The following is a 71,266-nucleotide window of genomic DNA, read 5'->3' on the forward strand; positions in this document are numbered from 1 at the left end:
TCCTTACTTACTCGACCACTTACCCGATCAGGTACACGATAACCTGTATCGAGTAATACCTCGAGCTGTTCATAGTTCATTTGCATACTTGATCACCCCACTCGATCTTGTACTCGATTGCTTGCATCGAGTGCTTAGGTCGTGTGGTTCACTTGTTTATATTCTTTTACTCTGTTTATATTAGGACTGTTAGAACCAAACCCCCCTATTGCTTGGCTTGACTTGCTTAATTCTGATTGCATCCTATCTGCTAGCATAACAACCATTTGGATTGATAACCCTTTGTACTACAACTGCATAGGGAATTGATACCCTAGGTGAAAACAAGTCTATCAATTTGGCGCCGTTGCCATTTGGTTGTTTTATTTTGCTACGTTTAGGATTTCCGGACTTGCTAGATCAAGTTCGTTTGTTTATATTTGTTTTGGATACTGACTTGTTTGCTTTCGTCTTTGTTTGTTTTGAATCTCAGGTACCAAAACCCGAGCGCCCACCCGACCCGTCACTCGATCACCTGATCGAGTTGATCCTCGTGTACAAACTCGGATACTTGCCTGTGCATGCAAACAAGATCCAGAGGTAGTCAAAACCTGAGTCCTTTCATTGACAACATCGACAGACCTCGGCTACTCAGACAACAACAAGTTCAACCGGAACTAGCACCCATTGAGGAGACGATGAATAATGAGAACGGTCCACCAGCTCCTCAAGCAAGGACCAACATAGGAGCAGGAGATGCTCCGACTACTCAAACTCAGAGGAATGGCATTGTGCCACCAGCTGTGCAGAACAACAACTTTGAGATCAAGAGTAGTCTCATCCAGATGATACAGAGCAACAAATTTCGTGGACTGCCAATGGAGGACCCATTGGATCATCTGGATGAATTTGATAGGCTCTGTAGCCTAACTAAGATAAATGGAGTCAGTGAAGATGGATTCAAGCTAAGGCTTTTCCCATTCTATTTGGGAGATAAAGCACACATTTGGGAGAAATCGCTCCCTAAGGAGTCCATCACCACTTGGGAAGCGTCCAAGAAGGCATTCCTAGCCAAATTCTTCTCAAACTCCAGAACCGCAAGGCTGCAAAATGAAATTTCCAACTTTGTACAGAAGAATAACAAAACGTTCAATGAAGCTTGGGAACGTTTCAAGGGGTACACAACTCGATGTCCACATCACGCCTTCAGTAATGCTTCATTGCTGAGCACACTATACCGAGGAGTGGTCCCCAAGATACGGATGTTGCTGTACACCGCAAGCAATGGTAACTTCCTCAACAAGGATGTTGATGAAGGTTGGGACCTAGTTGAGAACTTGGCTCAATCTGATGGCAACTACAATGAGAAATATGATCGCTCTGTGCGATCTACATGAGAGGAAGATGCCAAGTACAAGAGGGACATGAAAGCCCTCAATGACAAGCTCGATCAGCTCCTCAACCAGCAGAAGCATGTCCATGCTATATCAGAGGAAGAGCAGTTTCAACAGCAAGATGGGGAGACTATACAGCTAGAGGATGTTAACTACATCAACAACCAAGGAGGGTACAACAGAGGGTACAACAACTTCAAGCCGAACCCAAATCTATCTTATCGGAACCCGAATGTTGCAAATCCTCAAGACCAAACCTACCCATCTGCAGTTCAAAAGAACCAGACACAACATAAGCCTTTTGTCCAGTACAACCAAGGCTATGCGCCTAAGCAACCATACCAAGGCACCTACAACCAACCACCAGGATTCCAACAACAACAAGGTCCACAGAACCAGTCACAAGAAGCCGAGTTACGAGGTCCAGCAAATGATTCAGCAACAGGCTACAGCTTCTATGGACATCGATAAACGATTCGCGGAAATGAGCAACAAAATCGACTCAGGATACAATGACCTCAATGCCAAGTACGAATCACTCAACACAAAGGTTCGATACCTGGAAGGCCACCACAACAACCAACCCGCGCCAAAGATCAATCAACTGCCAGGTAAAGCTGTTCAAAACCCCAAGGATTATGCGACTGCTCAAGCCATTTTCCTAGATGATGATTATGAGGACTACCTCACTAGGGACAGTGATGATCAAGATGGGAGGATGTGGATGACTCAATGAAGAATGAGGCCGAATACTATATATCCGAGTATGAACCCGAGCCTTCACCCGATGAGACTGATCGAGTTGATGATCGAGCACTGGTTCGAGATTCACAAACTGACGAACACCCCGAAGTGAAACCCGATGACCTACACGATGATGTTGATCGGATGATGCATCGAGTAGATGTTGAGAAAGGAGATCACCCTCAACCACCTGCACTGGTAGGAGGGGAGTTGGAGGAAAGGTTCAATACTGCACTTGACATCCAGTTGGAAGCGCTTGCAGAGCGAATGGCTAAGCGCAAAGCTCCACCACCTAAGCTTTTGCCCCCACATGAGCTTCAGCAGGAAGCTGCAAAGGAAGCAGCTAGATTGGAGGATGAGGTTAAGGAGGCTGTCAAGGAGATCGGATTTGAAATTCTGGGAAGTGGAATTTGTTTGGATCCCGAGGTAAGAATTGAGGAAAAACTTGAAGATCCTGGCTCTTTCACATTGTCGTGTTCAATAGGATTTCGGATTTTCAAGAGCTGCTTGTGTGATCTTGGAGCTTCGGTTAGCATCATGCCACTTTCAGTTGCTAACAAGCTGGGATTCACCGACTTCAAACCAAGTAAGCAATATCTGGTTCTAGCCGATAGAACGGTAAGGCATCTGATTGGCATTTTAGAAAATCTGCCCCTAAGGATTGGGAGACTGGAAGTGCCTACCGACTTCATGATCCTAGATATGAACAAGGAACCGGATGATCCACTGATTCTAGGAAGACCATTCTTGGCAACAGTTGGTGCGGTGATCGAAGTGAAACGAGGCAAGATCAGGATAGAACATGGTGAACACCTCAAGATGGAGTTTGAGGTGAAGAAAGGGGTTAAGAGGCCAACCGTAGATGGTCAAGCTTTTTCCACTAGGACCAAACAAAGAAAAAGGATACATCTTGAAGAGGTTAACACCACATTTGCCATGGAACCTGGACAAAATCTGGGAGATCTTTTGAACCAACCTACTGTAGTGGAGAGGATTCAAGAACCTTTTCGACATGGATCCCATGCTTAAGGAGCATGAAGAGTCAAGCTTAGTGACTCTAAACAAGCTCACTTGGGAGGAAGTCTCAAAGGTATCTTTTAGTTATAGTCTATTTGCTTTATTTTCTTTTATTTAATTTTTCTATTTTTGCAATTTTATAAAAAAAAAAAAAAAAAGGAAAATTGGGAAGAGGGAATTGGTAAACCCGAGGGTCAACCCGACACCGTACTCGACGCGCCTGATAGTGTCCCTGCTCGGGTAGCGAGTGGAATCCGAATTCCACAAGCCAAGCCCACTCTCGGCGAAGCCCACCAACCGAACCCCTAGCCTATTTAAGAAGGTCGAACCCTTCTCCCTCCTCATCACCGATAAGTCTCCCTCATTCTCTTAAGCTTTTCAATTTCCATAAGTTTCTATTCTTCTCTCTCGATTCCAAGCTCATACGATTTTCTTTGGAGACTAACCCTATTTATCCCAAAAACTAGCTTTTCTTTTTCTTCTCAAGGAATCAACATGGAGCCAACCGCTAGAACCTACCAAAGGAAGGGAAGAAGATCCACCTCCGCCGCTGCTACAACCGGAGGAGACGCCGCCGAAGTTCAACAACCCCAAGGAAGAGGAAACGTTCCACATTCCCGACCGTTAGGTGGACGTTTAGCCTCCCCAACCCGATGCACAACTCGATCCACCACCCGACCTGATGCTCGAGTAACCGATTGAGTAAGCCCCCAAGTTCGCTCACCGAGTCCAATGGCGAGTGCTGTCCACCGTTCTCCTCGACGTAGGGACCTGTCTACGTCCGAAAAGACGCTTACCGACCCTATGGAGGTCGATTCTAATGCTGGAGGAGAAGAACAAGGTGAGATCCAAACCTCTCGATCAAGGAGTAGATCCGCAATTGCAAGGGGGAAGAGACCGCCTTCGGAGAAGGCTGAGAAGGTGGTTGAGAGAGCAGTGGTTGAAGAGGATCAACACGCTGAGGAGGAGGAAAGAGAAAGAGAAGAGGAGCATAGAGAGAGGACCCGCCAAGCCTCGCGGAGTCTTAAGCAAAAGGAAGTCGACACTCCGGCGAGATTGTTCAAAGTCTTCCGGAAGATGAGCTTCGTTGGTACCCGATACCCTCACAGTGAGACAATGAAGCAAATGGGCATCGCTAGAGACGTTGAGTTTTTTTTCGATATGTGCCACCTAGGCAATATGATGCGATCCCATCTAGAAGCTTATGAAGAGGAGACAGTCCACTTCCTTTCAACCCTGAAGCTGCACTATTTCGAGGACCACCCGACCCTACTCCCCGATGGGGGGATCGGGTTCATCACCTTCTCCGTTCAGAACACGGAATACCGGCTGACTTTCAAGGAGATGGAGACGCTGTATGGCTTCAAGGCTGGTAGTGGGGAAGGTATGGAGGTCAGCAAGGAAGAGATGAGGTCCCTATGGCTGAAAATAGGAGACAAGCACCCCTACAAGCCCACGAGCTCCAAATCTGCTCAAATAAGGAGCTCTGTTTTGAGGTATTTTCACAAGTCCCTCGCATGCACTCTCTTTGCTAGAAAAGAGATTGGGAACGTGAACGACCATGAGCTTCAGTTATTGGATGTTGCATTGTGTGGATTTTTGGATAGTGCTAGGGATGGAACACCGCTAGTAGGAGACATAGCTGATACTAGTATGTTGTTCGTGCTACTCGATCAATTCCTGTACTTGAAATCTTGGGCTGTGAAAAGGAGAGAAGGAGGCGGAGAGATCTCTATTGGGGGACTAGTAACACCAATCTTAGTGGCATGCGATGTGCCCTTAAAGGGAATTGTCCATGAACCAAGGTGGCTGGATACGAACTACCTCGTGCTGGCGAGATTCTTGGCCTATGAACGGCCTAATGACATGACATTGTTCAAGTTTGTCCACCCAACCGCCGGAGCTGCTCAAATGGTTTTACCCAATGTCGCGTACACCAAGGTTCGGTTAGGGCACAACATCGACTTCGCACCGCCGTTGGAAGAGCTGTACAACCCGGAGGAGGAGTCCGAGGCTGAGAAGAGAGAAGAGACCGGGCAGAGACATGGAGATAGCTCGGAGGAGTTTGATTTTGAGGAGTAAGCATACTCTCAAAAGCAACCAGTAGGAGTGAGGGAAGCTCACAAGAGAATTGGCTGGCTGAAGAAGATGAACAAGTTCCTGGTGAAAAAGGTGAAGGATATTGCCGGTTCAGTGAAGGTAATGGGAGGTCAGATCAAGGAGTTGCAAAACAAGGCAAGCTGTGCCTCAGCTCCTACCTCGGCACAAGCACCTACATGGATAGGGAGAAGCGGACCACTAGGAGGAACTCGAGGACTGCCACCTCCGGAACCTCAAAGAGCATCATCATACGAGCCCCAAGCTGAGGAGGATATCACCTGACCAGAAGCATCGAGGAAAAGCCACTCTGACGCTTACCCGACACCCAATCCGATGGGGTACACGATGCACTATCCGATGCACCCATCGAGCACCCAATCGGGTGATTATGCTAGAATTTTTCCTCCACCGTACCAGATGCCATACACGATGCCCTACCCGATGAACTACGCGATCCCACCCTCGATCAACACCTCGGATGCTGGTCCGAGAAAGTCGTCTGTACGCATATCTGAGCTCTCTGACGAGCAAACACTGCCACCTGCTGAAGCCTGAGATGACCCTAGCTATACGTTGGCAAGCATGGAGGCTGCTGCAACCTCCTTCTTCACCAACCCATGAGGTACCTACTTCATCCAACACTTGTATATAACATTGCATTTAGTTTCATCTTATTTTGTGTGCTTCTTGGATTCTTTTCCAACTTTTATTTACACAGGGACTGTGTAATTTAAGTTTGGGGGAGGGTCCTAGAATGTATTTAACATTATGTTTTATTTTCTTATTATTATTATTTCAAATTTTTGCATGCTAGTTTTATTCATTTGAGTTTGCATCTATGTGCATTAAAAAAACCCAAAAAATTTGAAAAATTTCGAAAAAAATAAAAAAAATAAATAAAAGAGTGTTCATGTAGTTGCATTTACATATTAGGATTGAGTCTAGTATGTTTCATATAGGATTGTTGCATATGCATCTTAGGGGACAATGAATAACAACCACCTTGTTTAAAATCAAACCTTAGGATTGAAGCTATAGCCCTTAGTCACAGTTCATTGTTGCTAGATCAATCTTTGGAAAAAATGAAAAATCTTTGCGTAGACCCTTTGTGTCGATTGAATGCTTCCTCCACTTGCTTGAACATTAGAACATCTCTATATTATTGGATTTAATTTGAACTTTAATTGTCTTGCTTATGGAACTTGAATACTTGCTCATGGTAACTCTAAAATTCAGGTTAGCACTCCACATTTTTACCAATCTTTTCGTTTAACCCGATTCATTTGTCCTACCCATGAACCCAAACCTTTCTTTCAAACCTTGTTGTGAATTGTTGAGTGAGGCCTTTTTCATTGTGCTATAGGTTGTGAAACCTTGAGAGTATTGAGAACGACAAAGAACTGCCTCTTGATTTAGCTAAGTTAGATTTGAACTAGCTAATAGATTTGGTTTTGAAAGATAGGTGTTTAGAATTTTTATTTGGGGTTGGGTTGTGGAATTAAAAAAAAAGAGAAGAAAATAAAAGAAAGTCCCTAAGGTTAGAATTAATTAGCTCTAAGTCTCTAAGTAAAAAAAAAAAAAAAAAAAAAAGTTCTTGCTATAGTCTCCTAGAAAGAAAGAAAAAGAATATATGTATATTAGGAGTTTAGCAAAGAAACAAAAAAAAAAATAATAAAAAAAGAGAGATTAAGAGCTAGAATTTCAAAGTCTAAAAGTCTAAACCTTAGGGAGTAAAAAAAAGAGTTAAAATCAAGGTTGTGGGTAGTTAAATTCTAGGAGGTTTAAATATAAAAAAAAATATGATGAATGTATGAGAAAAGGGTAGATCATCAAGAGTTAAGCTTTGTATGCCCAAATTGTTCTCAGTCTTAGATAGTTTTCACGACTGTCTAGCATTCCACTTTTTGAGAGAAAACCACCTAAAGAATTTGCTTGAAACCACCTTATCAAAAAGCCTTACCCTTGAAACCGATTGAGTTTGATTCACCTTCCATTTGCAAGAATTCGCCAAACACTTAATTGAATGTGAAAGAGATGTTCCTTATCTTTAGTTGGAGGTTGAGCTAGATTGATGCATGGCAATAAGCATAGAAAAATATTTGTAAGTATGTTGATTGATCTTAGTACCATTAAACTATCTTTAAGGACTATAGCTTGCATCCTTCGGTTAGCATCTTAAGGTTATGAGTCCCCACTTTCAAACCGTACCTTCTTACTTACTTGCTAGAGGACTAGCAAGATTTAAGTTTGGAGGTCTGATAACACTCTAATTTACATGTTTTTAGCATCCTTTTTTGTCCATATTTTGCATTGTTCATACCTCTAACTTAGCATTTTTAGACCATTTACTGTAGGAATCAAGTTTTAGAGCATTTAGGGTGTTGCATTTCTGCATTTGCATATATTGGATGAAAACAGGTGCTAAAGAGCCAAAAATGGGGAAAATAAAGGACAACTCAAGCATGTACCCGAAGGAGCCATCGAGCTACAAGAACAAGTCCGAATCCCAACACGATCGAAGAGGATCCAAGAGCGCGAAGAGCAACCCAAAGATCCACCCGAGGAGTTACCCGACTCAAGCCTCGTGTACCCCATCGAGTAGACCATCGGGCAGATCTGGGAAGCTAGGTCAAATGGGTTTCCATATATAAACCCCCTCATTCCCTAGCTTGAAAACGAGCACGCCGCAGACCCTCAAACCAGAGAGCGAGAGCTTTTGTGAGAGAACTGAGCGACTCAACATTTTCTTCTTGTTTTTGTACTTTTAATTTGTAGTTTTTCTTCAGGTTGAGACTAGATCTAGGGCGTTTACAATGCTACAGGCCGAAAGGAGTAGATAAAATGCTTGATTAGGTCAATGCTAGAGGTATACTTAACTTTGAGTGACAAAATCAGATAAGTCTAAGTGTACTGACAAAAATGAATTGTTCTTAATGCCTGCTTGTTCATATTGCTAGTGCGACAGTGTGGTAGTATGTTCAAAGTTGATTGTTACTAGTGCGACAGTGTGGTGACAAGGTTTTAGAGGTTCATTGTCTAGGAAATAATTGCTTGAGGCATGTAAGGCATCCGTATCGGTCTAGAACACTTAGGATTCGATTACCCCCATCCTTAGGAATTTTCGTATTTCATTCTTTGCATTTTCCTTACTTACTCGACTACTTACCCGATCAGGTACACGATAACCTGCATCGAGTAATACCTCGAGCTGTTCATAGTTCATTTGCATACTCGATCACCCCACTCGATCCTGTACTCGATTGCTTGCATCGAGTGCTTAGGTCGTGTGGTTCACTTGTTTATATTCTTTTACTCTGTTTATATTAGGACTGTTAGAACCAAACCCCCCTATTGCTTGGCTTGACTTGCTTGATTCTGATTGCATCCTATCTGCTAGCATAACAACCATTTGGATTGATAACCCTTTGTACTACAACTGCATAGGGAATTGATACCCTAGGTGAAAACCAGTCTATCACGTGGCGACGGACCTTTCCGAGTTATAGAGAAGATCAACGACAACGCCTACCGCCTTGAACTGCCAGGTGAGTACAACACTTCTACATCATTCAACATTACTGATCTTGTTTCGTTTGATGCAGGTGACGACGAAAAAGTTTTGGGGACAAAACCTTCTCAAGGGGGAGGGAATGATGTGAGCACGGGACCGGACACGCGGCCAGGAATGCTCGTACCGGACCAGGACGCCCAGGACGCTGCCAAGACACTTGTATTACCCGCGGGACAACATCAAGCCAATGCACCAAGGATCACTCCGGGAGCTACTACACGATCAAAGAGCTCGTCTAAGGCCACAAGACAGAAGATCAACCGGTTCGTGCAAGCCTTTGTTCAAGAAGATCAAGAGAACAACCCGGCCAAGGCGATCCAAGTGGAAACCGTTCGCACGGCCTTCATCCTTACCCAAGGATGAAGGCGACCAAGTCGTTAGGATCATGACCCGCACTCTTTTTCCTTACTCCAGGTTTGTCCCACGAGGTTTACCGGAGAAGGTTTTAATGAGGAGACGAGTCCTAACGCAAACCTCCGCGTTTTGAAGCCGAAGACGTGTTCCCGTGTCAAAGCCTAAGGACGTGTTATCTTTTTGTTTAAGCGTTGCGTTTTGAACATTGTCTAGAACTTTCTTTTGTAACGTTAGAATAGTGTGACGTGTGTGGTCCTGTTTTAACCACTTAGAGAATGACGTGTTCCATTAAAGGAAACACGTCAAGGGTAAACGTGTGCGGACCATAGCGTGTCTGCGTGTCCCTGGTTCCCTTTAAACCCTCACACTATTTAAACCCTCTTTTCCCTTAGCAAACTCTTCAGACTTGAATGAAATTATTTTCCCAAAGAGTGAATCTTTGTATCTTGTCTCACTTCTCTCTTTAGCCATAGTCCGGGACTAGCTCTTGAGAAACCCTAGTAGATTCACAAATCGGGTTCGTAATCTTCTAGTCCGGCCGTATCACGAGAAGAGCCATCACTCATGTGTCGTCACTCGATCCACCCTCGCTTCCATTTCTTCTAGCAAAACCATCACTTGGTTTGCTAGCCGCTTCCCGTCCCTGACGGCCGTTCCGTACCGCTACCGCATGGGACTATTTGTACGCCCGAAGTCATGACCATCGTTCTATCTCGCGTTCCACTCGTTTGTTCATCACCAAAACTCGTATCCATTGTTCGTTTTCCCTCCACTACCATTCACCATCGTTTGGCCCGAGGAAAGTTGGCTCTAACCTGACTTTCTGTCCGTATCGTGAGCCGACCGGTGCTCACATCAGAAGGGGTTTACAAAAGAAACTTCAGAGATAAGAGAACGCGAAGAACTAGCAAGACAACCCACCTTCGTATTTGACGCACGCGGGATCCAAAAGATGGAGAATAGTGGGAAGGAATCCAGCGAGTTAAACTCATCGAGCCGGTTGGATAAAGACGGCCAATCTTCAAAGCACTGCACCATTGTGAGTAACTCAGCACAGTCAGTCTCGAAATGTTGACAAGCGATCTTTGCAGCACGTATCCGCTCCATGGTCCACAACAACGCTAACAACTCCGAATGCAGGGGGGAGGGGTTCCGTCTTAGTCACTTGGCCTCCAACAACCAGGTTAGCTCCTCACCAATGAAACACCACCAGCCCAATCCTGAATGCATATTGGTTGGTTTCCAAGAATCATCAATCTGACAACGAGGTGAAAAAACTTGGACATTCAAAGACGAAGATGGAGCTGACATGACCGCCGTAAAAGAGAGAGCTCTTCCCAGGCTAACTTATCGCCAAAAGCCTGAGCAATTATATCATTCATCTCGATCTCTAAACCTTGAAATTTTTTTTTATTTATGGCCTTCCAGATTGCCCATAAAATCCATGGTAATTAAAAAAGTTGATCAGGATCAACCTGTTGAGAGGCATCACTCCAGAAAACAAAATCCACCTTTGAGTATACGGACTCATATGGAAAACCCTCTGATGAGACTAAAATCAGAGATAAATCCCAAACTTCACACGAACGAGGGCATTCAAAGAAAACGTGATTAATTGTTTCAACTACAGAATCACACCTTTTACACTAAAATATTTATCTATTTATTTTTATAGATAGTTTTTACTTATTAAAAATATTTACTTTATATTCTTTATAAAATTTAATTTAATTTTAATAACTCTAAACCTACACATCGGGCGGATCCTAATCTAGTAGTATATATGTGAGAGTCTTGTCGATCGGAGTTACGAAGTAATTAATGGGTAAAAAACTGATGTATAATCGGAATATGAAAAATTAATGTATTTTGTAGTGTTGAAAATAATTTGTGTTTGTATGTTGCTGATTATTATTATTTCTCCAAGCCAAAACTGTAAAAAAAATTGATTGCATCACAAATAAATTGATTTTATCAGAATCACATATCCTTCTAAAGGTGGGAATCTCATATCCTAACAAATAATTAAGAGAGTATCATCACCTCTTCTCAAAATATATAACCTGTGGATTGGTTTTACTACCGATTACAACAAAGAACCTTAATGGGGTAAAAAAACAAACCAAAAGACTAATTAAATTTAACCTATAATGGAAAGAAACCTGTTTTGTTCATTTGACAGTATTCGAATTCCTTCAAAGCGCATGAAGAAAAAGTTTGATCACGTTAACCAAAAAAATCACCTCTCTTTTCTTTCCTCTTTTATAGCTTCATATGAAAGTAACACCTCTTTGAATTTTGCTTCAGCTACAACTGCAACAATCGATGTGACACCGTCAGATCTCATCGGTAAGACAGAAGAAGAGTCTACAACAACGTACCTTTGTTATTCTGATTTTGGTCCGGATGGAATTCCATAGCTTTTTCCCTGAATGCTTTCTGAATGTACAACAAATCCGAATCAAAACATACTACTTTTGCATAATAGGTATCTTACGTAGCTAAACATTGACCATAGGACTAGGTGAAGATTATTTGTATCAGAAGGATTCTAGCCAAGTTTACCTTAATCTCAGCTTCGGTATATGGAGTTGCCCTGGACCTACAACACAATAACACACCACATTATCCCTCGACATGTCGCCCGCTACTTGTAGAGACGGAATCAAAATACACGTAAATTTTTTTGACTACCGACTAGCTGTTCTGGTTTACATTAACATACTTGACATGAATATCGCGAACCATCAACCCAATCAATTATGTTTAATTCAGAATTTTATATGGGAACGAAAGTGATCCTTGGCTATAGCACATAGATTTAACCACTAAATTATGTTGATCCATCTATATTTCACGAAATCTAAAAACTCAACGAACCTTCTGATAGGTTCAGGCTGTGAATTTTGTTTCTTTACTGACATAGAATCAGCTATTATAACAGATATCAATGACTGAAACTAAGAAGAAACAAACCAAGAACCAAGAACAACCCAAGCGTATTTTCAACTCTCCCAAAAGCCTTAAGGCTCCAAAAACAACCCAATGATCCGATCCAACGATTCTAATGTCCACTTTATTTACTATTCTAGAGCATTTGAGCTTTATTCCCTGTCACAACATATAGCGTGAAGCTAGCAACGTCGATAAACTGAAATTATGTGTGAACTGTGTTTGTATTTCGTTTCAATATAAAAGTATATCATACCTGCTGAGCCCTAATACCGAGTAATGATGTGATAATGGATATACTCTTCTCTGGTTTGGAGGCTCCTGGTGATTGGTCCTTTGATTTCTTTGCGAAGACTCAGTTTTCCAGTACCAATCATTACGCTGAAACTGCTGATGGTATTGCTGTGCACCAGGATCAGTTTCTCTCCAGTTCTCGTAGCCCCTCCTAAATTTACTCCTCTCTCTATTGAAAACGCTTTGCATACGCCTGATACGTTCCTGTAAGAGAGCATTAACAGATCTGAACGCATATTCAAGTGGATTTTACACTACTTTTTAGAAATCATGGATTAGAGGAGGAGATATCACTTAAAAAGTAATTCAATTTATTCTCATTGGTGTTACAATCTTAACGTCAACGAGAAAATATGCTGCAGCAATCCAAATTTAGATAAAACGGTTTACTAATAACGTGCATGGTTGCTGAGATTTTGAAAGTAGCTGCTGAAATTAGTTAGATCCAACTAGCATGTGAAATGGCTACACACTCTTAAACACCCACAACGCTTTCTTTAGGAAAAAGTCTCAAGTAGACTTACCACTCTCTCCATCTCATCCTCGTACTCCTCTTTCATCCGTTTGTTGTACCTTCTCCATGCTTCCTCCTGATAAGCTGTTCGGAAAGAACCACCTTTGGTTGCTTTCCACGCTGACTGTGATCTAGCCTTCTTTCATGAACAAATTACAAAAGTTAAGAGCTTGGCTAGTATGGAGAATGTGAATCACTACAATGAATAAGTAATGGAAAAGAAAACAACTAATCAGAAAAGTTTGGTAATTGCAAAACCAAAAGGCCGATGACATGTAGCAATTAGTTACTAATGCTCACATAATTTTGAAATATCTATTTGATCATCTTAATTGGGAACTAAAAAAACTAACTATAAATTATGTTCAGTTTAGGAATCAACAAAAAGCCTATGAATATCCAGTGGATAAACTACTAAGAAAGTCACATTATGAATCAACTCTAAAACCAATCATCATGGACTATAAGCACAATAGCACATAAAACCTGAAAATTGAAGCTACTTCACGATCATAATTCCGATAATTTAACGAAAATAAAAACCAATCCTCGGGTTATAAGATTCGACTCACGAAGAGAGTGACAACGGTTACGCCGATTACAGAAAACGCGACGATTCCCAAAAACTCTGACAACTTCTGCTGCTGCTGCGGAGGAGGATTCCGTTCACCATCTTCGCCTCCCATTTTTTTTAATTGCAAAATTTACGACAAACGAGAACAGAATCTTTGGGCTTGTGATGATTGAAATGACCCTGAAACCATCCTCAGGTGAATTTGATTGCAAAATCCCGTTCCTCTCTTCTCTTAAGATCAAAATTGGGGTTTTGATTTTTCTCTGTTTTTCTTCCACCACCGCCTCGCCTCGCCTCAACTCGTCTTTGAAAGATCTTTATTTTTATTGGCTGAATTACTAAAATGTTACTTATTTTAGGTAATATTATGATATTATCAGAATCTACAAAAAAACTTTTTTATTACTAGAATGTTTCGGGTATTTTCAAAATACCGATCGTGTCCCTGTTTTATGTTATCGGAAAAAATGTAATTACAAAAATGTCACTGCCATGTTAGACGACCATAGTCAGCCGTAACGGGTTACAGAGTATGTTGCGGCTGAGTTATAGGTATGTTGCGGCTGAGTTATCGGAAAAACATTTGAGTAAGAGCGGACGGCTGACTTATTAAAATCTGGCTGAGTTATGCGCATAAGTCAGCCAAGGGTTACGGCTGACTTATTAAATCTGGCTGAGTTATGCACATAACTCAGCTGTAGCTACGACTGAGTTTTCACCTGATGGTTGAGTTGTCAAAATTTTGGTTGAGTTGTCAAAATTTTGGCTGAGTTATCACAACGACACGGCTGAGTTAACATTTTCCGCCTGGCTGAGTTATGAAAAACGACCGACTTATGAGATGTTGTTACGGTTGAGTTATGGTAAAAAAAACTATAACTCAGCCGTCATAGGCTGACTTATCGACAACTCAGCCGTTTGACAGCTGACTTATTAGCAAAAAATTAATTACTAGAATGTTATTCAGTTACGGCTGACTTATCAAACGATACGGCTGAGTTACATATTTTCAGTTGATGAAGCGGCTGAGTTTGACAGCAATTTTTTTTGCTTTTTAATTACTGTAATGTTTTTCATGTTGTGGCTGAGTTTCATTGTTAACTAAACTTCTTTGTTACATTGCAAATTAAAAAATTAACTACATGCATGCCATAATATTTAAAATCTTATCATATTTAGGTCTATGTTTATTTTCATTTCAAATGATAATAAAAAATAATAATTTAGGAGAACTAAAATAACTAATTAAAAAAGTTATTAAATAAAAAAAAAACAGTAAAAATTATTTTTCTTGATATATGAATTAAATAAAAACGAAAAAAAATAATTTTTTGTATTATATAACTGAATTTTCGTTTTTTATTTATAAAAAATAGATAATTCTACTTACCATATCTTTAACTCATGAAAATTTTCATGATGTTGAATAATCTTTTGTGTTAACAATTTTACAAAGGATATACCTCAAACTTGTACATCAACCATGACACATGATTATTCAAACTCAACTTCAAAAAAATTAGTTTTGTTAGTGATTAGTAACATTTTTGAATAAAATTTAGGTCTATGTCTATTTTCATTTCAAATGATAACAAAAAATAATAATTTAGGAGAAATAAAACAACTAATTAAAAAAGTTATTAAATAAAAGAAAAACAGTAAAAATTATTTTTCTTGATATATGAATTAAATAAAAACGGAAATTTTTTTTTTTTTGTATTATATAACTGAATTTTCGTTTTTTTAATTAAAAAAATAGATAACTCAACTTACCACATCTTTAACTCATGAAAATTTCCATAATGTTGAATAATCTTTTGAGTTAACAATTTTACAAATGATATACCTCAAACTTGTACATCAACCATAACACATGATTATTCAAACTCAACTTCAAAAAAATTAGTTTTGTTAGTGATTGGTAACATTTTTGAATAAAATTTAGGTCTATGTTTTTTTCATTTCAAATTTTAATAAAAAATAATAATTTAGGAGAAATAAAATAACTAATTAAAAAAATTATTAGATAAAAAAAACAGTAAAAATTATTTTTCTTGATATATGAATTAAATAAAAACGGAAAAAATAACTTTTTGTATTATATAACTGAATTTTCGTTTTTTTTAATTAAAAAAATAGATAACTCAACTTACCACATCTTTAACTCATGAAAATTTCCATAATGTTGAATAATCTTTTGAGTTAACAATTTTACAAAGGATATACGTCAAACTTGTACATCAACCATAACACATGATTATTTAAACTCAACTTCAAAAAAATTAGTTTTGTTAGTGATTGGTAACATTTTTGAATAAAATTTAGGTCTATGTCTATTTTCATTTCAAATGATAATAAAAAATAATAATTTAGGAGAAATAAAATAACTAATTAAAAAAGTTATTAAATAAAAGAGAAACAGTAAAAATTATTTTTCTTGATATATGAATTAAATAAAACGGAAAAAATAATTTTTTTGTATTATATAACTGAATTTTCGTTTTTATTAATTAAAAAAAATAGATAACTCAACTTACCACATCTTTAACTCATGAAAATTTCCATGATGTTGAATAATCTTTTGAGTTAGCAATTTTACAAAAGATATACCTCAAACTTGTACATCAACCATAACACATGATTATTCAAATTCAACTTCAAAAAAATAAGTTTTGTTAGTGATTGGTAAAATTTTTGAATAAAATTTAGGTCTATGTCTATTTTCATTTCAAATGATAGTAAAAAATAATAATTTAGGAGAAATAAAATAACTAATTAAAAAAATTATTAAATAAAAGAAAAAAAGTAAAAATTATTTTTCTTGATATATGAATTAAATAAAAAAGGAAAAAATAATTTTTTTGTATTATATAACTGAATTTTCGTTTTTTTAATTAAAAAAAATAGATAACTCAACTTACCACATCTTTAACTCATGAAAATTTCCATAATGTTGAATAATCTTTTGAGTTAACAATTTTACAAAGGATATACCTCAAACTTGTATATCAACCATAACACATGATTATTCAAACTCAACTTCAAAAAAATAAGTTTTGTTAGTGATTGGTAACATTTTTGAATAAAATTTAGGTCTATGTCTATTTTCATTTCAAATGATAATAAAAAATAATAATTTAGGAGAAATAAAATAACTAATTAAAAAGTTATTAAATAAAAGAAAAACAGTAAAAATTATTTCTCTTGATATATTAATTAAATAAAAACGGAAAAAATAATTTTTTGTATTATATAACTGAATTTTCGTTTTTTTAATTAAAAAAATTAGATAACTCAACTTACCACATCTTTATCTCATGAAAATTTCTATAATGTTGAATAATCTTTTGAGTTAACAATTTTACAAATGATATACCTCAAACTTGTACATCAACCATAACACATGATTATTCAAACTCAACTTCAAAAAAATTATTTTGTTAGTGATTGGTAACATTTTTGAATAAAATTTAGGTCTATGTCTATTTTCATTTCAAATGATAGTAAAAAATAATAATTTAGGAGAAATAAAATAACTAATTAAAAAAATTATTAAATAAAAGAGAAACAGTAAAAATTATTTTTCTTGATATATGAATTAAATAAAACGGAAAAAATAATTTTTTTGTATTATATAACTGAATTTTCGTTTTTATTAATTAAAAAAAATAGATAACTCAACTTACCACATCTTTAACTCATGAAAATTTCCATGATGTTGAATAATCTTTTGAGTTAGCAATTTTACAAAAGATATACCTCAAACTTGTACATCAACCATAACACATGATTATTCAAATTCAACTTCAAAAAAATAAGTTTTGTTAGTGATCGGTAAAAATTTTGAATAAAATTTAGGTCTATGTCTATTTTCATTTCAAATGATAGTAAAAAATAATAATTTAGGAGAAATAAAATAACTAATTAAAAAAATTATTAAATAAAAGAAAAAAAGTAAAAATTATTTTTCTTGATATATGAATTAAATAAAAAAGGAAAAAATAATTTTTTTGTATTATATAACTGAATTTTCGTTTTTTTAATTAAAAAAAAATAGATAACTCAACTTACCACATCTTTAACTCATGAAAATTTCCATAATGTTGAATAATCTTTTGAGTTAACAATTTTACAAAGGATATACCTCAAACTTGTATATCAACCATAACACATGATTATTCAAACTCAACTTCAAAAAAATAAGTTTTGTTAGTGATTGGTAACATTTTTGAATAAAATTTAGGTCTATGTCTATTTTCATTTCAAATGATAATAAAAAATAATAATTTAGGAGAAATAAAATAACTAATTAAAAAAGTTATTAAATAAAAGAAAAACAGTAAAAATTATTTCTCTTGATATATTAATTAAATAAAAACGGAAAAAATAATTTTTTGTATTATATAACTGAATTTTCGTTTTTTTAATTAAAAAAATTAGATAACTCAACTTACCACATCTTTATCTCATGAAAATTTCTATAATGTTGAATAATCTTTTGAGTTAACAATTTTACAAATGATATACCTCAAACTTGTACATCAACCATAACACATGATTATTCAAACTCAACTTCAAAAAAATTATTTTGTTAGTGATTGGTAACATTTTTGAATAAAATTTAGGTCTATGTCTATTTTCATTTCAAATGATAGTAAAAAATAATAATTTAGGAGAAATAAAATAACTAATTAAAAAAATTATTAAATAAAAGAAAAAAAGTAAAAATTATTTTTCTTGATATATGAATTAAATAAAAAAGGAAAAAATAATTTTTTTGTATTATATAACTGAATTTTTGTTTTTTTAAATTAAAAAAAATAACTCAACTTACCAGATCTTTAACTCATGAAAATTTCCATAATGTTGAATAATCTTTTGAGTTAACAATTTTACAAAGGATATACTTCAAACATGTACATCAACCATAACACATGATTATTCAAACTCAACTTCAAAAAAATTAGTTTTGTTAGTGATTGGTAACATTTTTGAATAAAATTTAGGTCTATGTCTATTTTCATTTCAAATGATAATAAAAAATAATAATTTAGGAGAAATAAAATAACTAATTAAAAAAGTTATTAAATAAAAGAAAAAAAGAAAAAATTATTTTTCTTGATATATTAATTAAATAAAAACGGAAAAAATAATTTTTTGTATTATATAACTGAATTTTTGTTTTTTTAATTAAAAAAATTAGATAACTCAACTTACCACATCTTTATCTCATGAAAATTTCTATAATGTTGAATAATCTTTTGAGTTAACAATTTTACAAATGATATACCTCAAACTTGTACATCAACCATAACACATGATTATTCAAACTCAACTTCAAAAAAATTATTTTGTTAGTGATTGGTAACATTTTTGAATAAAATTTAGGTCTATGTCTATTTTCATTTCAAATGATAATAAAAATAATAATTTAGGAGAAATAAAATAACTAATTAAAAAAATTATTAAATAAAAGAAAAACAGTAAAAATTATTTGTCTTGATATATGAATTAAATAAAAAAGGAAAAAATAATTTTTTTGTATTATATAACTGAATTTTTGTTTTTTTAAATTAAAAAAAATAACTCAACTTACCAGATCTTTAACTCATGAAAATTTCCATAATGTTGAATAATCTTTTGAGTTAACAATTTTACAAAGGATATACCTCAAACTTGTATATCAACCATAACACATGATTATTCAAACTCAACTTCAAAAAAATAAGTTTTGTTAGTGATTGGTAACATTTTTGAATAAAATTTAGGTCTATGTCTATTTTCATTTCAAATGATAATAAAAAATAATAATTTAGGAGAAATAAAATAACTAATTAAAAAGTTATTAAATAAAAGAAAAACAGTAAAAATTATTTCTCTTGATATATTAATTAAATAAAAACGGAAAAAATAATTTTTTGTATTATATAACTGAATTTTCGTTTTTTTAATTAAAAAAATTAGATAACTCAACTTACCACATCTTTATCTCATGAAAATTTCTATAATGTTGAATAATCTTTTGAGTTAACAATTTTACAAATGATATACCTCAAACTTGTACATCAACCATAACACATGATTATTCAAACTCAACTTCAAAAAAATTATTTTGTTAGTGATTGGTAACATTTTTGAATAAAATTTAGGTCTATGTCTATTTTCATTTCAAATGATAGTAAAAAATAATAATTTAGGAGAAATAAAATAACTAATTAAAAAAATTATTAAATAAAAGAAAAAAAGTAAAAATTATTTTTCTTGATATATGAATTAAATAAAAAAGGAAAAAATAATTTTTTTGTATTATATAACTGAATTTTCGTTTTTTAATTAAAAAAAATAGATAACTCAACTTACCACATCTTTAACTCATGAAAATTTCCATAATGTTGAATAATCTTTTGAGTTAACAATTTTACAAAGGATATACTTCAAACATGTACATCAACCATAACACATGATTATTCAAACTCAACTTCAAAAAAATTAGTTTTGTTAGTGATTGGTAACATTTTTGAATAAAATTTAGGTCTATGTCTATTTTCATTTCAAATGATAATAAAAAATAATAATTTAGGAGAAATAAAATAACTAATTAAAAAAGTTATTAAATAAAAGAAAAAAAGAAAAAATTATTTTTCTTGATATATTAATTAAATAAAAACGGAAAAAATAATTTTTTGTATTATATAACTGAATTTTTGTTTTTTTAATTAAAAAAATTAGATAACTCAACTTACCACATCTTTATCTCATGAAAATTTCTATAATGTTGAATAATCTTTTGAGTTAACAATTTTACAAAGGATATACCTCAAACTTGTACATCAACCATAACACATGATTATTCAAACTCAACTTCAAAAAAATAAGTTTTGTTAGTGATTGGTAACATTTTTGAATAAAATTTAGGTCTATGTCTATTTTCATTTCAAATGATAATAAAAAATAATAATTTAGGAGAAATAAAATAACTAATTAAAAAAATTATTAAATAAAAGAAAAACAGTAAAAATTATTTTTCTTGATATCTGAATTAAATAAAAAAGGAAAAAATAATTTTTTGTATTATATAACTGAATTTTCGTTTTTTTAATTAAAAAAAATAGATAACTCAATTTACCACATCTTTAACTCATGAAAATTTCCATAATGTTGAATAATCTTTTGAGTTAACAAGATTACAAAGGATATACCTCAAATTGTACATCAACCATAACACATGATTATTCAAACTCAACTTCGAAAAATAAGTTTTGTTAGTGATTGGTAACATTTTTGAATAAAATTTAGGTCTATGTCTATTTTCATTTCAAACGATAATAAAAAATAATAATTTAGGAGAAATAAAATAACTAAGTAAAAAAGTTATTAAATAAAAGAAAAACAGTAAAAATTATTTCTCTTCATATATGAATTAAATAAAAACGAAAAAATAATTTTTTGTATTATATAACTGAATTTTCGTTTTTTTAATTAAAAAAAATAGATAATTCAACTTACCACATCTTTAACTCATGAAAATTTCCATGATGTTGAATAATCTTTTGAGTTAACAATTTTACAAATGATATACCTCAAACTTGTACATCAACCATAACACATGATTATTCAAACTCAACTTCAAAAAAATTATTTTGTTAGTGATTGGTAACATTTTTGAATAAAATTTAGGTCTATGTCTATTTTCATTTCAAATGATAATAAAAATAATAATTTAGGAGAAATAAAATAACTAATTAAAAAAATTATTAAATAAAAGAAAAACAGTAAAAATTATTTGTCTTGATATATGAATTAAATAAAAAAGGAAAAAATAATTTTTTTGTATTATATAACTGAATTTTTGTTTTTTTAAATTAAAAAAAATAACTCAACTTACCAGATCTTTAACTCATGAAAATTTCCATAATGTTGAATAATCTTTTGAGTTAACAATTTTACAAAGGATATACCTCAAACTTGTATATCAACCATAACACATGATTATTCAAACTCAACTTCAAAAAAATAAGTTTTGTTAGTGATTGGTAACATTTTTGAATAAAATTTAGGTCTATGTCTATTTTCATTTCAAATGATAATAAAAAATAATAATTTAGGAGAAATAAAATAACTAATTAAAAAGTTATTAAATAAAAGAAAAACAGTAGCGACAGTTATGGCGATTCGATCTAGGGTTTGATATGCTTTGGTTCAGTGCTGTTGAGAGGCGGAAGATTGGTCTTTCGTGTGCTCTGGTTACGTTTGGATCTCGGAGATGGATCGGAAATCTGTCTTCGATTTGGTCTGGGTTCACTCGGGACTTACGGGATCTCTTTCTCTATGGTGGGGATCGAGTTGGATCGAATCTTATCGGGCTGATTGAGGATTCGATACGGTACGGGTGGATTGAGGATTTGTATCGGGTTGGTTTTATTGAGGTTGATTCGATTCGGGTTGATTGCGAGTGCGATAGGATTTGCTTCCGGATTGCATGGCGATTGATTTTGCTTGTTATACATTGTCGAGATTTTCATATCATGTTGATTGAGGCTCCACCTGAATATACTATCGGGAGGATTCATTGGTATGTTAATTATGGTATGAGATCAATTCTCTTTCCTTGGTTTGTCAGATGGGTATCTCGTTACGATCTTGTATTGGTGATTCTGGAATGTTTTGTGATGTTCTCTGAGATATCAATTTCGGACAGATTTTGTCTATCCCTTGACAATGGGTGTTTTGTTCAAGTGGTATTTATCCGCGAGCTCAGTTTGATAGGGTGGTTTTATAACTGCTGGATCATTCTTTCTTCAGTGGGCGATTTGTCTGATTTTCTGAGAGAATTGTGTCTTGCGGTGTCGTGTTTTTCAGACCTCAAGGAGTTTTGGTTGTGTCGTTGGTGGTCTATCATGTCTCAGTTAGCACTCAACAAAGGCAAAGCTCCGTTGGTCCGTACGGAGACAGTGAGGATCGCTAATTCGGTTTTGGCTCAGAGAATACAACAATTCTCACTGACTCTTATTGGGCGTTTGATGAATCCAAGTGTTCAGCAAATGGAGTCTTTGGTGGCTAATCTACCGAAGATTTGGAAGCTGGAGGACAAGGTGGTAGGAGCAGACTTGGGTCAGGGCTTATTTCAGTTTAATTTTGAGGCTGAAGAGGAACTGCAGGCGGTGCTGATGAACGGTCCATACCATTTTGATGGGTGGATGCTCGCGTTGGTGAAATGGGAGCCTATCATATCATCTACTTATCCCTCCGCAATCAACTTTTGGGTTAAGGTAACGGGTATTCCCATGCATCTTTGGGAAGAAGCGACTTTGAGAGCAATAGGTAAGAAGGTGGGTATTCTCAGGGAGATTGATGAGGAGACTGGAAGTTTCTGTGTGACTGTTAATGGCTTTAATCCTCTCCTTTTCAAGATGGTTGTTCCCTTTGAGTTTGGAGATGAGGTTATTGTCTCCCTTGAGTATGAGAAGCTGACAGGTTTTTGTGAGCATTGTTCTCGTCTAACTCATGATGTGCGTGAGTGCCCAGAATTGAAGAAGGGAGCGGGGGAGCAGGTCGCGGAACAGCAAGTGGATAAACGGTTTGTTCTGAAACATCATCTTCAGGGTAAGCAAGGGGGATTCAAAAGTGAAGGTGGTTGGGAGAAACCAAGGAAGCATGTTAAGAGGGCTTTGGATTTCCAGGGTCACGAGGGTATGCACGGAGATGGGGGTGCTTATGGTTCCCGATATCAAGAAAGGTTCCAAGGTTCAACGTGGGGACAGAAAAAACAGTTTACAGCTGTGGAGTCTAGTGGCTCTGGTGGACAGAGAGGTTCGCAGATGCTAAGTGGTGAGTTAGAGGGACAGGTTCCTTCCTTCAATCTGAATCGAAAGGGTATGGGACCTGTGTGGCCAAAACCGTTGTATAAGGTCAAACAGGGGAGCGCGGTGAAACAGAATGCTGTTGCAAAGAGATCCCAAGAGGAAGAGGATGCGGTTGGGAGAGGTTCCACTTCTCAGGCTGTTACGGTTGCTCCGGAAGAGACTCTCACCGGATTGGTCAAGGAGGGAGAGGAGACTGGCTTTATGGAGGAGAATGATGACTTGTTGGAGGAGGGAGAATATCCCGAAGGTGATGATGCGGTTATACCTGATACTGAGTTGGGTAAGGAGGACGACACTCTCACCGAGCAGGGTACGGATTCACAGTCGGATATGACTGGTGATTCACAAGGTAAACCTCCTGTTTTAGTCTTGCCGGATTCGGTTTTGGGTCTTGTTAATAACGCTTTGGCTGATGTTAAGCTAGTGGATCCGGTAATACATAGGGTGAGACTTAATAGGCCTAATGTTAGAAAGGGTGTTAGTGGTTCAGGAATAGTTGCTAAAAATGTTGTTAGGACTTTGGCTTCTCCGGGGAAACGGTTATTGGCTAAGGCGTTATCTAAACCTGCAGGTGCAGGAAAAAAACAGAAGAGTCAGGGGAGGCAAGATATTCCCTTGAGAGGTAAACCAGCGGATGGTAGTCGTCAAGTCAAGAAAGGGACGGTGGCTCTCCCGAAACCACCGGCGCACACGTGAAGATCCTGAGTTGGAACTGTCAGGGCATTGGGGTTGATCTGACAGAGAAGTATTTGGGTGATTTATGGAAGCAACATCGACCAGACATTTTATTTTTATCAGAAACTAAGAAATGTTTTTCTTATTTGCAAAAGTTTCAGAATAAGTTTGGTTTTAATAATTTGTATACTGTTGAACCCTGCGGGACAAGTGGTGGTTTAGCATTATTTTACAAAGATGAAATAAAACTCTCAGTTCTTTATGATTGTGATCGCATTATAGATGTACAAGCTTTCTTTGGCCAACAATTAGTTTATATGTCTTTTATTTATGGGGATCCGGTCCCCCAAAATCGAGTAAAAGTATGGGATAAATTATCGGATATCGGGTCTTTCCGTGTTGATCCGTGGTTTATGATTGGTGATTTCAATGAATTGAGTGGTAATCATGAGAAAAGGGGAGGTGCTTTGCGTCCAGCCTCTTCTTTTGTGCCTTTTAATTCCATGATCCGACATTGTGGGATGTTAGAGTTTCCTTGTTATGGTGAGCATTTATCATGGAGGGGTAATCGGTGCAATAACCAGGTTGTTCGGTGCCGGTTAGATCGTGCTTTGGGTAATGAGGACTGGCAAGGTTTTTTCCCGAATTCCAAGGTAGACTATTTGGATATGATTGGTTCTGATCATTGTCCAATTTTGGCAACTTGTCTGAAGACACATATAAAACGGAATCGGCAATTCCGTTTTGACAAATGCTGGTTGGGGAAGGATGGATTATCCGGGGCAGTTGAGTCAGGTTGGAATCGTACTATAAATTTCCGGCCTACGGGCTTTGTGGATAAAATAAAGAATTGCAGGAATTCGATTTCTTGGTGGAGAAAGAATAATATTTTTTCTGGCCCAAGACTCATTTCGTCCTTAAAGGCGGCGTTACAGGAGGCGAAAATGGATGATTCAATTTCTCAGGAGGAAATTCGAGGTATAGAGAGGAAATTAAAAGAAGCATATCGGGATGAGGAGTTATATTGGCAACAAAAGAGTAGGAAGTTCTGGTTAAGGGTTGGGGATAAGAATACAAAATTTTTCCAAGCTTCTACTAAACAGCGTCGGGTAAGAAATAGGATCATTGGTCTTTTTGATACAGATAATGTATGGAATGAATCGGCTTCAGGTATGGAGAATATTGCTACAAAATATTTTGAGGACCTTTTTAGGAATTCAGATGCTCAAGGTGTGTCAGAGATGTTACAGGAGGTTACCCCTTTAATATCGGATACTATGAATAGAGATCTAATTCGGGATATTTCTGAAGCCGAAGTTCGGAAAGCTCTGTTTGCTATGCACCCGGAGAAGACACCAGGACCTGATGGTATGACGGCCTTGTTTTTTCAACGATTCTGGTCTTCCTTAAAAGGGGATTTAGTGGCTCTAGTCAGAGAGTTTTTCCGTTCAGGACGTTTTGACCCGTGTTTAAATGAGACGAATATTTGTCTTATTCCTAAAGTTGATCGTCCGCAGCGGATGGCGGAGTTTAGGCCGATAAGTCTTTGTAATGTGAGCTATAAAATTATTTCTAAGATCCTGTGTTTTCGGCTTAAGCGGTTTCTCCCATCTTTGGTTTCCGAAACTCAGTCGGCTTTTGTTTCGGGTCGTTTAATAACGGATAATATATTGGTTGCGCAGGAGATGTTTCATGGGTTAAATACTAATAATAGGTGCAAGTCGGAATTTCTGGCTTTCAAAACGGATATGAGTAAGGCTTATGACCGTGTAGAATGGGCTTTTTTAGAGGCAGTCATGGTTAAGTTAGGGTTTGATCGGAATTGGATCTCTTGGATCATGTGGTGTGTATCTTCGGTGTCGTATCAAGTTCTTCTTAATGGTCAACCCCGGGGTTTTATTAAACCACAGCGGGGTCTTCGTCAGGGGGACCCGTTGTCACCGTACTTGTTTATACTCTGTACAGAGGTTCTGATAGCGAATATCAAAAAGGCAGAACGGGAGAAAAAGGTAACGGGTATCACAATCGCCCGGGATAGTCCTACCATTTCGCATTTGTTGTTTGCTGATGACAGTCTTTTCTTCTGTAAAGCAGAGGCGACAGAATGTCAGACGGTCATGGAAATTATCAGGAATTACGGCAAAGCCTCAGGACAAGAGGTTAATTTAGAGAAATCATCTATAATGTTTGGCAAGAAGGTTCCTACTGAGATAAGGGATCAGTTGAAGTCAGTTATTGGTATTACCAAAGAGGGAGGTATGGGATCTTATTTGGGCATTCCTGAAAGCCTCCAGGGTTCAAAAAATAAGGTTTTTGGATATGTCAAGGATCGATTGGATGATCGTGTCAATGGTTGGAATGCAAAGCTTTTATCAAAAGGTGGTAAGGAGATTATGATTAAATCGGTGGCTTTGGCACTTCCCACGCATGTGATGTCCTGCTACAAATTGCCGCAAGAGTTGACATCTAAATTAACGAGTGCTATTTCCACTTTTTGGTGGAAATCCAACGATAAGGCTCATGGTTTACATTGGGTGGCTTGGGATAAACTATGTAAGGATAAGTGTGATGGGGGTCTAGGTTTCAGAGCCTTGGAACAATTTAATGATGCTATGTTAGCAAAACAGTATTGGCGTTTAATTCAACACCCGACGTCATTAATGGCGAGGGTTTTGAAAGGCCGATATTTTAGCAATAAACACCCGCTTATGGCCAAAAAACCTTCTAATCCCTCCTTTGCCTGGAGGAGTATTTTTTCAACGAAAGATTTAGTGGAATATGGAGCGCGATGGGCGGTAGGTTCGGGTAGTTCTATTTCGGTTTGGAGAGATCCATGGATTCCGGATATTAGACCACGTCCTGCCAATGGTCGGGGACGACTCTGGTTACCGAGCTTGATGGTGAACCACTTAATTAATCCTGTCACGAAGGATTGGCACTTGCCTACTCTAGAAGAGTTTCTGGATCCGGGGGATATACCGATTATTCGGCGTATGTCGGTCAGTAAGGTCCAGCAACGGGATCGGTTAGTATGGCATTTTACCAAGTCAGGGAAGTATACGGTTAAATCAGGTTATAGATTAGCCAGAGAACTGATGACGGAAGTCGAATACGGACCAACATGTATGGCCCTCAGGGCCCAGGTGTGGAAGCTGGATGTTCCCCCAAAGGTCCAACATTTTTTCTGGCAGATTGCGTCGGGCACCCTCCCAGTGCTCGAACGACTTGCGTATAGGGGTATCCGGTGTGATACACTCTGCAAACGGTGTGGGGCTGCACCAGAAACTATCAATCATGCTCTCTTTGAGTGCCCTCGCTCGCTCGATGTTTGGGAGTTGTCCCTAGTTTCGTTAGTCCCCGATGGCTTTCCATTTGCTTCAATTTATGCAAATTTAGACTTTATTTTTTGGCGGGCAGCCTCTCAGTCGGGGGATTCGGATGTAGCTAATCGTCTTCCTTGGATACTTTGGACATTATGGAAAGATAGGAATAAAAAAGTTTTTCAGGGGTTACAGGCCGAGCCGACGGAAATTCTACACCAGGCGAATAATGATAAATTACTATGGGAAGAAGCAAAATCCTATTCGGATAGGTATTTGCATACTACGCCTCTGGTGGAGGATAGGGGAGCGTTTCCTCGATGTCAGATTGATGGTTCTTGGAAAGGGTCAGATGCTATGCAGGGTCTAGGATGGTGGTGTTGTAGTGATGATGATGCGACTCTCCTTTTGGGAGCACGGAGTCAGAGATGCGGTCCTACATCCTTACATGCAGAGCTACAAGCCTTGATTTGGGCTATGGAGTCACTCTTGGCGGCTGGAGTTGGATGTCAAAGCTTTGAGACAGACTGTGCAGAATTGGTGGCGATGGTGCAGACGCCTGACGATTGGCCATCTTTTTCGAACCTGTTAGAGGAGTTTCTTGTGCTCAGACCATGCTTTTCCTCGTTCTCCCTGATCAGGATCTCTAGAGAGCTCAATGTAAGGGCAGATTGTCTAGCCCGTTCTTCAAGATTGCTTTCCTCTGAAATTTCCTTTGTAAACTCTTTTCCTCCGGTTTGGGCAACCAATCTTGGAGTTATTTTTTAATTTGATTAATGTTTGGTTGAAAAAAAAAAAAAAAAAAAAAAAGAAAAACAGTAAAAATTATTTCTCTTGATATATTAATTAAATAAAAACGGAAAAAATAATTTTTTGTATTATATAACTGAATTTTCGTTTTTTTAATTAAAAAAATTAGATAACTCAACTTACCACATCTTTATCTCATGAAAATTTCTATAATGTTGAATAATCTTTTGAGTTAACAATTTTACAAAGGATATACCTCAAACTTGTACATCAACCATAACACATGATTATTCAAACTCAACTTCAAAAAAATAAGTTTTGTTAGTGATTGGTAACATTTTTGAATAAAATTTAGGTCTATGTCTATTTTCATTTCAAATGATAATAAAAAATAATAATTTAGGAGAAATAAAATAACTAATTAAAAAAATTATTAAATAAAAGAAAAACAGTAAAAATTATTTTTCTTGATATCTGAATTAAATAAAAAAGGAAAAAATAATTTTTTGTATTATATAACTGAATTTTCGTTTTTTTAATTAAAAAAAATAGATAACTCAATTTACCACATCTTTAACTCATGAAAATTTCCATAATGTTGAATAATCTTTTGAGTTAACAAGATTACAAAGGATATACCTCAAATTGTACATCAACCATAACACATGATTATTCAAACTCAACTTCGAAAAATAAGTTTTGTTAGTGATTGGTAACATTTTTGAATAAAATTTAGGTCTATGTCTATTTTCATTTCAAACGATAATAAAAAATAATAATTTAGGAGAAATAAAATAACTAAGTAAAAAAGTTATTAAATAAAAGAAAAACAGTAAAAATTATTTCTCTTCATATATAAATTAAATAAAAACGAAAAAATAATTTTTTGTATTATATAACTGAATTTTCGTTTTTTTAATTAAAAAAAATAGATAATTCAACTTACCACATCTTTAACTCATGAAAATTTCCATGATGTTGAATAATCTTTTGAGTTAACAATTTTACAAATGATATACCTCAAACTTGTACATCAACCATAACACATGATTATTCAAACTCAACTTCAAAAAAATTATTTTGTTAGTGATTGGTAACATTTTTGAATAAAATTTAGGTCTATGTCTATTTTCATTTCAAATGATAATAAAAATAATAATTTAGGAGAAATAAAATAACTAATTAAAAAAATTATTAAATAAAAGAAAAACAGTAAAAATTATTTGTCTTGATATATGAATTAAATAAAAAAGGAAAAAATAATTTTTTTGTATTATATAACTGAATTTTTGTTTTTTTAAATTAAAAAAAATAACTCAACTTACCAGATCTTTAACTCATGAAAATTTCCATAATGTTGAATAATCTTTTGAGTTAACAATTTTACAAAGGATATACCTCAAACTTGTATATCAACCATAACACATGATTATTCAAACTCAACTTCAAAAAAATAAGTTTTGTTAGTGATTGGTAACATTTTTGAATAAAATTTAGGTCTATGTCTATTTTCATTTCAAATGATAATAAAAAATAATAATTTAGGAGAAATAAAATAACTAATTAAAAAGTTATTAAATAAAAGAAAAACAGTAAAAATTATTTCTCTTGATATATGAATTAAATAAAAACGAAAAAAATAATTTTTTTGTATTATATAACTGAATTTTTGTTTTTTTAATTAAAAAAATAGATAACTCAACTTACCGCATCTTTAACTCATGAAAATTTCCATGATGTTGAATAATCTTTTGTGTTAACAATTTTACAAAGGATATACCTCAAACTTGTATATCAACCATAACACATGATTATTCAAACTCAACTTTAAAACAATTAGTTTTGTTAGTGATTGGTAATATTTTTGAATAAAATTTAGGTCTATGTCTATTTTCATTTCAAATGATAATAAAAAAAAAATAATTTAGGAGAAATAAAATAACTAATTAAAAAAGTTAGTTTTGTTAGTGATTGGTAACATTTTTGAATAAAATTTGAGTTAAGTCCATAACTCAACTTAAGTCAATAGTAACACATGTTACTAGTCATAGCCTATATCATCTATTTACTTCCAGATTTTTCTTGTGATAACTCAGCCATAACTAACTATAACTCAGCCGTCACATGACCTTTCGTTTTCCCGTAAATATTATAACTCAGCCGTAAAGTCATATATATCATCCATTTACTTTCTGATTGTTTCTTGTGATAACTCAGCCATAACTCACTATAACTCAGCCGTCACATGACCTTTCGTTTTCCCGTAATGATTATAACTCAGCCATCACATGACCTTTCGTTTTCCCGCAATTATTATAACTCAGCCGTCACATGACCTTTCGTTTTCCCGCAATGATTATAACTCAGCCGTAAAGCGATATTTTGGCATGAAACCATTAGTTAACCTAATAATAGACATATTTCCATTCTAAATTTAAATTTTGAGTTACAATAATTTTAATATTCTATTGTTGGAGAAATAGTTTTAGAAAAATAAAACTCTAAATTCGAATAATATTAGTTAATTATTTGCAATAATATATTGTGATAATAAAAGAAGAATACCCATAAAAGAAGAATACGTTTTCATATTATTGAGAAAATATGAAAAGAAGAATACGTTTTCATATTATTGAGAAAATTCTAAACGATAACTCAGCCATAACTTTACCATAACTCAGTCAACCCTCAAATTAAAATGACTAAATAACCGACCAAACCAAACCGAACCGGAAACTATTTTTTCCATTATTTTCGGTTAATTACGGTTAAATTCGGCTTGCTATCGGTTATATTAAGTTAGTCGACCTAATTTGGATAACATTTAGATTATTTATGGTTATATATTCATCTAACCGACCCATAACCTGAAATAACCGAAATATAATTTCAAAAATTTTTAAATTTTCAAATAGTTATCATATTAGTATATCCAAATTACCACCTTAAACCAAACACAATATAACCAAAACCAAACTGTTATATTAAAACCCATAATGTTTGAAATATGAACCCTACACCTCAAACCCAAACCCTAACCCTAACCCTAACCCTAACCCTAACCCCTAAATATCATGTTTTGAATGTTTTACACATTTTGATCAGATTATGTAAAAATCAATCTTTATCTATAATTATTACTTTTTATTGTTTATAATGATTGTTTTTATTCTATATTTTAATTTTGAGTTATAATAATTTTAATTTACAAATATTTCATAAATCAGTCGTTTATGTCGATAACTCAACCATATCAGTCATTGTTTGAGAAATAACTCAGTAATTCATAACTCAGCAATTCATAACTCAGCCGTGTGAAGTATATAACTCAGCCGTAACTTAACCATAAATCAGCCATAATTTTGAAAATAGACAAATCAATGTTTTACATACCCAAGTACAAATCATCTCTAACTGAGCATAGTCATGAACTATCTTTAAAGAGTGTAAACGTGATGATATCTCTTGGGTCCTTACGCCAGTGTAGAGGATTCGGACACCAGCTATATCTACCATAAACATGGCTGCACCCAAAACATGGCCTGCCGTGTAACACCAAAACTTTATGCCATTTACTTCAACCGTTTGATGGAAATCAATTACCTAGAGAAGAATCAAACATAAACTTTAACTCAACAATGAATGATCTAATATCTTTAGAACTTATCCCAAACCCAATGGAGTGATTAAAGTATAATCATAGTCATATGATATAATGCAGGAGAAGGACTAACCTCAATTTTGTCCATGGACTTGTTGATTTCTTGTTCATCGAACAACATATCTTCCACTGACACTTTGCTCACTTTTACATAATCTGTAAGCAACAGCTTGTAGATGGCCTTTGTTGCATGTGTCATGAAAACCCGCCCATTGAATGTCGTCTAATCAAACATCAGTAACCTGAATTAGTTCCCAGCTATGTTTTAACACATCAACAAAACAAAATCATTCGGAAAGAGAAACAAACCTTCTCCAGAAAATAAGGTAGCGATGCTGCATGATCTATATGAAAGCTGCAACCAAAAGCATCAACACATAGTTTGTTATCTTATACTAAAAAACCTCTCACCAAACATACACATTCTAAAAGCTTTAAACTAATCCAAGAAAGGTTTCCACTACACATCAAACCAGAATGTTTTTGCCTCTGAAGGACAAAAATCTGATTAACAAAGCTCAAAGCCTTTCCCTCAGTTGTAAACCACTGTAGAGACGGCGGTTGTTCATCGGAGAAAAACTCGCAAGCTTCTTCACCACTCAGAAAGTCACCATGATCATCTGTCTGCTCCATTTTCACAAAGAAATTACCAGCGGGAGCCGTCACTGGAGCCGCCACCGTAACGTTAGAGCTACTTTCCTCGTTCAGAAGAGCGCTTGAGTCGCTGCTGTCTGAAGATCCAGCTGCTGCGAACGAAGAAGCCGCCGCCCCCTTTAGTGGAAGAAGGTCACGTAGATCCGTGAAACTTCGGTAATTGAGACCATCGGAATGTTCTAGAAACTGCGGAGGAGACGACGGCGGTTCTGTGATCTTCTCCGGTAACGAAACTTCTTCCTCCTTCACGGAAACATCACTCTCTGTTGTCGCCGCCGCCGCGTTGTTCTCTTCTTCTTCTTCTTCTTCTTTTCCTCCGTTAAGCTTCGTCTTTAGTTTACTAATCTGCATCAAACAAAACCAAAAGCTTCAGTTTTTTTTCTCTAAATCTCAAGATTTGCAAAAAAAAATTCAATTTTTTTAACTTGGGATCAACAAAATTGTGAATTATAACAAAAAGTTTCAATCTTTAACCAGAAAAAAAGAAAAAAGTTTGGATTTTTTTTATACCTCTTGGAGGAGAGATTCATTGTCACGGCCGAGAGAATCAAAGTTAAGGCAAAGAGAATCGTATTGGGATTTAAGAAGACCGTAATCTTTCTCAAACTGTTTAGTGAAGTGGAAAATAAGAAATGATGTGTATTTTTAATTTGTCGATGTGTATTTTTTTTTTTTTTACTCAAAATTGAAAAACTAAATCCAAAGGGTAAATTGTAATTACACCCAGGATACTAAACATTTGAGTAATATTTAGAAAATTTATAGATATGAGTAATAAACCAACTTTTGGATAACATTTGAGTAATTCTTTCTTATTTTTATTCGTTAGAAAATATTTGGGTCCTTATTTAACGAACTAACCGAAAAGACAAATTTTGTTTGTGCAAAAAAATCCTCGAAATAGTTTTTTTTGCAAGATAATCCTCCATGTCAAGACATTGTAGGTCAATCCTACAAACCCTAAAAGTCACTTGCAATATAGCATTTTCTCGTATAAATGACGTGGCAGTCATTTAACCCGTTTAAAAACGTAACTGAGATCAAAATAACGCTGTTTTGCTTCTCTTGAAAACAACAGAGACTTTAAAAATCATGCTATTTTACACTCCAAAAAACGAGACAAACCTAATCTTCTTCAACCAAACCTGATAAAGTCGATCTCTTCTTTGTAAATCAAAATTAGGATTCATAAAATCGATTTGAGGGAAACAGAAAGAGATGCTGATATAGATTTATGAGTTTAAAATTCTGTTTAAAGTTCAAGGTTTCAGCTTTTTTTTTTTGTTTTCTCCTTGATTTTGTTCTCGTTCTTAATGTCTGATTTACCCAACACGAGTCGAGTTGAGTATGACGATGCTGAATATGGGATCCCGGCAGTTTGTTACTGTGGTGAAAGGGCAAAGCTTGAACCTTTTACAAGGACAAACCCAGGAAGACTCTTCTACACATGTCGAAATAGAGAGGTAAGTTTCTATAAAATTTGGTTAAAGTGTTTAGAATGGTTGAATTATTGTGATACTGAGGTTGAATTGTGGGTAATTTTTTCATAAACTAGGTTTTGAATCCACGCTACGCGTGGGTTTATTTGATATATTTTGATTAAAGTTATATATGATTGATGACGGTGATAAAATATTATCTTATAAAAAAATTTAAATTAGTATTGAAGAAAAAAATTAAATTTCAGATACATAATTTTTTAAAATATAAAAATCATTTGATTTTGATCTGAGATGGAATCCCGGTGATGAAGGGAGAAGATTGAGGGAAGGTCTCTCGATCTCTTTCACTGGGCGTAGATTTCGACAGCGGATGGCTGTTCGTTTTCGAAATCTTGAGAGATATGGTCAATTAATTTCAGATCCGGCTCCAAGTGGGGGATCTGCGGTTTTACGGGTTGAGAGATTAAGGGCTGAGAGAGCTCCTCGACGATTCTTATGGTCATGTGGTTGGATTCGCGGCCAAGGTAGGTTGGTTTTGGATTTTCCTTTTCTGGCTGATTGGAATGATACAAATCCTGATTTAATCCTGGGTGTTTATGCCTTCAATTGGATCGATACGAATCCTGAATTAATCCTGGGTGTTTATGTCTTCAGTTGGATTGAGGATAGGATTTCGGGTTTTGAGGATACGATCTCTAAGCCAGCGGGTAATGGGATTTTCTTTCTCTGTTTGTGGTCGGCGATGGGAATGAGAATATTTGCTTATTTACAGTCATGGATTCGTTTGGTAATTAAGAGAATATGGCATTTGATCTTGCAACGATTGGTGATTTTATTTGATAGTCATATATCTAGCTTGGAACGAGGAAGTTTGGCTTACAGCACTATCCCTCTCCTTCTTATTTGCTACTGGGTTTGTTGGTTCACCATTGTCGGAGCTGTCCTTTTTGAGTTTCAGTGGTTCCTTCTGTCAACGGATTTGCGCAAACTCATGGCTCAATTGGCTCTAAACAAAGGCAAGGCGGCTTTGGTGCGAACTGAGGTTGTCAAGATTCCTAGTACAGTTTTGGCTCAGCGAATTCAACAATTCTCTCTTACTCTGATAGGGAGGTTAATGAATCCAGCAGTTCAGAGGATGGAGTCCTTGATTGCTAACCTGCCTAAGATTTGGAAGCTGGAAGATAAAGTCTTAGGAGCAGATTTGGGGCAGGACACATTTCAGTTCAGTTTTGAGGAAGAAACGGATCTTCAGGAGGTCTTGCTCAATGGTCCTTATCACTTTGATGGCTGGATGATCTCATTGGTCAGATGGGAACCTATAGTTTCTGATTCTTATCCCTCGGCAATCAGTTTCTGGGTGAAGGTGGGTGGTATCCCTATGCACTTGTGGGAGCTAGCGACTTTAGAAGCTATTGGGAAGAAGGTTGGAAGGATCAAGGAGTTGGATGAGGATACGGGTAGCATTTGTGTCACAGTGAACGGCTTCAACCCATTGCTCTTTCACATGGTGGTCCCGTTTGAGACAGGTGATGAAGTGGTGGTCTCTATTGACTATGAGAAGCTCTCTGGGTATTGTAAGCACTGCTTTCGCCTCACACATGATGTGTTGGTCTGTCCGGTGCTGAAAAAGGCTCAAGCTGATCCTGTGGATAACAGGGGTGGTCAGCGACAGCAGGGCATGATCAAACAAGGCTCTGTACACAATGATGGTGGATGGGAGAAGCCACGGAAGCATGTGAAACGGGCTTTGGATTTCCAACCAGAGCAATCTAATGAAAGGAGACAATAGCAGTTTCGGGGTGGTGCCTCGAGTTCTTCTGGTTTTCCTCTCCATGTGCGTAATCAGGGTCATGTTTGGGGACAAAAGGCGAGATTTCATAGTGGTGGTCCAGGATCTAACCTGGGGGGCGATCATACAGGTTCTCAGGGGTTTAGAGGTGAGGGGGTGGATCATTCTGCTGGTGCTTCCCATCAGAGGAAGGGCATACGGCCAGTGTGGCCTAAGCCATTGTATAAACCCAAACAGGCTTCTGGTGCGAAAGAGCTCCAACGACCTGTTCATGTTGGTGATTCTTCTGATATGGTCGAAGATACCTTCGCAGAAGTTTCAGTAGAGAATGTTACAGATGAGGGGGATGAGGATCTTCATGATCAGGGTTTTAATGAGAGCTCAGATGATTTGCTTGAGGATGGGGAGTTTGATAATGATACTAATCCTGAGGTTCCAAGGACAGAGTCGGATCTCTTGCTTGCGGCTGGTACTGAATCGGGTCTTGAGGTGGAGGACATTTCTATCCAAGGTACTCATGTTACTGATTCTCTATCTGTGAGTATGATCGATATTAATTCTGCTATGGCATCAGTTTCTTTGGGCAAGCAGGACAAGGTTAAACCTAAGGCGGATAGTCCACAGACTACAAAAGGGATTTCCACATCGAAGAAGAACACCTTACCTTTGGCTTCACCTGGAAAACATGTTATGGCTAAAGTTTTATCTCTAAAATCTGTAGGTAAGGGCACAAAACAGGCGGGTGTGGGAAAGCAAGGTCACAAAACAAAAGAAGGCAACTCTGTGGGTGGCGGAGGTCGGCCGGTTAAGAAAGGGACGGTGGTTCTCCCGAAACCACCGGCTCAAACGTGAAGGTTCTAAGCTGGAACTGTCAGGGCATTGGGGCTGATCTGACAGAGAATTACTTGGGTGATTTATGGAGGAAGCATAGGCCAGATATTTTATTTTTATCAGAGACAAAGAAATTTTTTCTTATTTACAGAAATTTCAAAATAAGTTTAGCTATAATAAATTGTTTACTGTTGAACCCCGCGGGGCTAGTGGTGGTTTAGCATTATTTTTTAAGAATGAATTAAATCTTTCTGTTCTGTTTGAGAATGATCATATTATTGATACACAAATTTCAATTGGGCAACAAACTGTATTTATGTCTTTTGTTTATGGGGATCCGGTTCCCCAGCACCGTGAAAAAGTTTGGGATAAATTAACGGATATTGGTTCATTTCGCATTGATCCTTGGTTCATAATTGGAGATTTTAATGAATTAGTTGGGAATCATGAAAAGCAAGGGGATGCCTTGCGCTCTGCTTCTTCTTTTAAGCCATTTATTTCCATGCTTAGACATTGTGGGATGTTAGAATTTCCATGTTATGGGGAACAATTATCTTGGCGAGGGAATCGTTGTAATAACCAGGTGGTCCGGTGCCGTTTAGATCGGGCTGTGGGTAATGAAGATTGGCATGGACTCTTCCCAAATTCAAAAGTTGATTATTTGGAGATGATAGGGTCGGATCATAGTCCAAGTTTAGCTACCTGCTTGACAGCGGTCCGGCGACGGTAGAGGCAGTTCAGTTTTGATAAGCGTTGGTCGGGGAAGTAGGGATTAGTTGGTGCGGTTGAGTCAGGGTGGAATCAGACAAGAAATTTTCGGATTCCAGGTTTTGTTGACAAAATAAGGAATTGTAGGAATTCGATTTTGTGGTGGCGGAAAAATAATGTCAGTACTGGTCCATCGATCATTTCGTCTTTGAAGACGGCCCTACAAGATGCAAAGATGGATGACTCGATTTCGCAGGAGGAAATTCGGGGAATTGAGAGGAAATTGAAGGAGGCTTATCGTGATGAGGAGATTTATTGGCAACAAAAGAGTAGGAAATTTTGGTTGCGGGATGGGGATAAAAACACTACCTATTTTCATGCATCTACCAAGCAACGTCGGGTGCGTAATCGGATTGTTGGTTTATTTGATGCTAATAATGTTTGGGATGAAACATCTACGGGTATGGAGCATATTGCTACAACTTATTTTGGGGATTTATTCAAGAAATCTGACGTTGGGGGTACACTACAAGAAAATAAGTTTATTGAGACGTATTTTTGAGACAAAAAATTTCCGTCACAAATTTGTGACACTTAAATACGATATTATGACTAAGTTTATTTGTAACAAATTCATAGTATTTTCGTCACTATATTATGACGAAAAAACTCAGTAACAAAAGTTTGTCACAATTAGTGACGAATATGCTACGATAATATTAATCGTCACTCTTATGACTACATTGTGACCAATATGTTGTTGCAAATTAGTTATGAACTTATAAAAGATATGCAAGTCACAGTTTGTGACATAAAAATGAGTAAACATTAGTCATAAAATAGTATAAATTGTTATGTCATTTATACAAAGCCCATTAAACCAAGTCTCTAACCCTAAATTAACCAGACTTATTTAAGAGATGATTAGGGTTTTATTCTTTATAATTTCGTGCCTCCATAACCTAGAGAGAGAGAGAGTGAACCATTTGAGAAAAAGAGAACAAGGAGCCACAATTGAGATTAAGGACAGATCTTACATGTTCTAGGAGATGGTGGAAAATAAGGGGTAAACAGACTCTTTTATGGACGAATTTTGGTGAGCAATTTCCCAACGCATAGATGTAAGTTTTCCCCAAAGATTTTGTAACCCCTTTTGTAGATTAAAAGTTATACATGTTTTCTCAAACCTATTCTGTGCAGATCTGCGAATTAACATCAGTCATCTTGTGAAATCGTTTCCCACTGCTACAAATTGAACCAGAAGCTGATCTATCAACCGTTGGAAAGATCTGAGTCTTAACTTTCCAGAATGCCTGAAATCGTTTCCATAGGAGTTATAACATGGAAGTTATCATCGAATATGTTCATCTGGACGAATTTATGATTTTTTTTTTGTAAGAATAAAGATAGCTTATAATGTATATTCAATGTTTATGATTATAAAAAATTTGTATGATAATAAATTTTAAAAATAATATTGTTTTGAGATTGATTTTTTAGTTATAATTTTTATCATATGCAATGAATTTTTATTAATAACACCATTTGAAAATAACTTCTAATTATAAAATTGGACATTACGATAGTCACAAAATATCATGATTTTTGAGTATTTGTTAAAATTTTGCGACAAATTTCTAATTATCATTTGTGACCATTTGAGACTATAGTTTCGTAACAATAAGATACATAATTAAAACGTTATTTTAAACACGAATTGTGACGATTTAAAGACGTTTTGTTAGTCTGTAATTAAGACATTTTTGTTACTTTTTGGTGTCGTAGTTATTGATGACAAAATGGTTACTAATATATTCGTTGCAACTCTTGTGACGTTTTTGTTACAAATAAAAATTTGTGACGATTGTATTGCAACCATTCAAAAATCGTCACAAATTCGTAACAATGTTTATATTGTGACTAAATACTTTGTATTGTGACTAAATATTTCGTCTTAATAAAATTATTTTCTTGTAGTGGTATTTTAGAAATGCTGCAAGCTATTAACCCAATTATTACGGATAGCGTGAATTGAGCTTTAATTCGCGATATCTCGGAAGGAGAAATCCGAAAGGCTTTGTTTGCTATGCATCCAGAGAAAACTCCAGGACCTGATGTGATGACGGCTTTGTTTTTTCAGAGGTTCTGGCCCTCTCTTAAAGGGGATTTAGTGGCTTTGGTTAAGGATTTTTTTCGAACTAGCAGTTTTGATCCGCTTTTAAATGAGACTAATATTTGCCTTATTCCTAAAGTTGACCGGCCGCAGCGGATGACAGAGTTTAGGCCGATTAGCCTATGTAATGTGAGTTATAAAATTATTTCTAAAGTATTGTGTTTTCGTCTGAAGCGCATATTGCCTCTGTTGGTTTCAGAAACACAATCAGCCTTTGTTTCCAGTCGTTTAATTACAGATAATATCCTGGTGGCTCAGGAAATGTTTCATGGGCTAAATACTAACCGTCGGTGTAATTCGGAGTTTCTGGCATTTAAAACGGATATGAGTAAGGCTTATGACCGGGTTGAATAGGATTTTTTGGAGGCGGTGTTGGTTCAACTAGGATTTGATAGGCAATGGATCTCATGGATAATGTGGTGTGTTTCGTCGGTGTTGTATCAAGTTCTTCTGAATGGCCAGCCTCGTGGCTTCATTAGACCATTGCGGGGATTACGTCAGGGGGATCCCCTTTCGCCATATTTATTTATACTTTGCACAGAGGTTTTGATTGCAAATATTAAAAAGGCTGAACGGGAGAAGAAACTAACGGGTATCACCATTGCCCGTGATAGCCCCACGGTTTCACATTTATTGTTTGCGGATGATAGTCTGTTTTTTTGTAAGGCAACGGCGAATGAATGTAGGACGGTGATGGACATAATTGGTAGATATGGTAGAGCTTCAGGACAAGAGGTTAATCTGGATAAATCCTCTATCATGTTTGGCAAGAAGGTTCCTGCTGATGTACGCTCCCAGTTGAAATCCGTCATTGGTATTTCTAAGGAAGGCGGCATGGGCTCCTATCTGGGTATTCCTGAAAACCTGCAAGGTTCAAAAGCAGAGGTTTTTAGTTATGTTAAGGATCGGTTAGATGATCGGGTAAACGGTTAGTCGGCCAAGTGTTTATCAAAGGGTGGTAAGGAAATTATGATTAAATCGGTGGCTTTAGCTCTTCCCACCCATGTTATGTCATGTTACAAAATACCACAGTATTTGACGTCTAAATTGACAAGTGCTATAGCTACCTTTTGGTGGAAGTCTAATGACAAGGCTCGAGGTATGCACTGGGTTGCTTGGGATAGATTGTGTAAAGATAAATGTGAAGGAGGATTAGGATTTCGAGCTTTGGAACAATTTAATGAAGCCATGCTGGCCAAACAGTTTTGGCGTTTAATTCATCACCCGACGTCCTTAATGGCCCGGGTGATGAAGGGACGATATTTCAGGAACAAACATCCGCTTATGGCAACGAAACCAAATAACCCTTCATTTGCATGGAGAAGTATTTATTCTACTAAGGGGTTGGTGGAACAGGGAGCGAGATGGGCGGTAGGCTCGGGTTGTTCGATTTCGGTATGGCGTGAGGTTACCCGATATTCGTCCAAGACCAGCGAATGGTCGAGGGAGATTGTGGCTGCCGAGTTTGATGGTTAATCATTTAATTAATCCAGTTAGGAAGGACTGGCATTTGCCTACTCTGGAGGAGTTCTTTGATCCCGAGGATATCTCTCTTATCCGGAGTATGCCGGTCAGTAAAACTTCTCAGCCTGATAGGCTAGTATGGCATTTTACTAAATCAGGGAAGTATTCGGTCAGATCAGGTTATAGATTGGCCCGAGATTTACTTGTGGATGTTGAGTATGGGCCGACTTGTGTGGCCTTGCGAGCACAGTCTTGGAAGTTGGATGTACCCTCGCGGATTCAACATTTTTTCTGGCAGATTGGGTCGGGTACTCTTCCTGTGTTAGAACGACTTGCGTATCGGGGTGTCCGGTGTGACGCTTTGTGTAAGAGGTGTGACTCTGCAGTAGAGACTATAAATCATGCGCTTTTCGGATGTCCTCGGTCAAGACGTATTTGGGAGATGTCTCCAGTGGTGATAGATCAGGGAGGTTTTCCATATGACTCGATCTATGCGAATTTAGATTTCATATTCTGGCGGGCTTCTTCACAGTCTGGGGTTTCAGATATAGCCCTTCGTCTTCCCTGGATTATATGGTCGATTTGGAAAGATAGGAACAAAAAAGTTTTCCAAGGTATCGAGTTAGAGCCAACGGAAATTTTGAACCAAGCGGCTAATGATAAATTATTGTGGGAGGAGGCCAAATCTTTCTCGGCGCGTTATCTGGAACCTCCGCTTTCAATGGAGGAGAGGGGTCCTTTTCCCCGTTGTCTGGTTGAGGGTTCCTGGAAATCTACGGATCCTTTTCAGGGTCTGGGCTGGTGGTGCTGCAGTGGAGAAGATACTACGCTTCTTTTGGGAGCACGGAGTCAACGAAGAAGTCTTACTCCCTTACACGCGGAATTACAAGCACTGATATGGGCTATGGCTTCTTTATTGGAGGCGGGAGTTGGTTGCCAGACTTTCGAGACGGACTGTGCAGAGTTAGTTGCGATGGTGCAGACGCCGGACGATTGGCCCGCTTTCTCGAATTTGCTGGAGGACTTTGCTTTGTTCCGTACTTCTTATCCTTCCTTCACCCTAGTCAGGATACCACGAGAGGTCAATGTAAGGGCGGACTGTCTTGCTCGATCTTCACGTTTTCTAACCTCTGAATCATCTTTTGTAAATTCTTTTCCTCATGTTTGGGCAACCAATCTTGGAGTTTTATTTTAATTTATTAATGTTTGGTTGAAAAAAAATATAGAAAAATCATTTGTGTTATAAAATCAAATCTGATAAAAAAAATCATGAATTTAACTCGACGTTCAGGCGAGGCAAATCAAACTGATGACCTCACATATCCTAAACCATTTTTTTATCACCAGAAAAACTAAACAATTTTATAATCATGAATTTAACTCGTTTTCATAATTAATTGTTCGCTACCACCTATATTTCGTATTTTTTTATTCAATGTTTTCTTATTCTTCATATTCTTTATTGTCATTTTCATTGTCAAATTTTGTGGTAATTGTCATCGTTACTTTTACCTTCTGGTTCTTCGTTATACTCTTTTTCTTCTTCTTCCTCGTCAACTTCTTCATATTCTTCAACTAAAAAACCTTTTTTTAGACTACCACACAACTTATTAAACCATCAAACTCCAAGAACAAAATCATTTATTTTCTCATAAAATTTGTGAAATTCATGAAGACCAGCATAGTCAACACATGCACCCAATTATTGATAATTTCATCCATATACTTTTTTGGTTTTAGATCTACACGTTTAGAAACTTCTCAAACCAAAATCCTTATTTGGTTTATAATATTTTTAAAACATAATAAAATATACTAATAATTATTTATTTAATATGAATCATATGATATATAGAAATATGAGTACACTATAAGAACATATTAATTATAAATAAACGTAACTGTATAATATCAAATAACTGTAACTGTATATAACCGTAACCGCTTGAACCGGTACCGTATTTAAATGCAACCGTTTAACCGTTTATTAAACGGTTATGGTTAAGGTTAAACAAAATTTCTAACCATAACCGATGTTAATAAACCGTAACCGTGATAACCGTAACCCTGGTGATGCCTATGTATAGCTAATAAAATATATGTGTTTGTCGTCCATCTTTCTTCTTTAAACCCCAAAACTTGACTCAAACATCAAATCAAGGTCTTGCGATGTCAATCTTTCTTCCTTATACCCAAAATTAAAATTAATGAATGAATATCAACTCATCTATAAAATCATACACAAAAATATGTTTTACAGCTCATAAGAAATAAAAAGCACAAACGTAGATAAATAAAATAATTTATGTTTTACATCAATATTTATAATATTTTAAACTTTTAAAAGGTTTCGAAATATAAAATTTAAACCTTTTAAAAAGTTTTAATATTTCTAATATTTTAAACTTATAAAATTAAAAAAATATAATATTTAAAAACTTTTTAAAAGTTAAGAACTTTTAAAAGTTTTAATATTTATAATATTTAAATTTTTAAAAATTTTAAATAATATAATATTTTTTTGAAACTTTTTAAAGTTTTAATTTGATCAAATAAAAAACTGGATCAAACCGAAAAAATCTTTTAAACTTGGACGCTTGATAAATCAAGCTTTCCTGCTCATTCGTTGTTGGAAGCATATTAGTCTTATTTATACTGGTTCTGAACCATTGTCTAAAAAAATTCTAGCCGAAGTGGGATATTGTGCATAGTTCTTTTATTTCCATAAATTTAAAGTTTTCCTTTCTAAAAATTCTGAAAATTTAAAAAATGTTAATGAATGACATGTCAAATCATGATAGGTTGTTTAAAATAATTTCTTAATATAGAAAATTCTGGAAATAAGTGATATGTCGAATCTCTATTGGATGTTTTAAATCTTAGGTGGACAGCTTTAGGAGCTTATAACTTCTACTTTTATTAGTACTATATTAAGACCCGCCTGATGTGCGGGTTTAGAGTTCTTAAAATAAAATAAATTTTAACAAAGAATATAAAGTAAATATTTTTAGTAAGTGGAAAATCCCATTAAAACCATCATGGTGGCAGTGACTTCCAATTTAAACCTCCAAACTATCTATAAAAATAAATAGATACACCGAGGTGTCCAACGTAAATATCTGGTGTAAAAGGTGCGACTCTGCGGTTAAGGCTATTAATCACATTTTTTTTGAATGCCCTCACTCGTGGGAAGTTTAGAATTTATCTCTAACTCTAGTCTCATCAGAGGGCTTTCCATATGAGTCGGTGTACTCAAATTTGGATTTTGTTTTCTGGAGGGATGTCTCTCAACAGGGTGATCATGATCAACTTCTTCAATTACCCTTATTTTTATGGGCAATCTGGAAGACCATAAAGAAATTTTTTTTAAGGTTTAGAGATTGAGACGAATGATATAATTGCTCAGGTTTTGGGTGATAAGTTAGCCTGGGAAGAGGCGCTATCTTTTACGGTTGTCATGTTGGCTCCATCTCCGTCCTCGAATATCCAGGTTTCTTCACCTTGTTGTCAAATTGATGGTTCTTGAAAAGCAACCAATGAGCATTCATGATTGGGCTGGTGGTGTTGCGTTGGTGAGGAGCGAATCTTGTTGTTGGGGGCCAAGTGTCTAAGACGAATCCCCTCCCCCCTGCATTCAGAGTTAGAAGTGTTGTTGTGGGCCATGGAGCGGATACGTGCTGAGTTACTCACTATGGTGCAGTCCCCTGAATATTGGCCATTCTTCTTCAACTTGCACGATGAGTTTAATTCGCTGGAGTTTTTTCCACTATTCGCTGGAGTTGTTATTCGACTTTTTATAGTATTTTTATAGTTATCGGGCGGGACATTTACACTAGTTGTATAATTTTCACAATCATTTTTTATATCTTATATAAAAAGTAATCTTTTTGTTTTAATATAGCAACTAAAAATTAAAATAGGTAAACAATATTATAATTTTCAATTTTATGGTATATATATATATATAATTTATCTTATAATTAGATTTTAAATAAAATTAGGTTTTATTTTATCTATTTACTTTTATATAAAACCTTTTTAGTTTAGGTTTTGAATTTTTACATTTTTATTTTTTAAAATTTTAATAATGAATTAACATGTGTCAACATCTGAATGATCTAATTGACACTTGTCACGATCTTGTTAATGAGTAATTTTTTCATCAAGGTTTATATAATAAGATAGATTCTTAATATAGAAAATTCTGGAAATTGTATAAAATGTTAATAAGTGATATGTCGAATCCCTATTGGATATTTTAAATCCTAGGTGGACAGCTTTAGGAGCTTATAGCTTCTACTTTTATTAGTATAGATTGTGGTTTAAATATTTATGTGTAGGATGGGGACTATCACATTTTTAAATGGTGGGATTAAGCTATGATGGAGGAACTAATGTCAGTGAAGCAAGATACTCTTGGCTATCCTAGTTTGAATCAAATGCGTGAAGCGCTTCAGGTCCAAAAAGAGGAGATTGCTCACCTCTATGATCTCCAATCGGAAAATCATATGGAGTTGGGAAGGCTTAAGGCGTTGATTGCAAACAAAAGTGATGGAATAAATATGGAGTTGAAGTTGAAGAATGTGTTTGTTGCGGCTTTGGTTATACTAGCAATGATGACCTATTTGTTTAAGTAGATTAGATGGTCTTCAATATGTTTAGAAGACTCATTTGTAGTACTTTGAGATGTAGTTTAAGTGTTTAACAAAAAGTTGCAGAATTATGTGCGTGTTAGTTTATGATATTTGGTTTAGTCACATGTATTTTGGTCTAAAACAATGACAATTTGGAATGGTGTAGAGTTTTTACAAGATAACAAACCCATGATTTAAACATAAAGGTTTAACACAAATGAACTCATACGTTTAACATAAAGGTTTGACAGTTTGAGGATGATGTTTAAAACACAGAAAGATAAGGTTTGACGACGCTTAAAAACAAACACAAAACAGACACGATTCTTAATCTCATTTCTTCTTTCCACGGCCACGTGAAACCTCCATTTTTTTTCTGTTCCCTGGCTTGATACAGACTGCTTGGTAGTATAGTGTTGTCTCGTGCATCAGTCACGGACCTACCTACCTGAATGTAGTCGTCACCCGTCACAGGGCTGGTGAATACACCATAACCTTCCTACAACAATCACAAGAAAACATCAATTTTTTTTTTTTGGCCAAACAAAACAGTCCAGACTAAGAATCAACAAACAAAAAGTTGGAAAATCTCACTCTTGGTAGATACATGGGCCCTGTGTCATACAAAGGCAGTCACTTAGGAGTTGGTTGTAAAGATGATGCATCATCATGCTGACTTTTCCGAGGTCTTCCAGGGCGTCTTTTTGGAAGTGCAGATGAAAGGGTTGGAAGATCTTCTTCAACTGGACTTTCTAGACAAAGTTCATAAGTTGTGGCTGTATTTGCAAGTGGTTGTGATGATGATGCACCATAAGGCTGAGTTTTCTGAAGTCTACTAGGATGTCTTGTTGGAACATCAGATGAAAGGCTGGGAAGTTCAGAAGTAGACGCTGATGCAAATGGTATTTTGCAGCAGCTGTCTTTCTTGGTCTATCTGGTGGTTTCTTTGGCGGCTTAGGCATTGGCCCATTCTTGCATTTCAGCTTGTTATGGCCTTCTTGTCCACATAGGCTACAATGCTGTTCATAAAATGGGGACAAAAAGTCAAAAAACAAAAAATGCCAAGAAACTACAAACACAAAAAAAAAACGAGATTGTTGCGTTCTTACAATTTTGGTTCCCCTTTTAGACAGTTTGGTAGCTTTGGTCACTTCTCTTGGTTCACCCTTCTCTCTCTTTTGCTTCTTTCCTGGTGCTCTTCCACCGGGCCTCTTGTAAGGAGGCAGAAAGACTCAAACATTTGTAGTAACCTCCCACAAATTCACTCCATTCACACCACAAAGTCCATCAGCATAATTTAACTTCAACTTCTCATTCTTGAACCATGGAGATATTATTTTCTTTGGGTCTTGGTCAGTATTCTGTTTATGTCTAAGATAAGAGATAATGTGACAACATGGAATCCCACTGATCAAATACATCTTACAACTGCATTTGATCTCACCTTGCATGTGCACCACAAAGCCTTCAACAGTCGTATTAGTGTTGTATTTAAAGTAGCCAAATTCATAATTTCTAATCCACAGCTTAAAGGTCTGCAATTCTTTGCTAAATCAATCTGCTGCTCTAGCAAAGCTACTGATTTTAGAGTATACTCTCCCTTTGTTTTCTCATATTCAGCCATTTTCTTGTCATTGCTCACCATAACCCGTTTCCTTATCTCTTCAAGCATCTCAACAACTGGTTTGGTTCTTGCATTCCGGATTGCTGCGTTGAATGACTATCCAACGTTGTTTTTTACAGAAGCACACTTAGACCAGTCTGTAAAATAAGCCATGCAATAGATACACCACATTAGAAAGAAAAAACTATACTCTTCAACTATAAAATACAAAACAAGGAAGAAGACATACCTTGACCATGGACAAAAAACAGATATTTTCATGTCATTAAAAGCATTTTAATTTTACTCTTTTAGGACTTGCTTATGTCTATCAAATTGTTGTGGGTAGTAAGAATCTGCAGCAGCCCAGAACATGTCCTCATATTCTGCAGAAGCATACTTCTTTTTCCATTTTGCATAAACATGCCTTGCACACATCCTATGTTCAGAAAAAGGCAACACTACCTTCACTGTTGCAATCAATCCTTTCTACTGATCACTACCTAGAGTTAATCCATTACCAGTCTCTAACCCCAAGTCAACCACAACCAATTTGGAGTATTCTCACAATCTACAATGGCCAAAGCAACAAGAAACATTTGATCGTTGGGGTCTCTTCCACATGCAACTAAGAGAATACCTGTCATTCTCCACTTGAGAAATGTTCCATCTAGATGAAGAATCTTCTTATATGCTCGTTTTCACCCATTTTTTAATGCAGAAAAGCACACATAAAATCTATGAAATCTGGTTTCCCTCACCTTGCATTCAACTGTGGATCCTATGTTACTTCTCTTCAACTCAGCGACATAATCAAATAGCCTTGCGAAAGACTCCTCTTGCTCTTCATCAAATGTCTTAAAACATCTTAGTCGTGTCCTCTCACACATTGTCCATGGAACATTGATGTTACATCTAAGAAGCCTCTGTTGGAGCTGATTTGCTGAGAGATCAGGATTCAGTCTGAATTCTTCTATGTAAATATCAGCAATCCGAGCATTAGTAAGCAATGACACTTTTCCTTGCCAAGTGCAATTATGCTCATCATTTAAGTTTCTGATCACTACTCTAATACATGTGCTGTTGATGGATGCCAAAATCCTCCATGGGCATTTCTTATCATAACATATAGCAACTACACGTTTCCCATCAGATTTCTCATACTTGAGTCCTTCCTCTTCTTCACAACATACTTATTAACAGCTCTATTAAATAAATCAATTGTATTGTATTGATCACCAATACAAAACTTCTTGTACTTACCCTCATCCACCTCAACATGTCGACTGTCATCATCATCATCATCATCATCATCATCTGATTCATTATCTTCCAACTAATTCTCATCACCATCATCATCTAACTCAGAGCCACTACGACCATCATCTTCAGCAGCAGCCAATACTTCCTCAGTCTCATCTTCGGACCAGTATCTCATCGCATTATAATCAACATGCCTACCTATGTAAGGATCACCTTCCCTAACAACAAACAAAGTTAGTGCCCCAGATCAAATTGCGTAATGAATCACCTTCTGTAAGACGTCATCGTTATCAACATCTTCTTTCTTCTCAGGAGTTTCTGGTGGAAACGAAGACACTTTCTTCATATTTTCTGCATACCCGAGGTGTTGCTCAAGAAGAACTAAAACCGTACTTAGTTTGAATGATTCAGCTGATACCAAACCCACTGTATGTGGCTCTCCTCCAAGATATTGGTCATCAGTTGACCAATATCCTCCAGCACATATAAACAAATCGAAGCTGGACATAAAAAATAAAAACAACCTAAGTTCTCCAAATTTTGAATATAACCAAAGTCATATAAGTTTCAATTTTTGGTAATCAAAGTAATACAAACTTCGATTATTACCTTATCGTTGACCTTTTATGCTTCTCCAAAAGTTGAATCCTCGTCCTCAAATTGTTTCCCTTCCAATTGAATAGAACCCAACACAATTACGAACCTTCAGCCCTCTTACAATAACCCGCTGCTTTCTTATGAAACGATGAAGTCTCACATTTCTCATGAAACGATGTTCCCTAATTCCCGAATCTCTTTTCTCCCTAAATCGAACAATTACGAACCCTAATTTCCCAAAATTGAATGACGAACCTTAAAACTAACCGAAAACTACAACAAATCTATATAAGAATGATGAACACTCCAACATCTCACAACATCTCTCTCTGTTTCCCCCAATTCGATTTTATGAACCCTATTTTTGATTTACAAAAGAAGTGATTGACTTTATCGGGTTTTGGTTGAAGAAGATTGGGTTTGTGTCGTTTTTTGGAGTGTAAAACAGTATGATTTTTGAAGTCTGTGTCGTTTTTCAAGAGAAGCAAACGCTGTCGTTTTGATCTCATTTACGTTTTTAAACGGGTTAAACGGCTGCCACGTCGTCAATACGGGAAAAGGCTATATTGTGGGGGACTTTAGAGTTTATAGGATTGACATGCAATGTCTTGACATGGAGGGTTATCTTGCAAAAAAAAAAAACTAATTGTAGGGTTTTTTTGCACAAAACTCTTATTTAAACACATGAACTTAAAAAACATGCGATTTAAACTGTTAACTTTGTTATGAATCTTATTTTTAGTTGAGAAATAAAGAAGACTAGATTTTAACCCGGTACCGCGGGTTTATAATTTTTATTATTATTTATATTTTATATTGTATTTAATTGTTAAATATTGGATGTTTTGCAAATAAATCAATACTTAAATTTTTTGACCGTTTGTGCAGCTATATGTTTATATTAATTTTTTAACCCGTAATATACTTCATGACCATATTTTGGTTATATTTAGATTGTTTTGTTTAGTGTCTGAGATTCTATTTGATTTTTGATTTTTATAACAAAAAATAAGGGATCTAAATACATAATAAGTCATTTATACGCTATGATCACGTCACATTTTTTCTAATGATTTAATTATTTTACACAATCTTAGTTAAATCAACTTAATTTTATATGTCAAATATTCAAATATTAATAGTGTTAACAAATAATAAAATGTAGATTTAACCTGCTTTAGCACAAATTTAATGATATTTTATTATTTCCAACATGTCTTCTTTATAATCCATCTACTATATAACCATATTATATAGTATTTTAAACTTTTTTTAATTTTTAAAATTTTTTTTATGTATTCGTAATATTTTAAAATTTTATTAAGTTTATATATTTTAATTAAAATATTTAAATAAATGTGAATCGAAGTTCTTTTTACGTTAGAAATCAAAGCTCAGAGGTTTTGAAAAAGAAAACGGGAATCAAATTGTTATTTTCTTTGTTTGCAAAGAATTCAAAGATAGAATATCTTCAAAACACAATAGAAGGTGTTGTTAAATATATTATAGTTTCTGTTTTCATATTGATTTTGCTGTAATTTTGTTTAGTTGGAATGAAATGTAAAATATTTAGGAAACAAAATCTGAAGTTTTGAAATAAGTTTTTGGAAATTTTTAGAGATTAACTTTGTAAATAAGTTTTTAAATAAGTACAAATAAAAGTGTAGAGCCCAAAATGTACTTAAAAAATGTATATATAGAAGATATGAAAGCTTAACACTCTCTTAACCTTGTTGAGAAAAAAGTAAAAAACTCTCCCATACCTGATTTTCGATGCAATCCCAAGGCAGAAAGGAGTTTTCAAATAACCGGCTCTCACCCACTTTTTCATACTCAAAACAGTAATATCTTTTGGGTTTATTCGCTTGGGATAAAACCCTTTGGATATCTGAGCACCTCTGGTGCAAGAATCCCTCCGGAATGACCCATCCCTGCTATGACAACCCTCACTCAATGCATGTGTAACGCTCTGACCGCCACTTCTTAGTGGGCCAAATGTCCAATCCCAGCCCATGGATTCACTTTCTTTAATGGACCTCACGTCCTCTCAATAGGCCCATGAGCCCATCCATATCCGACGGCCGGTTTGCTACGTCTGGGAGGCTTTAAAAACTTTTTACCAACCCTACAAATCACCACATGATCTTTTTCTATGTTTTGTCCTCACTCGCACAGTTCCGACAGTCACTTCTCAGAAGGTCACCCATCCTGAGACTACTCCAGCATAAGCACACTTAACTCTGGAATTCTTTCAGGACCCTTGACTGAAAAGATAAGTGCACTTTGGTGACATAGGTGGCCAAATTAATCCTTTTAATCCTCTCTGCATGTCCCTGAAACCGGGGTGTCACAACATGCTTGTGCAGGAACATCACAACCCCGATATGTTTTCTTGTCCTTCTTGCTTAAACCTTTTTTAAGCTTGTGTAACCCTGTCAAAACGGGTTACCCCTGCTCCTGAATCTTTCCCTGGTGATTTATCAACCTTCCTAAACCATTTAACTCAACCCTCGAGCTCAGCTTCCCCTTTACCGTGTCGAAAAAATACCCTACAACCTTAAGGGTAAAGAAGTTGACAATAGCTTCTCCCCTCCCCCCGAAGAAGAATCCGAGCCCTAAAACTTGATACATTTGCTTTGATAGAAGCAAACTGCCTCACCCTCATAGGGCGCCTAAAAAACCCTCCTACCCAAAGATTATGGTCTCTCTTTCCTTTTGTTGAAAACCGGTGGAACCTAAAAGGTAAAGCAATTGGATCACATTTTGGTAGAGGCAGCCTTCAATTCAGATTTGAGTTCGAAGAAGACATGCAAAAAGTACTCACCAACAGACCATACCACTATGACCAATGGATGGTTATCTTGCAAAAATGGGAACCTATTATATCAGACACCTTCTGATGGAACCTGGGACGAAGGCCACTACCAGGACGTGTATCAGGATGGAACCGGACAAGAAGCCACGGACGCGGCCGCGACCAGATCAAGACGGTCACCAGCCCAAGCACCAAATTTGACACCCGGAGCAACGACAAGGAGCCGAACAGCAGCTAGGACGGCCAGAAAGAAGTGTTTCATCTTTGTCCAAGCCTTTGTCGGAGCCGCAGACCTAATCAATCAGCCGGACAGCCGACCGAGGTTCCTTTCTCGGTCTTCACCATTACCCAAGGGTGAAGACCTCCAAGTCATTAGGGAAGTAGTACTCTTTTTCCTACCTTGGGTTTGTCCCAATGGGTTTACCAAGGAGGTTTTAACGAGGCTATGATCCCTAGTGCATGCCCACGGCCGTGGACCACTCTCGGCCACGTGGCCATCCTATCTTCCGCTTATTTTCTTTTGTGACCGTTGTCTTTTAAAACTATTTCATGGACGCTGCGTTTTGTTTTAACCCACGTGTTTAGGGTTTAGAGTTCCCTTGTAATGGCCAGCCTATTTAAATGGCCTAAACTCCATAATGAAAAGGTTAGACTGGTAATAAAAATCAAAGTGTTCATTTTATCTCTCGTTTTCAGTGATTGAAACAAAACCCTAGAAGCTTCACGAACCGGGTTTGTAACTGATAGACAGGTTTTCACCCAGGGTATCAATTCCCTATGCAGTTGTAGTACAAAGGGTTATCAATCCAAATGGTTGTCTATTGCTAGCAAGAAGGATATGATCAGTACAATACAAGTCAAGCCAAGCAGATAGGGTTTTAATTATAGCAGTCCTAAAATAAACAAAAGAAAAGAATATAAACAATGAAACCACACGGCCTAAGCACTCGATGCAAGCAATCAAGTACATGATCGAGTGGGGTGATCGAGTAAGCAAATGAGATATGAACAGCTCGAGGTATTACTCTATACAAGTTATCGTGTACCTGATTGGGTAAGTGGTCGAGTAAGTAAAGAAAATGTAAACAAATAAAATACAAAAGCTCCTAAGGATGGGGTAATCGAATCCCAAGTATCCTTGACCAGTACAGATGCCTTACATGCCTCAAGCAATTATTTCCTAGACAATGAACCTCTAAAACTTTATCACCACACTCTCGCACTAGCAACAATCAACCTTGATCACATCACCACACTCTCGCACTAGCAATATGACCAAGCAGGCATTAAGATCGATTCATTATTGTCAGTAAACTCAAACTCATCTAATCTCTTACTCAGGGTCAAGTAAACCTCTAGCATTGGCTAAATCATGCATCTTATCTACACCTCTCGGTCGCTAAAACGCCTAGATCTAATCTCAACCTCTTGGTCTGTTGACAGCATTAAGAACACCAACCTAGAAGAAAATCTATCAATCATTTACAATCAAACTAAGGCATCTTAACCGATCAAGAGCACAAAATCATCTATACCATCCCTAGAAACTTTACTACACTACTCGGACATGATAACAAGGAACAAAACAACGAAAATGAATGAAAATTGCATTGTATTAAAAGATAGAGTAGAGTAGAAAGAGTACAAGACATAAATCTAAGAAAACTACAAAAACTATGAAATAAAAATGCAAAACGAAAAGGAAAATGTTTGAGTCGCTCAATTCTCTCACAGAAGCTCTCGATCTGTGGTTTGAGGATCTGCGGCGTGCTCGTTTGCGAGCTAGGGGAAAAGGGGTTTTATATATGAAAACCCTTTTGACCTAGCTTCTCAGACCTGCCCGATAGTCTACTCGATGGGGTACACGAGGGTGAAGTCGGGTTACTCCTCGGGTGGATCTTCGGGTTACTCTTCGTGCTCTTGGATCCTCCTCGATCGTGTTGGGGTTCAGACTTGTTCTTGAAGGTCGATGGCTCCTTTGGGTACATGCTCGGGTTGTCCTTGTTTTTCCCCATTTTTGGCTCTTTAGCACCTGTTTTCATCCAAAATATGCAATTACAGAAATGCAACACCCTAAATGGTCTAAAAGTGAATTCCTACAGTTAATGACCTAAAAATGCTAAGTTAGAAGTATGAACAATGCAAAATATGGACAAAAAGGATGCTAAAAACATATAAATTAGAGAGTTATCAGACCCCCAAACTTAAATTTTGCTAGTCCTCTAGCAAGGAAATAAGAGGGTGCGGTTTGAAAGTGGGGACTCATAACCTTAATATGCTAAGCGAAGGATTCAACCTATAGTCCTTAAAGATAGTTTAATGGTGCTAAGATCAATCAACATACTTACAAATATTTTTCTATGCTTATTACCATGCATCGATCTAGTTCAACCTCCAATTAAAGATAAAGAACATCTCTTTCACATTCAATTAAGTGTTTGGCGAATTCTTGCAAATGGAAGGTGAATCAAGCTCAATTGGTTTCAAGGGTAAGGCTTTTTGGTGAGGTGTTTCAAACAAATTATTTGGGTGGTTTTCTCTCAAAAGAAGGAATGCTAGACAGTTGTGAAAACTATCTAAGACTGAGAACAATTTGGGCATACAAAGCTTAACTCTTGATGATCTACCCTTTTCTCATTCACTTTTTTTTTTATAGTATCAAACCCCCTAGAATTAAACTACCCACAACCTTAATTTTAACTCAATTTTTTACTCCCTAAGGTTTAGACTTTAAAACTTCTAGCTCCTTTTTTTTTTATAGTCTTCTTTGCTAAACTCCTAATATATATATATATATATATATATATATTTTTTTTTTCTTTTCTTTTCTTTCTAGGAGACTATAGCAAGATCTTCTCTTTTTTTCTTTTTTCTTTTTTTTTTTAATTTAGAGACTTAGAGCTAAATAATTCTAATCTTAGGGATTTTTTTTTTTTTTTTCACAACCTAACCCCAAATAAACATTCTAACCACCTATCTTTCAAAACCGAATCTATTAGCTAGTTCAAATTCTAACTTAGCTAAATCAAGAGGCAGTTCTTTGTCGTTCTCAATACTCTCAAGGTTTCATAACTTATAGCACAATGAAAGAGGCCTCACTCAACAATTTACAACAAGGTTTGAAAGAAAGGTTTGGGTTCATGGGTAGGACAAATGAATCGGGTTAAACGAAAAGATTGGTAAAAATGGAGTGCTAACCCGAGTTTAGAGTTACCATGAGCAAGTATTCAATAACCATAAGAAAGACAATTTAAGTTCAAATTAAATCCAATAATATAGAGATGTTCTAATGTTCAAGCAAATGGAGGAAGCATTCAAACGACACAAGGGTCTAAGCAAAGATTTTTCATTTTTCTCCAAAGACTGATCTAGCAACAATGAACTGTGATTAAGGGCTATAGCTTCAATCATAAGGTTTGATTTTAAACAAGGTGGTTTTAATCACTGTCCGCTAAGATGCATATGCGACAATCCTATATGAAACAAACTAGACTCAATCCTAATATGTAAATGCAACTACATGAACACTCTATTTTTTTTTTTTTTTTTTTTTTAAATTTTCAAATTTTTTGGGTTTTTTAATGCACATAGATGCAGACTCAAATGAATAAAACTAGCATGCAAAAATTTGAAAAAATAAAAATAAGAAAATAAAACACAATGTTAAATACATTCTAGGACCTTCCCCCAAACTTAAATTACACAGTCCTTGTGTAAATAAAAGTTGGAAGAATCCAAGAATCACACAAAATGAATTAAACTAAATGCAATGATATATACAAGGGTTGGATGAAATGGGTACCTCATGGGTTGGAGAAGAAGGAGGTTGTAGCACCCTTCAAACTTGCCAACGTGTAGCCAGGGTCATCTCCGGCTTCAGCATGTGCCGGTGTTTGCTCGTCAGAGAGCTTAGAAATGCGCACGAACGACTTACTCGGACCAGCATCCGAGGGGTTGATCGAGGGTGGGATCGCGTAGCTCATCGGGTAGGGTATCAGGTAGTACGACGGAAATGGCGGAAGAGGTCCAGAATGATCACCCGTGTATCCACTAGCAGGGTGCATCGTGTACGACATCGTGAATGGCATCTGGTAGGGCAGAGGGATAAGTCCTGAGTAATCACCCGATTGGGTGCTCGATGGGTGCATTGGATAGTTCATCGTGTATCCCATCGGGTTGGGCGTCAGGTAAGCGTCAGAATGGCTTCTCCGCGATGCCTAAGGACGGGTGATGTTCTCCTCAGCTTGGGGCTCGTATGATGAAGCTCTTTGAGGTTCTGGAGGTGGCAGTCCTCGAGTTCCTCCTAGCGGTCCGCTTCTCCACATCCAAGTTGGTGCGTATGCCGAGGTAGGGGCTGAGGCACAGCTTGCCTTGTCCTGCAGCTCCTTGATCTGACCTCCCATAGTCTTCACCGAACTAGTCAGGTCCTTTACCTTCTTCGCCAAGAACTTGTTCATCCTCTTCAGCCATCCGATCCTCTTGTAAGCTTTCCTCACTCCAACCGGTTGCTTTTGAGAGCATACATACTCCTCAAAATCGAATAGCTCCGAGCTATATCCCTGTCTCTGTCTGGTCTCCTCTCTCTTCTCAGCTTCGGACTCCTCCTCCGGATTGTACAGCTCCTCCAAAGGTGGTGCAAAGTCAATGTTGTTTCCCAGCCGAACCTTGGTGCATAGGACATTAGGTAGGACCATTTGGGCAGCTCCGGCGGTTGGATGGACGAACTTGAACATCATCATGTCATTAGGCCTCTCATAGGCCAAAAATCTCGCCAGCACGAGGTAGTCCGCATCCAGCCATCTTGGTTCGTGCACAATTCCCTTCAAGGGTACATCGCATGCCACTAGGATCGGTGTGACTAGCCCCCCAATGGAGATCTCTCCGCCTCCTTCTCTTTTCTTTATTACCCATGATTTCAGGTAGAGGAATTGATCGAGTAACACAAACACCATACTAGTATCAGCAACATCTCCTACTATTGGTGTGCCATCCCTAGCGCTAACCAAAACTCCACACAGTGCAATGTCTAACAGCTGGAGCTCATGGTCGTTCACATTCCCAGTCTCTTTTCTAGCAAAAAGAGTGCATGCAAGGGACTTGTGAAAATACCTCAAGACAGGGCTCCTTATTTGAGCGGATTTGGAGCTTGTGGACTTGTAGGGGAGCTTGTCTCGTATTGTCAGCCATAGGGATCTCATTTCCTCTTTGCTAACCTCCATTCCTTCTCCACTACCAGCTTTGAAACCATATAGCTTCTCTATCTCTTTGAAACTGAGTCAGTAGTCCTTGTTCCTCACGGAGAAGGTGATGAACCTGATCCCCCCATCAGGTAGTAAGGTCAGGTGGTCCTCGAAATAATGCAGCTTCAAGGTCGAAAGGAAGTGGACCGTCTCCTCCTCATACGCTTCAAGGTGGGATTGCATCATCTGGCCCAGGTGGCACATGTCGAACAAGAACTCAACATCTCTAGCAATGCACAACTGCTTCATGGTCTCACGGTGAGGGTATCAGATACCAACAAAGCTCATCTTCCAGAAAACTTTGAATAGTCTCGCCAGAGTGTCTACTTTCTTTTGCTTCAGCCTCCGCGAGGCTTGGCGTGTCCTCTCTCTCTGCTCCTCTTCTCTCTCTCGGTCCTCCTCCTCTTCCTGTTGATCCTCTTCCTCAACTGCTCTCTCAACTACCCTCTCTGCCTTCTCTGAAGCCGGTCTCTTCCCTCTTGCAACCGCAGCTCTGCTCCTTGATCGAGAGGTTTGGATTTCCCCTTGCTCTTCTCCTTCAGCATCAGAATCGACCTCCATGGGGTCGGAAAAGGTTCTTTCAGACGTAAACAGGTCCCTACATTGAGGAGAACGGCGAACAGCACTCGCCATTGGACTCGGTGAGCGAACGCGGGGACCTACTCGATCGGTTACTCGAGTATCTGATCGGGTGGTGGATCGGGTTGACCATCGGGTTGGGGAGGTAAAACGTCCAGCCAGCAGTTGGGAATGTGGAACGTTTCCTCTCCCTTGAGACTCTCGAACTTTGATGGCATCACCTCCGGTTGTAGCAGCGGTGGAGGTTGATCTTCTTCCCTTCCTTTGGTAGGTTTTAGCGGCTGGTTCCATTGTCGAATCCTTGAGAAGAAAAAGGCTAGGTCTCGAGGTTAATAGAGATAGTCCCAAAGAAATCGAGTAAAGCTTGAGATCGAGAGAGAATAGAAAGTATGGAAGCTAAAAGAACTTTAGGGTTTAGAGACAACTTATCGGTGATAATGAGGGAGAAGTGATTCGACACCCTTAAATAGAGTAGGGTTTGGTTGGTGGGTTTCGCCGAGAGTGGGCTTCCTTGTGGAATTTGGACTCCACTCGCCACCCGAGCAGGGACACGATCAGGCGCGTCGAGTACGGTGTCGGGTTGACCCTTGGGTTCTCCAATTTTCCTTTTTCAATTTTTCCATTTTTTTTTCCTTTTTTTTTTTTATAAATTTGCAAAAAGAAAAAAATAAATAAAACAAATAAACTAAAATTTAAAAGATACCTTTGTGACTTCCTTCCAAGTGAGCTTGTTTTAAGTCACTAAGCTTGACTCTTCATGCTCCTTAAGCATGGGGTCCATGTGGAAGAGGTTTTGGAATCCTCGCCACTGTGGCAGGCTGGTTCAACAGATTTTCCAGGTTTTGTCTAGGTTCTAAGGCAAATGTGGTGTTGACCTCTTCAAGATGTTGCACCTTCCTTTGTTTGATCTTTGTAGAAAAAGCTTGACCATCAATGGTTGGCCTCTTAATCCCTTTCTTCGCATCAAACTCCATCTTGAAATGCTCACCATGTTCTATTCTGATCTTACCTTGTTTCACCTCGATCACAACACCAACTGTTGCCAAGAATGGTCTCCCTAGAATCAGTGGATCGTCTGGTTCTTTGTCCATATCAAGGATCATGAAGTCGGTAGGCACTTCCAATCTTCCAATCCTGAGAGGCAGATTTTCCAGGATTCCAACCGAATGTCTCACTGTTCTATCAGCCAGAACCAAAAAAAGATTACTTGGTTTAAAATCAGTGAATCCCATCTTGTTGGCAACTGACAGCGGCATAATGCTAACTGAAGCTCCAAGGTCACACAAACAATTCTTGAAGATCCGAAGTCCTATCGAACACGGCAAAGTGAAAGAGCCAGGATCTTCCAGTTTTTCCTCAATTCGCAGCTCTGGATCCAAGCACACTCCACTCTTGAGAATATCAAACCCAATCTCTTTGACAGCTTCTTTAACCTCATTCTCTAGTCGAGCTGCTTCCTTGGCAGCTTCTTCCTGAAGTTCGTGTGGGGGCAAAAGCTTTTGGTGGTGGAGCTTTACGCTTAGACATTTGCTCTGCAAGCACCTCCAACTGGATGTCAAGTGCAGCATTGAACCTTTCCTCTAATACCCCTTCTTTTGGTGCAGGTGGTTGAGGCTGATCTCTTGTTTCAACATCTACTCAATGCATCATCTGATCGCCATCATCGGGTAGGTGATCGGGTTCAACTTCGGGTTGTTCTTCAATTTGTGATTCTTGAACCAGTGCTCGATCATCAACTCGATCAGTCTCCTCGGGTGAAGGCTCAAGTTCATACTCGGATATATAGTACTTGGCCTCATTTTTCATTGGGTGGTCCATATCCTCCCCATCTTGATCATCACTGTCCCCAGTGAGCTAGTCCTCATAGTCATCATCAAGGAAGATGGCTTGAGCAGTTGCATAATCCTTGGGGTTTTGAACAGCTTTACCTGGGAGTTGGTTGATCTTTGGGGCTGGTTGGTTGTTGTATTGGCCTTCCAGGTATCGAACCTTTGTGGTGAGTGATTCATACTTCGCATTGAGATCATTGTATCCTGAGTCGATCTTGTTGCTCATCTCTGCGAACCGTTTCGCGATGTCCATAGATGTTGTGGCTTGATTCTGAATCATTTGCTGAATGAGACCGCATAACTCAGCTTCTTGTGAATTGTTTAATGGACCTTGTGGTTGTTGGAATCCAGGTGGTTGGTTGTAGGTTCCAGAGTACTATTGCTTAGGTGCATAGCCTTTGTTGTACTGGACAAAAGGCTTCTGTTGGACCTGGTTCCCTTGAATTGCAGATGGGTAAGTTTGGTCCTGAGGATTGGTAACATTCAGGTTCCGATAAGACAGATTTGGATTCGGCTTGTAGTTGTTGAACCCTCTGTTGTAACCTCCTTGGTTGTTGATGTAGTTAACATCTTCTATCTGCATAATCTCTCCATCTTGTTGTTGAAACTGCTCTTCTTCTGATATAGCATGAACATGCTGCTGCTGCTGGTTGAGTAGTTTATCAAGCTTGTCATTGAGGGCTTTCGTGTCTCTCTTGTACTTGGCATCTTCCTCTCCTATAGATCGCACAGATCGATCATATTCCTCATTGTAGTTGCCATCAGACTGAGCCAAGTTCTCAACTAGGTCCCAACCTTCATCAACATCCTTGTTGAGGAAGTTACCATTACTTGCGGTGTCCAGCAACATTCGTATCTTGGGGACCGCTCCTCTGTAAAGTGTGCTCAGCAATGAAGCATTACTGAAGCCATGATGTGAACATCGAGTAGTGTATCCCTTGAAACGTTCCCAAGCTTCATTGAACGTTTCGTTGTTCTTCTGAACAAATCCGGAAATTTCATTTCTCAGCCTTGTGGTTCTGGAGTTAGAGAAGAATATGGCTAGGAATGCCTTCTTGCACGCTTCCCAAGTGGTGATGGACTCCTTAGGGAGCGATTTCTCCCAGATGTGTGGTTTGTCTCCCAAAGAGAATGGGAAAAGCCTGAGCTTGAATCCATCTTCACTGACTCCATTGATCTTAGTGAGGCTACAGAGCCAATCAAATTCCTCCAGATGATCCAATGGGTCCTCCATTGGCAATCCATGAAACTTATTGCTCTGTATCATCTAGATGAGACTACTCTTGATCTCAAAATTGTTGTTCTGCACAGCTGGTGGCACAGTGCCATTCCTTTGAGTGTGAGTAGATGGAACATCTCCTGCTCCTATATTGGTCCTTGCTTGAGGAGCTGGTGGACCGTTCTGATTATGCATCGATGTTGATGTTGTCGATGAAAGGACTCAGGTTCTGGCTACCTCTGGATCGTGTTTGCATGCACAGGTAGGTATCCGAGTGTGTACATGAGGGTCAACTCGATCCAGGTGATTGAGTGACGGGTCGGGTGGGTGCTCGGGTTGTACCTGAGATTCAAAACAAACAAAAGCGAAAGCAAACAAGTCAGATTGTTAACCAATATAAACAAAAGGAACTTGATCTAGCAAGTGCTGAAATCCTAGACATAGCAAAATGAAATCAACTAAATGGCTACTCAGACAACATCGACAACCTGTCTGAGACAACAACAAGTAGCCAAGGTCTGTCGACGTTGTCGATGAGTAGCCAAATTGATAGACAGGCTTTCACCCAGGGTATCAATTCCCTATGCAGTTGTAGTACAAAGGGTTATCAATCCAAATGGTTGTCTATTGCTAGCAGGAAGGATATGATCAGAACAATACAAGTCAAGCATGGTAGATAGGGTTTTAGTTCTAACAGTCCTAAAATAAATGAATGAAAAGAATATAAACAAAGAAACCACACGACCTAAGCACTCGATGCAAGCAATCAAGTACATGATCGAGTGGGGTGATCGAGTAAGCAAGTGGGATATGAACAGCTCGAGCTATTACTCGATACAGGTTATCGTGTACCTGATTGGGTAAGCAGTCGAGTAGGTAAAGAAAATGTAAACAAATAGAATACGAAAGCTCCTAAGGATTGGGTAATCGAATCCTAAGTATTCTTGACCAGTACAGATGTGTTACATGCCTCAAGCAATTATTTCCTAGACAAAGAACCTCTAAAACTTTTTCACCACACTCTCGCAGTAGCAACAATCAACCTTGATCACATCACCACACTCTCGCACTAGCAATATGACCAAGCAGGCATTAAGATCAATTCATTATTGTCAGTAAACTCGAACTCATCTAATCTCTTACTCAGAGTCAAGTAAACCTCTAGCATTGGCTAAATCATGCATCTTATCTACACCCCTCGGTCGCTAAAACGCCTAGATCTAATCTCAACCTCTCGGTCTATTGACAGCATTAAGAACACCAACCTAGAAGGAAATCTATCAATCATTTACAATCAAACTAAAGCATCCTAACCGATCAAGAGCACAAAATCATCTATCCCATCCCAAGAAACTTTACTACACTACTCGGACATGATAACAAGGAACAAAACAACGAAAATGAATGAAAATTGCATTGTATTAAAAGATAGAGTAGAGTAGAAAGAGTACAAGATAGAAATCTAAGAAAACTACAAAAACTATGAAATAAAAATGCAAAACGAGAAGGAAAATGTTTGAGTCGCTCAGTTATCTCACAGAAGCTCTTGCTCTCTGGTTTGAGGGTCTGCGGCGTGCTCGTAATCATATCTTTGAGTTCTATAATAACTATCGCACCCTTTGACCCCTCGAAAATCACACAAATGTGGTGTAAAACATCTTTTTGTACGGTCCCCTAATCCATAACCTATTTTAATAACAACAATGAAGAAAGCTTGTGCATTATTAAAAAGTATGATATAGTAAATATAAAACAATAAATAATTACCTGGAGTTCTAGGGGACCAAGAAGTTGTAGTATCACAATGAGCAGAAGACATGACAAAGAAGACAATGAGAGCAATTATTATAGAAGATTTCATAATGGTAGTCATTTTTATGATGTTCTCTATATGTTTTTATGATTTCTTCTTTCCCTTACCTATTATATATAGATAATAACAAAATATAGGTTATATTTTTTTCCTAGTCAAAGATAAAAGATATCACATAAGTTCTTCAATCTAATTGCTTATACATTTCTTGTCAATCGAAAAACAAAGAAACTAATCGCTTTTATTTTGAAAATACAATCTAATCGCCTTTTTTAGAGCGAATCTAAATAAGGAAAGTGCGACATAATAGGCGATTCTAGGGTTTACAGAATGTCCTTCACGCTAGGGTTCATGTGACTGCCACCGCCGGTGTGCCTTCATGTCGGAGTTGGATCCTTCGGGTTTCCTACGGAGAGATGAGTCTTCTTCCCAAAATAAGCCACAGTCGTATGCAGCCGTGGTGAATAAGCGACCATCGCTTAAGAAACACGACTATGAAGTTAGTTTGATTGATGGTGTTCCAACAATTGCGGTGCTTCAGTGTTCGGTTCCCCTATGGGATGATTTTCTGGTGGTTCGGTTTCCTTCCGCAGCTCCACACGTTGCAAAGATTCATGTGATTGTCAATAAGATCTGGCCTCTTGGGGATAAGTCTGTTCGAATAGATGTATACGAGAACTCTGCAAGTTCCGTCTGGTTTCACATTCGTTATGAGACTACGAGGCTGAGAGTTTTGCGTAGAGGAATGTGGAATATTGCGGGTGTACCTATAATGCTGGCTAAATGGTCTTCCCTTCCAGAAGTTACGCCGCCAGTGATATCCTCGATGCCCTTGTGGGTAACTTTGAAGAACGTTCCCCACTCTCTTTTTTCATGGGAGGGTCTTGGCTTCTTAACTATTCCAATTGGTACTCCTATTCGGTTGCATCTGGACACCGAGCTTTGTAGTAAGTTGGATGAGGCAAAAGTGTTTTTGGAAGTCAATATGACAAAAACCTTACCTGCCACGTTTCGATTTCAAATGTCAAAGGAGGAGGATGTAACTGTGGAGTTTTTGTATCCTTGGCTCCCTCCGCGATGTTCTCGCTGCCATATGTGGGGGCACGCTAGTGATGGTTGTGTGACTGCTCCAGTATCGCCAAAAAAGGTTTCTGAAGCTTTTATTGAAGAAGGGGAAATAGCTTCTCCAAAAACGGTTCACGAGCCATAGGTAACCCCTCTGGTTCCGGTTGAGCAGTCTACTACTCCCGAGGGAACGAGTCAAACAACTCCACCTCAGGAGGACGCTACTGTAGGTTGGTCTGTTGTCTCCCTAGGAAAGGGCTGTAAGAGTGCTGACAAGACTCGTAGTCCATCTGCTGAAGGCCAAGGTCTTAAACTCGGTTCTTCTAGATTCTCTGTTTTGGGGGATACAGAACATGTTGGTGAGTCAGAGATTGCCATTGCAGTGGCTTCGGTCGACCATCAGAGCTCGGGTACTGGTACGGATACTGCAGGGACAACACTTGTTCCTGTTAAGCAGGTTCCTGTGGTGGACGCTACAATTCGAGCTTCATTACCGCGACAATCGAAACAACAAAAGACAACTTCGAAGTCTTCTTCTCAGCTAGCTAGGGGATTACCTTCTGGCATATCGAGCAAGAAGAACTCCCATAATCGTCATTAATGTCTGGCTTCTTCTGGAACATGCGTGGCTTTAATAAATCAAAAAAGCATTCTATTGTTCGTGACTGGGTGCAAACAGAGTCCCTGCAGTTTGGATGTTTAGTTGAAACGCGTGTCCAGGAAGATAAGGCCCCCCACATCATCTCTTATATGTTCTGTGGCTGGTCATCGATGACAAATTATGAGTTTAATCCTCTAGGGAGGATTTGGGTGGTGTGGAAGGATAATGTGAGAGTAACCCCAATTTTTAAGAGTGGTCAGGTTGTCACCTGTTCTGTCTTATTACCTGGGAATACTATGGAGTTTTTTGTATCTGATATGTCTATATTTTCTCTCTCCTTAGCATATATTTATCATTCATTTAGCTAGGATAACTCATTGGTTTGCATCATTTTCTAGTCCTTTCTATAAACTTTGCATGTCTAGGTAGTTCTTGCATCATTCTTGCATACATTGTGCATTTCGGAGTATTTCAAGTATTTAGGAGACGTTGGAAGCGCATCTGATCAAGCCACGCTCTCCAGAGGTCCGACCGAGCCACTCTCACTCGCCACGCACCCCATCGGTTCGATCGAGCCACTCTCACTCGCCAAGATCTCCAGAGGTCCGACCGAGCCACTCTCACTCGCCACGCTCTCCAGAGGTCCGACCGAGCCACTCTCACTCGCCACGCACCCCAGCGGTCCGACCGAGCCACTCTGTCTCGCCATGCACTCCAGCTGCCTTCACTCGAGCCACGCTGACATTGCATTCCACTTGATGCGCACGGACTCGATCGCACAGGTCAGGAAGTAAGACGTTTGGTCTCACACGCTTCAGGGAATTCCCTAACCGACTCTTCACCTTGTCGTTTTAAGTTTTAGGGCTTTCCATGTTGGACTACTATAGATACATTTTGTTAAGTCTCTGCGGAGACATATTATCTTTTATCTCATATTGTTTCTTTTTCTTAAGGTTTTTACCTAGCCACCAAATACGTTTTGAGACTTTGTATTCCGATATCTTTGAGATTATTCAGTTTTTGCATTTGATTCCTTCTAAAAAGTTGTTCATCTTATTTTTATCTACCTAATAATGCTTGTTTCAATGTTTTTTGTGTTTGCATCCTTGTTGATGATTTTTGGATCTGAGTAGTGTGGTAGTTCTTGAGGATGTGATAGATTAGGTGGAGGATCTTAGGATGTAGAGTGTTTAAGCTTTGATTGTATGATTCCCTTCTGGACTAGAGTTAGAAATACTAGTTTCTCTCTGATCAATTAGAACTAGGTTTTAGACATTTCCGCACCCAAAAGGGGTTCGATGAAATGTCTAACCAACTAGTGCCAGAGACTTACGTTCCTAGCCTAAGAGATGTTTGTTGACGTGAATGAACTTATTTTTCATGCCATGCTTGATCATGTTTCTCTAGCGAGAGCTAGGTTTGGAAGTGGTTGAGTTTGAGTAGCTTCTGTAAGAGCTTGGATTAGCTAATAAGTGATGTTCATTGTTTAGGGATGGTTTGCTTGTGGCATGTTAAATACTCTATAGAGTAGGATACTCCACCGACATCAATTACTCCCATCCTTAGGACCTCTTTCTTTCTGATTTTTATCTCATTCCTGAGACTGTTTCGTTCCTTGCTGTTTTGTTCATGCTTAGACTCGTTTATGTTTTTATTCATTTTTGCTTCTTGTCATGCATTCTCGTTTCTAGTTCTGTGACTCATTTCCGTTTTGTATTGTCACCATTCTAGGACTATTAGAAAAACACTCTCTTTGAATTGGCTTGACTTGTGATTTCTTGATTGCATCTTAATTGTTAGTAAAGTTTTCCAACTGGATTGACACCTTAAGTATTACAACTGCACAAGGTTAATTGAACCTGCTAGGACACACAAAAATCCTAGTATTAGTATCTTTTGTCTATGCATACAATCTACCTAAAGCAAGAAAAGAGCTTTGGGAGGATCTCAAACATCATTTTGATTCTCCTCTGTTTGCTAATAAGGCTTGGCTGATTGCAGGCGATTTTAATGAAATCCTTGATGGTGATGAGCACTCTAATTATGAGCATGATCCTTCTGTCACGTATGGCATGCGAGATTTTCATAATGTTGTTCGTCATTGTGCTCTAGTGGACATGCATTCTCATGGTCCTCTGTTCACCTGGGAGAATAAGAGAGATGAGGGTCTTGTTTGTAAGAAATTGGATCGTATATTGGTTAGTGAAGTTTGGTGTCAACTTTTTGTGGATGCCTATGGGGTTTTCGAATCCGGGGGATGCTCTGACCATCGATGTAGATTCTCGGTGGGGAATCAACTTGCTAAGCCAAGGGAACCTTTTCAGTTCTCAAATGCTATCCTGTCATTTCCGGAGTTTATGCCCACGATGCAGTCTTTTGGGACAACACATGCAGACTATACCATTTTACATCTGCGATGTTTCTTTTTTCGAAGAAGCTAAAGGCACTAAAGCCACTTTTGCAGTCTTTAGGTCGCCAAAAGCTTAGTAACTTATCTGAGCAGGTGAAGGAGGCTCACAAAACCCTTTGTGAGTGTCAGCTCACTACACTCGCCAACCCACCAGCTGCAGCGGAGGAGGCTGAGAAGCAGGCTTTCCAGCGATGGGATCTTGTTTCTCATTTGTAGGAGAGTTTTCTGAAGCAACGATCCAAGTTGCAATTGCTATTGGTGGGTGATAAAAACAACAAATTTTTTGACAATGCTGTCAAGTCTCGACAATGTCATAATGCAATCCACGAGATTCTCTGTAGTGATGGTACCATTGTCAAAACACAGCCAGAGCGTTTTTTTGAGGACTTCCTCAGGCATACACCACCAGATTATGAGGGTATGAGTGTTGATCAGCTAGCAGAATTGGTGACATTTCGCTGCTCCACTGCAGAACACTAGGGCTTACTGAAGGTGGTCTCGGCAGAGGAGATTCGTCAAACTCTGTTTAAGATGCCGGTGAGTAAAGCACCTGGACCGGACGGTTACATGGTTGAATTTTTCAAGCACACTTGGCCGATTTTAGGACCAGATTTTGTCATTGTTGTTCAATCCTTCTTCATCAAAGGTTTCCTTCCTAAAGGTGTCAACTCGACTATCCTGGCCCTTATACCTAAGAAGACTGATTCTAAGGAAATGAAGGACTACCGTTGTAACGCCCCCAAACCGTACTATGACCACCAAGGCCATCGGACGACCCCGAGATGCTACTTGGGAAACGTTCGCCAACGATCCGTCCGGGTACACGAACAAATCAAGCCCCTTAGCTGGACCGTCGCCGAGGTTCCCGACCACACGACCCATCCTTAAGGATTTACAACCCTCCAGACAAGCCGTGTGTTGAGCCGACATGGACAAAGTCTATATCAGTATTACTCGTTCGAAATAAAAGAAATCCGATTACATTAAAACTTGAAAGAGTTTACTACCAACGATTAGACAAAAGATTAACAAGGCTTCGCGCCAAAGTTTGGTTCGCAATAAAACATACTTTGAATTTTACAATAGACACCAAAACAAAAACTACTCTGGAGTCCTATCATTCACCACACCCTCTAGTTCCCTCTAGGGTTACCTACAGCACAAAATATTATCATAAGTAATCTAAGATTACTTAGTGAGCTCAGGGTTCCTGCAGAGAAATAAACCCCAATCCCAAACCCCAATAACAAACAACATGCAAGCATAAATAACAACATGCAAGCACAAACAATCAACATACAAGCCGTGATAAATAACATGCGAGCATAAGATTTAACATGCAATCGAGTTAAACAACTGCCAAGCAAACATTCATCTCAATAACCAATCAGAGATCATATGCGAAAGCTGATAAGCTAAAGCAAAACATCTTACAAACAATCGCAATTACATGCAACAACATACAACTACATGCATGCATAACCACACAACATGCAACAACATAAACTTGTATTAAAACAAGAGATTTTAACCAGTTCCAGTTTATAGGTCCCGGTGTGCATCCTTTCCCTACACCCCTCGCGAATCACCGAATCGCAACCACAAAGGCATGCTATCAGATCGCACTCCAAACTACACCGTCGTGTAGACAGCCTCGGCCAGGGTAGCGAGCCCAGTAACCTCCGAGCTCTTCGTAACCAACCCTACAAACACACGCACATGGGTTGCATGTCGCGGCTGCATGTGGTACGGAATGGGAATGATGACAATACTAAATTATATTACGCATAGCCAGAATCTCTCGCGGACTACTACGCTTTACAACCTCACCACAAATTATACTTGAGTTTATATGATCTCATTTCATAAATTTTCAAGTATTTCCAACTCATCACCGCCCTTGTTGCTAGAACATCTCGATCTAGCAACCGGCTTAACCTCACCTCACATGCAACTTAACAAGAAAAACATAGACGAATTTCAAGTAAATGCATCTAAATGATTCATGCAAACCGCACACTAGATGGAAGTCTTTAACTCTCCATCTAAGCCGGCAAAAGAATATGTGCCTGAACTCACTGTATACCGTCGATGATCGGTCTCCTTTGAGGAAGGTTCTCTCGCGGCACACTTGGATCTTCTCTTTGGTTAGAATCGATTTCCTTATCGATCTAACCTTGGTCGATAGTCTCGTCTTGCGTTTTCCCCTCTTCTCTTCTTTCACTCACGGCAACAACCTTCTTTCTCTCTTCTCTCTCTCTCTCTATCTCTTTCTCTCTCAAGTTTTCTCTCCTTACCCCTTCTTAACCTCCACGAAAATGAGAGAGATGAGGAGCTATTTATAGAGAGGTTGGGCGGTGGAGATAGCCAATGCATGTGGAGGGCTCTCTCTCCATTAGTGAGTATTAGAGGATGTCCTAACACTTGGTGAGATTTCCATTAGCCACCTTGAATCCCACTAACTCTTGCTTGAATTTTTTTTTTAATCTCCCACTAAGCTCCACTAACACTCCTTGAATTAAATAATCTCCACTAAGCTCCACTATCTCTTCAAGATTAAAATAATCCTCCCACTAACTTTTTCTTGATTAAAAATAATCATTCCACTAACTTTTTCTTGTCTTAGAAGATTTTTAGTGGAATCAGTTAGTGTCTCGGTCGATCCTTGTCGACTCTCGGCAATACTTGGTCCGTCTTGGCATTTCCGGCAACTTCCCTCAGATGCACTCGGCAGCTATCAACAATCCTCGGACATTCTCAGTCCTTTGGTCATTTCCGGGTAACTCGGCCATTTCTTGATCCGTCCAGATTCCCTCGGACTTTTCTTCATTAAACTCCCTTCTTTCCTTATTGGCTTCTCTTTCTCATCTTTTGACCTTGAGATTTCATTTTGTAATTTACCTCGTGGTGAGAGTCATTATATTCTCCCCCCTTAATAGAATTTGTCCCTAATTCCATAGGGTTCCGATGGTCCTGCCTCATCTTCTTCGGCAAATAGCTGAGGATACTTGGCATGGATTCTGTCCTCGTCCTCCCAAGTGGTAACCTTACGGTTCTGCTTTCCCCAAAATACTTGGATTTGAGGAATACTCCTATTCTTCAACTTCCGAGTCCTTCTTTGCCCTATTCCAAAGAGTCCTTCGGGGTACGTTAGATTTGACTCCAACTCCTCGATAGGCTCTGGCACAATCATGTTAGGATCTGGCACATGCTTCCGTAGTTGTGAAACATGGAAGACTTTAGGTAGCCGCATCATCTCCGGCATAGCTAACCGGTAGGCTACTTCTCCAACTTTTGCTCAATCGGGTATGGTCCAATGAACCTTACCGTGAGCTTTCCCACTTTATCAAATCGATCCTTCCCTTTTTGTGGGGCGACCTTCAAATATACCATATCCCCAACTTTAAACTCCACTTCCCGCCTCTTACGATCTGCGTACTTCTTCTGGCGATCTTGTGCCTTTTTCATACTCTCCCGTATGAACGTAATCTTTTCCTTTGTCTCATCAATCAACTTGTGATTGAAACTTGTCCTCTCCCCAACTTTGGTCCAACATAAAGGCGTTCGACACGGCCTTCCGTACATTGCTTCAAATGGTGACATGACAATGCTTGTGTGATAACTATTGTTAGACGCAAACTCAACCAATGGTAGGTTCTTCTCCCAGTCTGACGACCATTCCAAAGCACATCGTCGGATCATGTCCTCTATGGTTTGGATAATTCTCTCCGTCTGTCCGTCTGTCTCCGGGTGGAATGAGGTGCTCATGTGAACATCTGTTCCCAACGCCCTGTGCAAATCTTGCGAAAACAATGACGCGAACTTGGGATCACGATCAGAAACAATATTTGCTGGCACTCCATGCAACTTAAAAATTTCATCAATATACTTCTCTGCCAAAACTGGCGCTTGGTCTGTACTCCTTACTGGAACCAAATGGGCTACTTTGGTTAAACGATCAACCACCACCCATACTGCATCATTGATTTTTCCCTTTCTTATCGGTAGACCGGTAATAAAATCCATCGAGATAGAGTCCCATTTCCATGTCGGTATGGGCAAGTTTCGTAGCAAACCTGCTGGCACTTGATGCTCAACCTTGATTCTTTGACATGAGTCACATTGACTTACCCACTTTGCTACTGCTCTCTTTAATCCACGCCAATGATAGTATCTATGAACGTCCTTCTACATCTTTGTGCTTCCCGGGTGTATACTCAATGCTGAGCTGTGGGCGGCTCCTAAGATCTCCTCTTGTAGTCTGTTCCGGTCAGGTACAGTTACTCTCCCGTTGAGTACTAAGGTGTCATCATCAGCCAAATGATAACCACTTGCATTCGGTCCTTCCGAACTCTTCAATTCCTCAATAATCTTTTTCAGGTTTTCATCCTGATGTTGCTCTTCTCGAACTCGGTGTAACAAGCTTGCTTGAGTTACAGCTTGTAAACCCAACGGCTCACTAGACTCTCCCTCTAAGGCTAAAAGCCTTACCTTCTTCAATTCATCGGCCCAAAACTCCACGTCTTTCTCGGCATCAACTTGTGTTTTTCTTTGGCTTAGCGCGTCTGCTACTATATTCGCTTTGCCTGGGTGGTACTGGATCTTCAAATCAAAATCAGCAATGAATTCCATCCAGCTTATCTGACGCAAATTGAGATCGTGAACAAGTATTTAAGATTTTGATGGTCCGTAAATACCTGAACCGCTTCTCCATACAAGTACGATCTCCATATTCTTAACGCAAACACCACGGCTGCCATCTCTAGGTCATGTGT

General features: G+C 37.8%; 5 protein-coding genes, 2 non-coding genes and 2 pseudogenes across 12 annotated transcripts in view; 4 read left to right on the top strand and 5 right to left on the bottom strand.

The window, feature by feature from the left end:
• Nucleotides 1-1,079: 1,079 nt before the first annotated feature.
• LOC147948352 (small nucleolar RNA R71) lies at nt 1,080-1,185 on the bottom strand. Its single transcript, XR_015586124.1, has one exon. It is a non-coding gene; the product is annotated as a small nucleolar RNA R71 (small nucleolar RNA).
• A 9,910-nt stretch (nt 1,186-11,095) lies between these two features.
• Nucleotides 11,096-13,845, bottom strand: LOC104722209 (uncharacterized). 3 transcript variants are annotated; one of them, XR_015577845.1, is made up of 6 exons: nt 13,492-13,825; nt 12,930-13,058; nt 12,368-12,609; nt 11,725-12,270; nt 11,541-11,598; nt 11,096-11,472 (listed from the first exon to the last, which is right to left on the bottom strand). XR_015577845.1 is itself a non-coding variant. In XM_010440349.3 (6 exons), the coding sequence occupies exons 1-6, from the start codon at nt 13,603-13,605 to the stop codon at nt 11,399-11,401; spliced, it is 654 nt and encodes a 217-aa protein (XP_010438651.2). In that variant the 5' UTR covers nt 13,606-13,845; the 3' UTR covers nt 11,096-11,398. The 3 variants fall into 3 exon arrangements, 2 of the variants coding, with proteins under 2 accessions (XP_010438651.2, XP_019090298.2); XM_010440349.3 differs by having other exon boundaries at nt 11,725-11,761; nt 13,492-13,845; XM_019234753.2 differs by having other exon boundaries at nt 11,725-11,761; nt 12,930-13,055; nt 13,492-13,840.
• A 7,809-nt stretch (nt 13,846-21,654) lies between these two features.
• LOC104750365 (uncharacterized) lies at nt 21,655-24,296 on the top strand. Its single transcript, XM_010472153.3, has 2 exons — nt 21,655-23,705; nt 23,928-24,296. Exons 1-2 carry the CDS (start codon nt 21,683-21,685, stop codon nt 24,050-24,052), a joined length of 2,148 nt encoding a protein of 715 aa, XP_010470455.1. The 5' UTR covers nt 21,655-21,682; the 3' UTR covers nt 24,053-24,296.
• A 7,144-nt stretch (nt 24,297-31,440) lies between these two features.
• LOC104750734 (homeobox-leucine zipper protein ATHB-6 pseudogene) lies at nt 31,441-33,025 on the bottom strand (annotated as a pseudogene). Its single transcript, XR_015577848.1, has 5 exons — nt 32,927-33,025; nt 32,236-32,761; nt 32,072-32,117; nt 31,836-31,985; nt 31,441-31,704 (listed from the first exon to the last, which is right to left on the bottom strand). The product of XR_015577848.1 is annotated as a homeobox-leucine zipper protein ATHB-6 pseudogene (transcript).
• Nucleotides 33,026-34,151: 1,126 nt separating this feature from the next.
• Nucleotides 34,152-36,768, top strand: LOC147948353 (uncharacterized). Of its 3 annotated transcripts, XR_015573657.1 has the most exons (3): nt 34,152-34,382; nt 34,513-36,158; nt 36,369-36,768. XR_015573657.1 is itself a non-coding variant. In XM_087476795.1 (2 exons), the coding sequence occupies exons 1-2, from the start codon at nt 34,354-34,356 to the stop codon at nt 35,645-35,647; spliced, it is 1,164 nt and encodes a 387-aa protein (XP_087332921.1). In that variant the 5' UTR covers nt 34,152-34,353; the 3' UTR covers nt 35,648-36,768. The 3 variants fall into 3 exon arrangements, 1 of the variants encoding a protein (XP_087332921.1); XM_087476795.1 differs by having other exon boundaries at nt 34,513-36,768; XR_015573655.1 differs by having other exon boundaries at nt 34,158-36,158.
• A 4,155-nt stretch (nt 36,769-40,923) lies between these two features.
• On the top strand, nt 40,924-44,349 carry LOC147948354 (uncharacterized). The gene is made up of 2 exons (XM_087466500.1): nt 40,924-41,967; nt 44,230-44,349. Exons 1-2 carry the CDS (start codon nt 40,924-40,926, stop codon nt 44,347-44,349), a joined length of 1,164 nt encoding a protein of 387 aa, XP_087322626.1.
• Nucleotides 44,350-45,790: 1,441 nt separating this feature from the next.
• LOC147948355 (uncharacterized) lies at nt 45,791-47,707 on the bottom strand (annotated as a pseudogene).
• Nucleotides 47,708-60,288: 12,581 nt separating this feature from the next.
• On the top strand, nt 60,289-60,395 carry LOC147948356 (small nucleolar RNA R71). The gene has a single exon (XR_015585955.1). It is a non-coding gene; the product is annotated as a small nucleolar RNA R71 (small nucleolar RNA).
• A 10,284-nt stretch (nt 60,396-70,679) lies between these two features.
• Nucleotides 70,680-71,266, bottom strand: part of LOC147948357 (uncharacterized) — a 5,544-nt gene continuing 4,957 nt past the window's right edge. Inside the window, exons 7-8 of the mRNA XM_087466521.1 lie at nt 71,189-71,266; nt 70,680-71,132 (exon numbers count right to left, since the gene is read on the bottom strand). The exon at nt 71,189-71,266 is cut by the window's right edge and continues 1,488 nt beyond it. Coding sequence (XP_087322647.1) covers nt 70,680-71,132; nt 71,189-71,266 — 531 coding nt within the window. The remainder of the gene's footprint in view (nt 71,133-71,188) is intronic.

The sequence above is a fragment of the Camelina sativa genome, chromosome 2, assembly GCF_030686135.1.
Source record: "Camelina sativa cultivar CO46 ecotype springtype chromosome 2, ASM3068613v1".
In the NCBI taxonomy this organism is placed as follows: domain Eukaryota; kingdom Viridiplantae; phylum Streptophyta; class Magnoliopsida; order Brassicales; family Brassicaceae; genus Camelina; species Camelina sativa.

Bases quoted from the DNA above. Each gene is read 5' to 3' on its own strand.
- LOC104722209 (XM_010440349.3), bottom strand. From the start codon at position 13,605: ATGGGAGGCGAAGATGGTGAACGGAATCCTCCTCCGCAGCAGCAGCAG. The intron at 12,610-12,929 runs GTAAGTCTACTT...GCTCTCTTACAG, and splicing joins AGGATGAGATGGAGAGAGTG to GAACGTATCAGGCGTATGCA. The intron at 11,762-12,367 runs GTATGATATACT...ATTGTGTTGTAG, and splicing joins TCGGTATTAGGGCTCAGCAG to GTCCAGGGCAACTCCATATA.
- LOC104750365 (XM_010472153.3), top strand. From the start codon at position 21,683: ATGCTTTGGTTCAGTGCTGTTGAGAGGCGGAAGATTGGTCTTTCGTGT. The intron at 23,706-23,927 runs GTAAACCTCCTG...CTAAACCTGCAG, and splicing joins TATGACTGGTGATTCACAAG to GTGCAGGAAAAAAACAGAAG.
- LOC147948354 (XM_087466500.1), top strand. From the start codon at position 40,924: ATGCCGGTCAGTAAAACTTCTCAGCCTGATAGGCTAGTATGGCATTTT. The intron at 41,968-44,229 runs GTAAATTCTTTT...ATAATTGCTCAG, and splicing joins TAACCTCTGAATCATCTTTT to GTTTTGGGTGATAAGTTAGC.
- LOC147948353 (XM_087476795.1), top strand. From the start codon at position 34,354: ATGGTCATGTGGTTGGATTCGCGGCCAAG. The intron at 34,383-34,512 runs GTAGGTTGGTTT...TTATGTCTTCAG, and splicing joins TGGTTGGATTCGCGGCCAAG to TTGGATTGAGGATAGGATTT.